This window comes from Mesocricetus auratus, unplaced genomic scaffold (assembly GCF_017639785.1).
Source record: "Mesocricetus auratus isolate SY011 unplaced genomic scaffold, BCM_Maur_2.0 Super-Scaffold_100009, whole genome shotgun sequence".
NCBI classification, from domain to species: domain Eukaryota; kingdom Metazoa; phylum Chordata; class Mammalia; order Rodentia; family Cricetidae; genus Mesocricetus; species Mesocricetus auratus.
The window spans coordinates 67,918,257-67,990,010 of NW_024429193.1; the positions used below are offsets into that span (position 1 = coordinate 67,918,257).

The window sequence follows — 71,754 nt, forward strand, 5'->3', positions numbered from 1 at the left end:
TAAGAGGTGAGAGGAAACTGTAGAACATATGCCTTATGAAAGTAGATGGGGTTAAATGCCTTAAGTGAGGATTGAGCTTGGGGAATAGCTGCGGAGTGGTTTAACTAAAACTTACGTATGTGTTTTTAAAAAAAAGTCTTTGGAAACCCACCTCTTTGTAAGCTAATTAAAAATGACATTAAAAAGAATAAGGGTTTAAAAATAGGTATTCTGCATGGGTGGACAGTGCTTCTTTGCAGAGACATAAACGGAAATCTCAGTGCCAAGAATAGGATACCTCTCTGTGAGGTATTGGGGTCAGGAAGGCTGAAGAGACACCCTAAATAATAAGATCACTAGATGTAAGATCCTATTGCTGAAGACACACCACACTTTAGTTGCAAGGTGGAGAAATCAAGCCATAACTGACCTGAACAATTTCTCCCTGCTGGTAGCTCTTATGGGACTGGCATCTGCAATGTAAGACACCGGGGGAGAAAAGCAATCCATGGCATTGCCCAGGACTGAACCCCTAACGCTACAGCACTGGCAGGGCAGGGGAGATGTGCCCGCTGGAGCAAGAGTGGCACACGTGCTATAGGGGCAACCGAAAGCTCTCCGGTTTGACTTGAGGCCTGCCCCAAAGAAGGTGAGTCATACCTAAGACTGCGAACATGGTCCAAAGCTCATGACTGTGGAAGTCACAGGTCCTAGTGAGGAACTTACTATTATTGCTATATTAAATGAATATGTTGTTAAGTTGCCTTCTAATCATTTGTTTATATCCATAGATTACAGCTATTATCAGCCTTGGCCAGAGGAGCTTCTGCAGTGGGCAGTAGTTAATGAAGAGACTCGTAATTGTCAAAGTTCTGAGAATAAGTGATTGCTGAGTGCTTGTCCCTCAACAGGCATCTACATCACCCCTCCTCCCAGACTCGGGTTATAATGGTAGAGGGGTCAGAAAGAATATAAGGGCTGGAGGATCGGGAGGAGGGCTGTGACATGATATGGTCATTGAACTCACGAACTCACTGCAGCTATGGTTACCTGTGTGAGGATTCAGGCATATGCTGGCCTGCCCCTGTCACCTGGCAGAAAGCACTCAGGTAGTACCCGGTATTGCCCCTCAATGAAACTTCCAATATGAGTCAGTCTACAGGTCTCTGTTTCCCCATCCACCCCAAGATGGGGATCCTTGTGGTCCCAGCATGGGCCTGGGGACCTGTCGTCCCAACCCACACCACATTATTCCTAACCACCTGCATAGGATCAAGCCAACAAGAGCAGTCAACGTTATATCAGACATCACCAATTGGACTCAGTAGGTCACCCATCCCCGCAAAAGAAGAAGCCACGAAGGTGGGAGGGGTGTTAGAAAAGGTGTCTGGAGGAATGAAGATTGGGCGTGGACATTGTATACAGGTATGTAACTGTCAACAAACAGATTAAATATACTCTTTAAAAAAGAATGATCCAGGATAGCCAAAGCATTCCTAGTAAAGAAAAAGCCATCAATGGTAAAAACATCCCAACACCTTATTTTATTTTACAGAAGCAAAGTAACAAAACCAGCATGGATCTGATACAGAAATAGACATATAAGCACTCTTAGGGTTTCTATTGCTGCGATAAAACCAACCAAAATCAGCTTGAGGAGAGAGGGTTTATTTCATCTTATTGCCTGTAGAGGCGGGGACTGAAGCGGAAGCCACGGAGGAGCGCCCTTTCTGACTGTCCCTCCTGGTTTGCTCACTGTGTATTCTTGAACACCTTAGAGCCACTTACCCGTGGGCGGCACCACACAGTGGGCTAGGCCTTCCTACATCAGCCATCAGTCTAGAAATTGCCTGCCTAGAGGTCATATTCTGGAGACACTTTCTCAACTGAGGTTCCCGCCTTTCAGATGACTCTATCTTGTGTCGAGTTGACGAAAAGCACACAAGCCAACCATACAGATTAGTGTGTCCGGGAGGAAACTACACAGCTATGGTCCCCTCGCTTTCCAGAGAACGCTTCCTATTTGTTGGTCAGGCTTTCAGTTGCAACGTGCAGCACAGCATGGTGCTGAGGCACAGCTGCCTGTGCCTCTCACACCCCCTTCCCTACCTCCTCTGTCCTCTTCCTTCTCCTCCTTCTTCCTCCCTCCTGCCCCCTCCCTACCTTCTTACAGCAAAAAACACATGATTCCCACATGCTCATTCTCACTGTGCTTTGAATAAATTTTGTTCTCACATGATGTTACTCACCTTGCCTCTTGATTGTTTTTGTTTTTTGTTTTTCGAGACAGGGTTTCTCTGTATTGTTTTGGAGGCTGTCCTGGAACTCACTCTGTAGACCAGGCTGGCCTCGAACTCACAGAGATCCACCTGCCTCTGCCTCCCAAGCGCTGTGATTAAAGGCCACCAATGCCCGGCCACTTTGCCTCTTGAATGGGCAAGTGTCATCACGTCCCTAAAATTGTTTAGAGCCAGGTGACCTGACTCCCTGGGGGCAGGGGCAGGGCCAGTCATGCAGACCCAAGGCTGGGTGCTCTGACTGGGCAGCCATAGGGGTAGCTTTGTAAGGAGGGGAAGGGTCACGGCTCGGAGTTAGAATGGTATGCTGCCCCTCCAGGGTTATCGTGGGGTGTCCAGGTGGGAAGGAAGAGCCAGAGTCAGAGCCTGTGTGAGTCCACCTTGCCTTGAACAGGAGTGGTGTGACTTTCTGCCACCCACTGGGCCACAGGATGATGCTGGCAGAGTTTCACAGGGCAGCGGCTGGCTCCGGGACTGCCAGGATCCTGTCCGTCTCTTTTGGGGCTTGTGTTGGCCTGAGTCTACACAGAGAATGGTTAGCGTCAGTGTCAGAGGCTAACGTAAGGACCTTTGCTGTAGATTTGAACACCAACACTGTCTATAAAGAGCCCTTTCCACCCACAGCTTCCTCTTCCACTTCCTTCTCAATTCGGTTGATTTTTCTGGAAAATCAGAAAAAGAAATTGTCACGTTGAATGAGGTAGGGACAGGGAAAGCCACAAACTCGTTAGGGTTTTGCCCAGTGAACTGTAAGGCTCTGTGCTTAGCCACAGGCTAGTACTGAGTAGCAGAGGTCCTGGGGAAGAGTGGCTACCCCAGGGGAGCAGGGGAGGAGAGGAGGAGGGGAGGAGGGGAGCAGGGGAGGAGGGGAGCAGGGCAGCAGGGCAGCAGGGCAGCAGGGCAGCAGGGGAGCAGGGGAGCAGGGGAGCAGGGGAGCAGGGGAGCAGGGGAGGAGGGGAGCAGGGCAGCAGGGCAGCAGGGCAGCAGGGCAGCAGGGCAGCAGGGCAGCAGGGGAGCAGAGGAGGAGGGGAGCAGGGGAGCAGGGCAGCAGGGCAGCAGGGGAGCAGGGCAGCAGGGCAGCAGGGGAGCAGAGGAGGAGGGGAGCAGGGGAGCAGGGGAGGAGGGGAGCAGGGGAGGAGGGGAGGAGGGGAGCAGGGGAGGAGGGGAGCAGGGCAGCAGGGGAGCAGGGGAGCAGGGCAGCAGGGGAGGAGGGGAGGAGGGGAGCAGGGCAGCAGGGGAGCAGGGGAGCAGGGCAGCAGGGCAGCAGGGCAGCAGGGGAGGAGGACAGGAACAAGTTGGACTAAGTTACAGTTCCTAGGTAGGGGTAGGGTCGCTGGCAGAGCCAGACTGCTTGTCCGCTTTCTGTTGTTGTTTTCGGCAGGCACACTGCGCACTGGCTAGCAGGAAAGAGCAGAATGCTTCCTGCTGTCCCTTCTCCCCGCAGTTGCTGGCAGCTCTGCCTTGAACTGGAGGCCTTCCGGCATGGACTCTTTTCTTCCTCTCTTGGGCTGTGTCGAGGATGCTCTGTCTGCATCTGAACAGCAGAAGGGAGCTGGGGTGAATTTTTACTCTGAAAAACCCCATCTCTGCTGGGCTTCTGGCTTCTCAGCTTCCTTAGTGAGCTTCTGGGCTCCTTGGAAGGGAGGGCAATGGGAGAGCTGGGGCTCTTCATCCTTGGAGGGCTGGTGGTGTTGCTGTCCTTGGGAAACCGAAGGGAGGAAAGAGCCCACGTTCTGTGACAATTTGCAAATTCAGGAGGAGGGGAGAGAGCTAGCTAGCTCATGGTGAAGAGGAGGTCAAGGATCCAAGATAGGGCACTCTAGGCTGCAAAAGGGATGATCCACTAATAGGCCCCTAAGCTGTCTCAACAGGAAGGGATTGGAGCTAAAGGGGAAAGGGATGGAGACAGATGTGGAAACTTGTCCTGGCGAAGAGATGTGGGGACATGGCACCACACCTGGAATGCAGGAGGTCCCGCTGCCCTGAAGCTGCCCTGTGGAGAGGGGTCCAGCTGGGCTAGTGCAGTCTGAGCTGGAGGGCGCTGCACTGGTCTGGGATTCTCCACTGATTTGCACTCCTTTTCTGGGGTGGGGGCTCCTTTCCAAACATATTGCCACTAAGCAGAGGGCCTGGAGGTCCTGGGTGTGCCTTAAAACCATGCATGGAATCGTATCACCAGTTTTCATTTAAAATATGAAAAAAATTGGCCTTTTGATGAGAGGAATAGTGTGGGGGAAACTCTTTTTCATTCATGGGCATTGTCTGAGATGCTGCCTGGCCCTGGGGACATCAGAAAACAGAGGAGGTGAGCACAGAGTTGGAGTGTTGAACCAGTTCAGGAGTGTGTGTATTGTGGAGTAAGATGCAGGTTCAAAAAAACAAATTCGGCTGTTGTATGGGAGGAGATTTTAATTCCTAGTGAGCTAAGATTCTCATCAGTCAGATTCAGGAAACTGAATAAAATCCTTATTTTTTTAAAAAGGACAGTTAGTAGAACTGAAAGATTCTATGCAAATACAGTGTGGTTGTGTCAGGCGTTTGACAAGCTCTCTATCACTGAGCCACATCCCTTGCTACATGTCACATTTATAAGAGCCTGGAAGAAGACCACAACCCAATGAACAAATGGCCTGATAAAATGATACGCGGCAGTTCTCAAAAGAAATGCAAATGGCCAACAAACATTAAAATCGTTCAACCTCAGTAAGCTTTAGAGGAATGAAAACCAGGACTACACTGAGAGTCCATCTCACCCCAGAGAGAGAGTTGGCCACTAAGGAGACAAATAATATAGCCTGGAGGGATGGAGGGATGGCTCAGCAGTGAAGAACACTTGTTACTCTTCCAAAGGACTCTGGCTTGATTATCAGCGCTCACATTGCGGCTCACAACTATTTGTAACTCCAGTTCCAGGGACTCCAACGCCCTTTTTTAGTGTCTGCGGGCATGTACACTCATACACAGTTCTTCTACATCCAGGTGAAGTACCCATATATACATTAAAAAAATATGACAATCAAATCTGGTAAGATGTGGACAAAAGGGAATCTTTATACACTGCTAGCTGGAGTGAAAACTAGCTAGGTAAACTAGTCCGTATGGAGGGCGCAGGCCTTGTATATAGCCCAGCATAACTCCTGGGTATTTGCCAGAAGGCCCCCAATAAACACATCCTAGAGAAACTTGCCCTACGTGTTTATTGCAGCACTTTTCACCATAGCTAAGCTACGGAAGCAAACTAAGGGCCAACGACAGATGAACAGATACAGGAAATGCAGTGCACATACACGGTGGTTTTTTTTTTTTTTCTAGCCATAAAGAATACAAAGTGATATCATTTTCTGGAAAAGGGCTGTAGATGAAGATAATCATACAAAGCAAATTAAGCTTTCCCCTGACAGATTTGTGCTGTTGCTCATTTGCCATCCCTGGGTTTTATAGAGACGCATAAATTAGAGACATGTGTGGCGTGGGAGAGGAAGTGAGACTGTCTGGGGAGTGAAGGGGACTGGCCAGAGAGAAGCCCTGAGTCACTTGGTGGGAGTAGGGGAGATGCTCGCCATACAGTACACGCTCATATGAGAATTAAAAAACAAAGGAGACAAAAATAGGAAGATCTCATGAACTGAATGGTAGTGAAGGCTCTGACTGTTACATATATTTGAAAAACCCAGCCAATTATGAACTTTCCGTGAATTTCATGCAGTTTAGTGGATGGTATAGAGCACATTTGTGAAAGGAATTCTTGAATGGACAGTGACTTCTTCAGCTTCATTTTAAATAGATAGCTTCTGTGATGAAGTGGGGAGTTTTCCTTTTCTGGGATGCTCTTTAGCTGGAGAAATATATTAAGGGAATCTCTAATAGGTACTTAGAAATTGCTCTTTCTGGGAAGCACAGGCTCCTCACTCAGGCCTGTAAGGCGACTCAGAGCTGAGCGAAAGCCTGGCACTCTTGACTCCATTTTGCTTTGGTCTTTTTCCCTTCGTTTCAAACCTTGGGTCAGACCCCATGCTTAACTCTGCACAGAGACATGCTAATTACCCAGGGATTGTCTGTCTGAATTGGCATGCGATGCATATCTGTAATTATAGACAAGGTAGGCTGGAGAAGCACCTCAGTTGGAAGACAGCCTTAGAACTGTCTCTAGAAATGGTGATACTCTACGCAGCTCAGCCCTCTTCAAGACTGAAGGAGCAAAGATGAGAGCAATCAAACCATCTCCCCGTCAACCTTTACCATACCCTGTTCACACGCCCATCAAGATCCAGAATCTGTGTTCATCTTGGATTCCAGGAACAGTAGAACCTACAAAGAGATCACCCCATTGCAGTTTTTTTTCTTTTAACTCTTTGTTCTTTGGGGGCCTGCCACCCAGCTCCCAAATAAATACATGGATACTTGTTCTTAGAATGCCTGGCTTTATCTTGGCTTGTTTTCAGTCCGATTTGGCTAACCTAAATTATCCTGTCTACCTTTTGCCTCTGGGGTTTTACATTTATACTATATTTCATTCTTTCCTTCTTACTCTATGGCTGGCTGTGTTGTTGGGTGACTGGTCCCTGGCATACTCTCTTCCTTTTCTCACTCCCTTTCTTCTCTCTTCTCTTCCTATGGTCTCTGCATGTCAGCCCCACCTATTTCTCTTTCCTGCATAGCCATTGGCTGTTCGGCTCTTTATTAGACCAGTCAGGTGCTTTAGACAGGCAAAGCAACACAGCTTTACAGAGTTATACAAATGCAACAGAAAAGAATGCAACACATCTTTGAATCATTGAACAAATATTACACAGCATAAAAGAGTGTAACACATCTTAAAATAATATTCCACTCCAAGATGAGATCGCCCAAATAGGAGCAATCATCTCATGAGGAACAAGATAGCTCCCTTAAGCCATAAGGATTTCTTTGGGTCACATTGCTGAATCATCACTTGGAGAATGAGCAACTGGAGCACACTTTCGTTGTGGGAACTCATTCAGCCAATAATAACCTTTGGGGTACCAGCCCATTAAGGCACGGTCTCGGGTGCTACCCATGGGGAAGAAGATGCATGCTGTCTCTCTATCTTGGGGTGGTGGTCGGGGAGATGTGATCAAAGCTTCCTGTGCCCCAAGGCAGAAGACGGAAGTGGCTCTCTACCTTTATTGTATGAGTGTTTCCTAAATAAATATTTGCTATCCTTTTATTTGCACTTTGTGGACTCCCTTAATCATGCCTACACACTTTGACTAAGATGGCTTACTTATGCTTTTCATCCCTGCCTCAGTGCTTTCTCTATTCAAAGTTAAAACTCATGCCAATGCCATAAAGGCAGACTGCAGAGTTTTGTGCCTTCTCCAAATAGCTGCTTTGTTTGCTTTCTTTGGGGTAAGTGGCTGAATCTGGTATGTTGAACAGTGGCCAGGTTCCCGGTTTTGAACTATAGTTACAAACAAAGCTGTTTTCAAGGCGTTAGGCTTGGAAGACTAAAAAAGAAAAATGAAAGACCAGAGACTCCTGCCTGTACTGCAGCCAACAACGAGGCTTCTGTCAGGACTTGCACTACCTGAAACCATGCTTAGAACCATTCTGGGCTTCCTCCACCACCCCACCAGGTACCCAGACTCCATGTCCTCCTCTAGGCTCTAGCCTGGCTCTCAGATCCTGTGCCCTGACCAACTGTGACCAACCCCTCCTATACCAAAGCTAAGCTCTGGCAGAATCTGCCCAACTTGCATCACCCCACTTCCTTATGTACCAACTCTACCATATCCAGCCTTCCCATGTCCTCTAGGGTCTAACCTAGTGAATATCCCTGATCTTTCCTGTCTTAGTTAGGGCTTCATTGCTGTGAATAGATGTCATGACCACTGCAACTCTTATAAAGTAGAAACATTTAATTGGGGCTGGCTTACATTTCAGTGGTTTAGTCCATTATCATCATGGCAGGAAACTTGGTGGCATGCAGGCTGACATGGTAGTGGAGAGGTAGCTGAGAGTTTTCCATCTGGATCCACAGGCAGCAGGAAGAGACATTGAGTCACTAGGCCTGGCTTGAGCTTCTAAAGCTTCAAAGCCCCCCCCCATGACACACTTCCTCCCAAAGCCACACCTACTCCAATCAGCCCACAGCTCCAAAGACGCCACTCTCTGTGGGTCTTCATTCAGACCCCCGTGTCCCTTTTCACACATTTTCCACAATCCAGAAAATGTAGCCTTGGTCCCTCAGCCAGTATACCAGCCTAATTTGGTTTCCCATGCCTTCACTGCAAAGGAGATTTGGACTTGGGGCAGAATCCCCTCCCTACCTGTGCCCCAAATCACAGGATTCCACCATGCCATATCCAACCTCCCCACCCAGACATGTCTACTCACACACTGCACTCCATGAATACCATGTGTGTCCTGTACAACAGTCCGGTCCCCTCTGTTCACTTGACTTCGTTCCACCAAGCCATCTCCACACTCTAGACCCAACCTGTCCCCCATCTTACCTTTTACCTTAAGACTCGAGCTAACAAAGGAAGTCCACACCCATGCACTGGGCAGGGTGGCATCCCAGCACTTGGGAGGCAGAGGCAGGCAGATGTCTGTGAGTTCAAGGTCAGTCTGGTCTACATGGTGAATTGCAGGATGTCCAGAGCGACATAATGAGACCCTGTCTCAAACAAAAACAAACAAACAAACAAGCAAGCAAACAAACAGACAACCCCTACAAAAGCAAAAAGAATACCCACACAACAAAGACAAGACCAGATCTCAACATCTAGGATCACAATGGACCTGAATTTTTTGTTTGTTTGAACAAAACAGAACCACAGAGGCCCCCTTCCCTTAGTCATGACGGTCAATCGTGTGTTAGGTTGACCAGACACTTGGCCAAATGTTATTCTGGGTGTTTCTGTGAAAGTATATTTACCTGGATTAAATTAAGATGTGAGTTAAATTAACAGAATAAATTGACTACCCTCCCTCTATGAGTGCTCTCCATCCTATACAGATTATATGCATCAGAGATTAACTCCAAATAAGCAATAATGCATCAGTGTCACATTAAGGAGAGTGATAGAAGCATGTCCCCCTGGAGTCTTTTACTCAAGAATGAGTTCAGGTCTGAGTTCTCTACTTCATGGCCCCTGTGTCTTGCATTCTCAGCCTTTCTGCTATATGAGTCTGAATCTGTGCTGCCTGAAGGCTGTCCTTTGGATCTTCTGTGTCTCTTTGTGTGTATTCCACAGAGTTTCAGGCTGGGCAGTGGTGGCGCCTTTAATCCCAGCACTTGGGAGGCAGAGGAAGGCGGATCTCTGTGAGTTTGAGACCAGCCTGGTTTACAAGAGCTAGTTTCAGAATAGGTTCCAAAGCTACACAGAGAAAGCCTGTCTCGAAAAACCAAACCAAAACAACAAAACAAAACAAACAAACAACAAACAAACAAACCCCAGAATTTCACAAGGGATTCAGTCACAGGCTCCAAATCCCAACTGACCCAGATAACAAACATCACGTTTATCAATAACTATCCATAAATGATTTCACTTAACCTTTATGGAAGTTGCCTTGAATTTCTGTATTTGCTGCTTTCAGCAAATGATATACACACATTACTCTGGGTCAGGGACATGCAAGAGTACATAAGATTGTATCTATGCATTAGGTTATGTTGTAAAAGCACATTACAGTATCACATGTGGAATCCATGGCAAATAAGGTGGATTATTCTATTGTTCTCTTACAGCAGGTTAAACAAACAGTTTGAGTACAGAGTTGTGATGTCCAGCAAAAGTCCCAGTCTTGTAGATTGTAAGAGATATTTTCAAAATTTATTGCCAGACACCCAGTTAGCTGAAGGCTTAAGTAGAAAAGGCTCCCCTCCTTCAGGCAAGGAGGAGCTCCTCTGGGTTGACTGCTTGAGTTGGACACAGGCCTTCTGCCTTCAAATCCATACTGAAAAAAAAAGTGGCTCTTCTGGGGTCTTCAATTTGCTAACTGTACATCATGTGACTTGTCTCTCTTCATAGATTCCTTTCTCTTTCTCTTCTCTATCTTCTGTAGGTAAGAGAGGCTATCAGTTTCTGTTTAGACAACATGGTAGTGAAATGGATATACAGTATGAGGCAGACAAAACATGACTGACACTGAACATTCTGGGAACCCAAAAGTTAACAGTGATGTAATCTGATAGATAACTATTCAGGTCAGAGTACCACTTTCATATGGATTCCATATAAAAATGACCTTGTGGTCAGATACCAGAGACATCAGCTCCCACCTTTGGCAGCAAGCTTATGTGTTTGTTGGTAAGCCTATGTGCTTACCGCCATGAGTCAGGTGTACCACCGGCTTGTGTGTCTGCTTGTGCCTGGGTGCCTGTGGGTAGATGCCTGTCTAGAAGCCTTTGTTTGAAGTGAATAATGTGTGTTTTATCTGCCACATGTCCTCAAAATCTCTTTAAGCTCCTAGACCACTGTGACCCTTTCCTTTCCCAGAATCAGAGCAAGGAACTCACATCTTTCTTCCTGTCTCCCTGTCTACTCTTCCTCCACAAACTCACATTTTTTGGAATCTGCTTCTTTAAAGAAAAATGACTAAAACAATGATCAACAGAGTCAGAGGTCAAGAGAAGGTATGATGGGAGTGATTAAAGGGGAATAACACCCCAGGAATGTAAAGGGTATATTCATTCACAAGTTGTTCACAGAGTATGAGGCCTGGGGAGAAACAAAGATGGTATCAGTCTCCTTGGCCTGCCAGGGTAGTTGGTAAAACCCAAGATGTCTCAGAGTTCTCCAAGGATGCTTGTCTTGGTTAGTGTTCCATTGCTGTGAAGAGACACCATGACCACAGAAACTCTTATGAAAGAAAGCATTTAATTGGGGCTTGCTTATAATTTAGAAGTTTAGTCCGTTATCATCCCAGCAGGGAGCATGATGGCCCACGGGCTTGCATGGTACCGGAGAAGCAGCAAGAGTTCTACATCAGCAGCAGAAAGTCACTGGCATGACTTGAGCTTTTGAAACCCCCAAACCCACTCCCTGATGACCAAGCACTCAAATATCTGAGCTTATGGGGGCCATTTTTATTCAAACCACGCCAGTGCTTTTGGCCCAAGGATGGCTCAGGGGCATTGAGTCTGAGTGTGATCTCTGTGAACATGTACTGTGAAGTTTGGCAGAGGGTAGTCTCTGCCAATACCTATGGGGCCTCAGTTCTCAGTATGGTCCCTGAACTAAACAATTGGTACCATCTGGAAGCTAATTAGAGATGCAGATTCTCAGGCTCTACCCAGCCTCAGACCTGCATGTCCAGAAGGTCCTTGGGGATCTGGAGCCCTGTGGATGGAAGTTTCTGTCCTTCCTGGTTTCACCGGTTCAGTCCCAAGTAAACACACAGAGGCTTACATAAATTATAAACAATTTGGCTAATGGCTTGGGCTTCTTTTTGGCTAGCTCTCTCTTAATTATTAACCCATTTCTATTAATCTGTGTATCTCCATGTGGTCTTGGTCTACTGGTGATGCCCAGGCCTCTTGCTTCCTCAGCAGCTACATGGTGTCTCCCTGACTCCACTTACTACCTTTCTCTAACCCTGTTTGAATTTCCCAACTGCCTAAATCCTGCCTGTCTATTGGTTGAAACAACTTTATTCATCAATCAATAGGAGAAACACATATTCACAGCATACAGAAGGACATCCCCCATCAGAGCTCTAACCCTTGGTAGACAGGATTTCCACCCAGATTTTCTCTCATTCTCCCTCAGGGGAAAGAAAGAAGGATGCTTCTGAGTTTCTTGGGAGGCATGTAGAAGCCCCACCTCTCTTTCCCCAGATCCTGCCTCCTCAGAAAACCTGCTGAACAGTGGCCCCTCCTCTCAGAAAGTCCGCCATCAGGGGCTCCTTCCCTGGAGATGCCTGGGACCATGACTACCGACTATGGCTATTTAAAACCCAGCTTGTAGATCTGCCACATGTGCCCTTGTGTTCTGTCCCCTGCCTTCCTGAGGGCCACTCAAGAGTGCTCTGCTTTGCATTGCATTTATTAAATCTGGATTTATTAATTTGGTCTGATTTGGATTATCGCATTGGCATCGGAGGAATCCAGCAACCGGGGATCCAATGCTTAACAGAATCCAATATTGTTTTCTTCCTCATTGTTCATTCACAATCTAGTCCTTGGTGCTCCTGATCTCGACTTTGTGGGGTTCCTTTTGTCAGACTAGGAAAGGCCTGGTGTGCAGGGTATCACTTGACTTGAGTGGTTAGCTCTTGAGCAAGAAAGGCGTTCCACTGATATTAGGTACAGACCTTAAGTTCTAGACAGATAAAAGATTGTGAAATGCGGCTCTGCTGTAAAGAGCTCACATGACTCCATTATCCAATGAGTGGGTGCTTCCCATTTGGTAGAGCATACAGAGGGTCACCAGGCTCACACCACACGCCCCAAGAGCAGTCCTAATTGAGGGGCTGCAACAGTCATCAGAACTGAAACTCACTGAGGAAGCCAGGAGATATGACTTTCCCTAGGTCAAGAGCAGCTTGTCATTAGATTAAAAAAATTGCCAAGTACAGTACTCAGTCTAGTGATGGGTGGGAGCCCAGTAGGGCCCCAAGTCCTGGCCACTTGATACAAAGAGCTCTGGGTGCACCTAGGTCTCATTGCAGAGCATCCTCTCTCCAAGGAGAATGATGGGGTGCACCAGTTGAAGCAGGAGGACTCATCTGTGAGGTGCTGGGAGGGCGACTTCTGCAGCCTGGGGGCCAGGGTGCTTCCAGCTTCAGAGAGTAGATAACAGGACACTCCTGGAGGACACAGCATCGGGGTAACGGTGGAGCTGGCAGGCCCGCAGGGGAAGCCACAGGTGTCAGGAGACTCAGTGTATTTGTGGAGACCCTGAGTTCAGAGGCCACTGTAGAAAGAAAGGGAGAGTTCAAATGTGGGTGCTGCTTGGAGGTCTCAGTGTCCTGTTCCGCGAGGTCACCCTCTGCCCTCCCTCCTTTCCCTAGCCAGCCTCCTTAACACACATCCCCATGCTGCCAAGGGCTGTCAAGGGAATGAAACTTGCTTTATAATCCATTAGTTGTTTGGTCTTAGGTTTGTGCCACTCGTTGTGGAGAAGCAGAGGCACCATGCCTGAGCCCTGGGTCTGCCTTGCCACCCCAGGGCTCATCACCCAGCTTCTCTGGCCTCTGTCTCTCATCTATATGATGGGAGCTATCTTACTATCTACTTATAGGATTACTGTGAAGATGTGTGTGTTTACATTCGGGTGTGTGTGTATCACGTATGTAGCTAAATCTGTACAATGTCTGTCACCTTTCTCGTGTGGACAGTGTCTTTGTTCTCCCTCACTGCCTTTATCGTATACGTTGTAGTCATTCACAAAGTACAGTTCTGAGGGAGAAGTGCATATTTACTTATAGACCTTAGAAATGAACCTAGCACATGAGCACTGCTCAGTGTGTGTCACTGTTATGTTGCCTGAGCATCCAGGCTTCCTGAAACTGTACTGAATTTGACCCTGGAAGCATCCTTTTTTGGTGATTTAATAGTTACAATACCTCAGGCCAGTAATTGAAGGTCTCAGTTTTACCATCTACAAAATAGGGACCATAATGCTCCCTTCAGAGGGGTTGTAGGGTTAAATGATAACGTGTGTTAAAGGAGTATCATATAAGGAAAAATGAGATGCGAGTTCGTTTGACTTAATGCAAAAGTTGCAAGCCCAGAAGGAGAAACACATTGGGTAGAACCACACAGCACTCTTTGTAGAGCAGACCTAAGAAAAGCCTGTTCAAAGAGCCCCGGATAGCTCAGTCGGTAGAGCATCAGAAAAGCCTGTTCAAGGACTTGGTCCCCCTTTCCTTGTCCTGATAGAAAGCAAGCCAGGCTGCCTCACGGTAGGCACCTGTAGAGTGGGGGTTTATGTGTGTCACAGTGAGACCGCCAGCATGCAGCCCTTGCCACAGCTGTTTGACACTCCCCCTGCCGAACCGTGGCCCCTGGTGCTCATACTCCAGTCCTGTAGCCTGTGAACATGCGTTCCTAGGAGGAGACGATGGACCTGTGGATTGTGGATGGGTCATGTGGGGAGGGAATCCTTAACAGTGGGACTATAATCATGGGAATAATAAAGTAATAACATTCATGTGAGGCCTTAGACTCAGAGGCTTTTCCTTGCTGTGGTCAGAGGCAGGCCTGACTATGAAGGATGGTAAGGGTTGCACACGTGCTTCTGAGGATGGAGGAAGAGGGAGCTGGGAGAAGCCAACCCTCCCCCAAAAGTAGGTGACTTGTGGAAATTAGAGCAGTCAGGAAGCAAACTTGTCTCTCAGCTCCAGAGAGGCACATCAGGACTATGTGCCAAGTAAGACCCAGTCAGACTCGGGGTCTACAAAGCTGCGAGTCTCCACGTGTATCGTTTAACCCTGTTGTTCGCGGTAGAAAACAATGCAGAAGGGGAGGCTTTGTGGGCTGAACACTTGTGTCTGTTTCTAGATTCATGTTAGTTCCGAGTTGCAGTGTAGCCCTTGGGATAACCCGCCTGTAATGGGCTTAGTGCTCCTCTGAGGCATGAGAAAGAACCACAGAAAGGAGACATCTGTCCGCATGCCAGGAAGGAACCCCCCTCAGAAACCCAATAGACTGGGTAAAACTCTGTACCCTTTAGCTCCAGCCCTCAAGAGTCAGAGGCAGGTGCATATCAGTGAGTTTGAGGCCAGCCTTGTAAAAAAGCAAGCTCTAGGCAAGCCAAGTCTACGTAGAGAGAACCTAGGAAAACAAAAACAAAACCCTCAGCATTGTTACTGGCAATTGCTGGCTGCTTGGGGAGGACAGCCAGTTTTCTTCAGGGACACAGGCCCTGAGAGGCTTCCCATGCTCCAGGAGATGACTCCACGCCCATGTTCACACAGGCATCACTAAAAGCACTCAGTGGGAATTAAAAAAAAAGAGAGGGGAAATAGAGGAGGAACTGGAGGAAAGGGAACAGGGGAGTTCCTGATCCAAATGCATCATACACTTGTATGAATATTTCATACAGCATTTTGAAAAGAAAATCTATTTAAATGATTGAATAAAAGGGAATAAGAAAGAAAGGAATGAAGGAAGGAAGGAAAAATGAAAGAAAACCTGGCCATTGTTAGGTCTCAAAGAAATCTGAGACAAATGCCTACCAATGTCTAACTGAGGTGCCTATTTAAGATATCAAAGCAGACTCTAGGCACAGTCTCCTTGTCCCTACTTACAAGTACCTGTTCCAGAGTCTTCCCGGCCGGCACATCCCGCCTTTACCCTCTCCAGCCCCTGGGCCGTGCCTCCCTTCCCCCAGCTTCTCTTTGCTCCTTGCAGCGCAGCCATTTTGGCTATGTGCCCTCTTGGCTCCTGGCTGGCTCTGCTCCTGGATCTCTCTTGGTCCATTTGTCCTCCCCGATGGCCGCCCCTCCCCATGGCCCAGTTCGGTCTGGACTCTTCCAGATGCCTCTGGCTGTCCTCCCTCTCCTGTCTGCAATGAACCCTCTCCTCCACCACACCTTGGAGAAGTCATGCCCTTGTTTTTTGTTTTTGTTTTTTTTAAATTATTTATCTGGTACTGAAACCACAGTGTCCCATATGAGTTCCCTTCCTAGGGACTTGGCCTTTCTGAACTGAGGCTAATCTGACTCTTAGGGTAGGTATGCACCGTTTCTGCTGGTGTCTGCCACCTACCAAATTTGCCTCCAGATTCTGGAGTCTGCCTCTTCAGCTGCTGCTTCCCTCCACCTGCTCTAGCCAGCTGCCTCTCCTCACCTCCTCAGTGTCTCTCTGGCTCCGGCAGCCTGCTATGACTCCTGGACACCTGTCGTCTGGCTCCTGGAGCAAACTGCGCCATACCTGGGTCTCATATCCTCATCTCCCCGGCAGCTACATCCACGTGAGCATCTCTCTACAAAAGACAGTTACCCACCCCCCTTCCCCAAAAGCCTCTTCACCTTTTTCTCCTGTCCTCCTCAGCTGGATGGGAGTCACCCCGGAGCAGCCTGCTGTGGCTACCATGACTACAAAAGCCACACTGGCGTACCAGGATGCTCCTCTTGCCATCACGTGGAGAGGGACACCTCATCTTGTCTCTGACTTGGGACATTTCTCTTGGACAAGTCTCTCAGGTTGAGGATGCTCCAGATTGTAATTCTGGTCACCACAGCGCTTAGCTGAGCCCCCCTCTGCTCCTTCTTGGACTTTCCTTGCCTCTCCTTAGGAGCTGCAGTCCTGTGGCTTCCTCAAGCCTTCCTGGGCCTGTGACCTGTTTCTTGCCTCCTGCTCTGTGGGAATTCCTCTACTTTTCAACCCTGTTCCCTCTCATTCCCTCCTGCAGACCTGCAGCTTCTCTATGTCCTCCTGGGCCTGCAACACTTTCCTTGGCCCTCTCCCTCAGAGCTGTGTGTTCTCAGTTCCTTCTCAGAGCTTCCACCCCCCCCCCATCCTAGGAGCTACTGTCCTGTAGCTTCTGCCTCCTTAAGCCCTTCTTGGCCTCTGTGAGTGTCCCTTCTCTCTCAGCTCCCTCCCTCCTGGAAGTCCCACTGCTCCCTTACACCCTCCTGGGCCTTATATGACTCTTTTTCTTTTCCTCCCCAGATTTCATGGACCCTCACTGTCTTACTACGAATGGCTTGGCCTCAGCACAGCTCACTCAGTGGCTAACGATGGCACGCTCAATTTTAAATTCTCTCCTATGGTAACAGCTTCTACTATCACACAAGCAAATGGGCCCCAGATCTCTTATAACTAAACTTTCTCTGCTCTACACTTCCAAAAGTCTCTTATTTCTAAGGTTTTTATACTTTCCTCTCTTAAAAGAAACTTTATCTCTGTGATTTCTCTCAAACAAACAAAAAACAAACAAACAACCCCCCCAACCAAAAACCCTCTTAAGACTATGCTGTAAACTATCTCAGGATTTGTAAGTTCATTGGGTATGGTTAAAAATCTGTAACACAATTTAACTTAAAACTTGTAACAAAAGATTTATAGTTAAAAAAATCTATACCTGGGTAATCTTGTTTTGCTACAACATATTATTTATGTGACTGAACTCTTGTTTAGAATATTCTTTATATGTAATTTGGATTCAGCTCTTGTTTAGAAAATAGATCTGCTAGAAATTAGATGTTCTAAAACACCTTGTGGCTGGCAGCCATCTTTACCACGGTTAAAAAAGAGCGCACTCACTGTAACTTCACCAGCATCTTGGTTAAGATTAGCATGTGGTATAAAGCAACACTTATAAAACCTCCCAGTCCTGCTGAGCCCTCTGCTTATCACTGTGTCTGCCTTTTAGACCGAGGAGGAAACAGCAGGCCTCTAAAATATTTTGGATTGGGATGGATTTTTATGCGATAATAAATTCCCAAGGTTATAAAGGTCTACTCAGGTAAATAGAAACTGACTTACATCTTTGCTAACTACTCAGCAGTAGGTTTCTGAAAAATCTTAGATAAGGAACAACATATGTTTGATCAATAAGGTTTATAAATTCCTAAGGTCTACTCAGGTTAATGGTCTGTAGCTGACTTAAGAAATCTGTCTAGCCTCTTTGTCTTTGCTAACTTTTCTAACCTTTAGCTATTTGGGTAAACTGAGTCGTACAAGAAATTGTGCTATTCTGTAATGGTGCACTATGAAAGGATGAAAAAAATAAAAGGATTTCTGGTCTCTGTGTGAACTGTATTTATTTATGGTTTTGTAAAGTTTCCAGTCTCTCTATGGACAACATTTATGGCTTCAAGTTTTATTTTGTTGCTAAAGGATCTTCAATTAAATCTTCAACTCAAATTTAAAGGCTCAACTTAACAGAAAAGCTGTTAAATCCTAATCTTATAAAGCTACTACCTTATAAACTGTTAAAGATAATTAAGAGGTGCAAGTTAATGTTCAGCCATGTTATAAATGATCAAATTTTAATGTACTCTTTAATGCACTATGCTCATAAGCCATGCCAAGTACAAATGTAATTCATTTTAATTAATATTCTATATTTGTTTTCAAGGTTAAGCCTGAAACTAGTAACTAAAACAAGTAAATTATGTTTAACTCAGTCATACTTTAATAGGTAATGGTCCTCAACTTCTTCAGAGATCTATTGAAATTGGCACTTGACTGTTTAGTGGAAAAATCTTCCCACAATGGGCAGAAATGCCAGCTCCTAGCAGCAACCCTGTGGTCTCCAAAGACGATGACAGGGCACATATGACTTCACCTGGATTGGTGAAACTCTAATCACTTGGAAAAACTACCCCATGCCTCACCTGCTGCCAGGGCTCTGTCCAAGCTGTGGACACTATTGGGTTGACTGTTCTACTCAGCCTTGCCAAAGTGGGTCAGTTTTTCCAGATTCCTTCTCCACAGGAAAATCTTTCAGACTTTCTGGGTCTGGCAGCCGAAGGCCAATCCTATTCCAATCAGCAGCCAAAGATGTAATGTCTGTCCTATGTGACAACCAAAGACCAACTACTTCTACCCACAACAAAGTCAACATCACAGGAGCCTAGGATAACCATCCTGGTAGCAGTAGGTTTCTGTCTTCTTACTTGACACATAAGCCACTTGGATTATACTTCCTGCTATAATTTATCCTTTGCAGATCTCTGATGATATTGATGGCTAACTGTAGCTTTATGTTAACAGCGACAGGCGAACAGCTCCTCTGGGCAAGGCTGCAACTCAATTAATTTCCTATATAAAATCTGTCAACTGGTCTCACTTGTTTCTAGAACTAAGTTTCCTGCTGAGAAAGGCAGGCACAGACACGGTTTACCATGTTGGCACACCTCACAACTGAGAGACACACTCACAACAGGTTTCCATGTAACTTTTTACTTTATTTAGAGGAACTTTCTTTGCAATAACTGCTCTCAGGAACCAACCAGCCGTGTCTCATGGTAAATGATTAGATGAAAAAAAAAGTTCAAAGTTTATGTAAATTAGGAGGGTCTAAGAAAGTAATTTAGGGTATGAAAAGGTACACAAAAGTAATTTAAAGTAACAACAAATGTTTCAGATTTCTTTTCCTTTCTATGCTATTGTTATATTAAGCCTTGTGAAGTTAGCAGTTTTAACATTATTCAATGGAGTTCTGATACACTGTTCATTTAGGCCCTGGTAAAGCGCTGCTATTATTATCATAGTCACAAGCTCAAAATTTAAAATTTTCTTGGTTGCCTCCTAAATATAGACTTAAAAGTGCTTCTCAATCATGCTAAAAATATCTCTGACCAGTCTACATATCCAGCTCCCTGGATTTATAGGAAAAGTGTTAATGCTTTTAACCCAGAATCCTATCTTTTAGCCCAGAATCCTACCTTTGGGCTCCAAGCTTCTACTCTGACTTGAAAGCGTGAATCTACTGCTTTTTCTACAATGTGGATTTCAGAACAGTTTTCAAACAGGGGTAATGCTAATATGTCTAAAATTTTTGTCTTTTTGTAAACTTAAGAAATTCTTATCAGTTTCAGGAAGTTATGACTATTACAGGTCAAAGGTTACAGACTCCAGATAAGCACTCCTGTTAATCAACAGACTAAGTTTTCCCACCTACTGCCTACACCTGAGAGTGGACTCCCCATTTCCCTGGTCTTGGGACTCCTCCCTTCTTCTAATTACCAGGACCATGGGCCTGGAAGTTTCCAATGTACACCCAAGATAGAATTTCCCCTAAGCTCCTTCACTTTGCCTTCTGTTCCTCGTCTCCGCCTGTCCCAGCAGATTTCCAACCAGCTAGAATGCAGACTGCTTCAAAACTGCCTGCAATGCTCCAGCTCCAGGGGTTCCTTTCGAACCTGTGTCCTAGACTGCTCCAAAGCAGTCTGCACTTCACTAGCCCTGGGTGGTCCCTCAGAACCTGGGCAGCAAGAGAGAGCAGAGCAGCTGTCTCCCAGCCTGTGCCCCTCCCTCCCTTCCTGGCTCGACCAACATCCAGCCTTCCTGCCCCCACCCCCACCCCACCCCCATCCCGCACAAGACCAAGACATCCCTGTTTCGGCAAGAAGTAATTACAGAAAAGATGATGTCACCCCTTATCATCAACAAGAAAACTATGGTGTTAAGTTTCAAAGAAACTCAGGACCAATGTCTAACTAGATGCCTATTTAAGATATCAAGGCAGACTCTAGGCACAGTCTCCTTGCCCCCACTCACAAGTACCTGTTCCAGAGTCTTCCCGGCTGGCACATCCTGCCTTTACCCTCTCCAGCCCCTGGGCTGTGCCTCCCTTCCCCCAGCTTCTCTTTGCTCCTTGCAGCGCAGCCATTTTGGCTATGTGCCCTCTTGGCTCCTGGCTGGCTCTGCTCCTGGATCTCTCTTGGTCCATTTGTCCTCCCCTGATGGCCGCCCCTCCCCATGGCCCAGTTCAGTCTGGACTCTTCCAGACGCCTCTGGCTGTCCTCTCTCTCCTGTCTGCAATAAACCCTCTCCTCCACCATACCTTGGAGCATGTCCTCATTTTTCATTCAGCCATGTGGCACTTTGGTCTTGGGCTTTCAAACTTCTGTAACCAATGCTTGTTATTTCAGCTGTGCATTCTACAGTGCTCTGTTTAGGGAAGCAGGGATGATGGTCCTATTCCACCTTGTAGATGCTGACACAGAGGCTCAGAGGAGACCACATGATGATTTTGTAACTCAGTGATCCTGAGCTCACCCATGGGCAATGAATAAGGCAGCACTTGTATGGTAGCTTTGGATTAGCTCCAGACAATGCAGGTGCATTAGAAATCGTAGCCTCCTGGTGAGGGGAGGCTCGGTGCCTGACAGCCCGGCCCTGCTGAGGAGGTGGAGGCTGAGCAGGAGTAAAGAATGCAGACTTCCCTAGACTTTACCTGCTTGTTCGCATCTCTGTTGGGCGGCGCACTTGCGTGTAAATCACTTCTTCTTCAGGGTCTATTAGGAAGAAGGTGAAGTCTCAGAGGATAAGCGTCTTATCTCTTTTCTCAGCTACTTCCCCTCTCTGGCCAGTTTGTTCTCTGGAAGGATTTTAGCCCTCCAGGGTTTGCCATCTTCCTGGCCCTGCTCTGATATGCACCCTGTGATTTCTGTCAAACCGGAGACTGGAGGGCCCCTGTCCTCACCATTGCTGTATACTGGTTGCAATTCTATACAGACTGGTACGTTGTAATAGGTGGGCTCCTGGGGTTCCGAATATGAAGAGTTCCTGTAAGATATAGAAACACTAATGTTTCCCAGGAAGTGAGAGAGGGGATGCTCACCCCTTTTAAAGAATTTTCAGTCAATATTATTCCCTTTTCAGGGTTTATGGCCACATGACATGTAAGAGGCGCCATGCTAATGCTTAGAAGTACTTAGTTCTGCTTTGTTCCCATTTTATATGTGTAAGCAGTGGGCATTCTATAAGGCTACCTGGCTTGCCCACACTACTAAACCAGAAAGGGGAAGAGCCAAGACTTAAAACAGGCCTGCGGCCCTTCTCGGAGATACAAAGATCAGATAGGTCCTAAGAACTCTGGTGGTTTGGACACGGCTACCATGGGAGACCCAGCGACAGTTTGTAAGCTGCCTTTGGGCGACTGTTAAAGTGAGCCTCCAGGATGCAAGAGGGTGGCCACTTCTTCACAGACAATACTTGTTGACAGAATGACTTTTCTAGGTCTGTGGGTATGTGGCTCCATCTTTTTGACTGTCATTGCAATGAATTTTGACTAGGCTAGCCACGCTCAGAGATTTCTAGGCTAAGTAAGCTATATCATCTCAAGAGGGATGGATTCAATGTCTGCATGATAGGAGAAAGGAACTAGAAGAGCACTTTCATGATTAACATGAAAGAAGCCAAGCTTGCAGAGGAAGACCAGAAGCCCTTCCTCACCTTGGCATTGCCTAATAAAGAGAATGTGTGTGAAACAAAGTCCAAGACTTACATATGGGAGGGAGGGGTGTTATAAAGACCCCGTACCACACGGTCAGCTGTCTTTTGGGCTCTTTTCTTGGCTCACTAGCCTACTTCTGTTCTTGGATGTGATATTTCTTTTCTTAATAAACTAATTCTATTCCATGCTGCTCAACTTAAAAGGCTTGACTTTTTCTCCATCTTTCCTTGTTGGTGCCACCAGGATTTTCAAATAACTTGTCCATGTTCTTCTCTTAAATTCTAGTAAAATAGTTACTGAGCTTCCTTTGAATCTTTCTGAATTCTTTTATTAATGAGAATAAGAGCCTCCAAAGGGAATCTCAGTTTCCCTGTTAACTATCAAAGTAGTCATTCAGACAGCCAAGCTAACAGTGGTACCAGGAAGTGAGTTAATAAATGAAAACATTTACCACTTGATGTGGGAAGGAGGCTTGGCTTTCTGTAGCTAAGAGGAGATTCTGGGAATTGGCTGGAAACATCCCAAGGGAGGGGCAGCATCAGCTGGGCACAACCCACCTCAGGAACATGTGTAGAAATTGTGCTCTTGGTGTTAATAAGATTCGATTTAATTTTTCTGTCCTATGGGTATTTCATTACTTCCAGAAATAAGGTCAAGTTCTTACCTGGAGTCATCAAAGGCAGGCTTTCCCCCTGTAAAGGAAGACATTGTGTTTCAGGAAGGGGGGACCTTCATGGAGGCTAGGGGCAGCTCAGAAGGGGTTCACACAGCAACTGCCAGGAGATCTGAATCTTTGCTGTGCTGACAGGGTGGGAGAGGAATAAGAACAACTGAACTATTGCTGCTGGCCTCAAGTAAAAGGAACCTCCTCAATCCGTACTCCACTAACCTGGATTTTAAATGATAGTGGTCTTTAATGACTACAGATAGTTTAATAGATTCAGCAGGAAAAATAGACTTAATCGTCAATAAAAATGCTATACATTTTAAAAATCAGTCAATTACCACATCCTATTTGGGTTCTGTTTTGACTTCCATCTCTTGGAGTCTTTCTCTTCCTCTCATTCTTTGGGAAATCTTAGGACCACCCAGAGGAGAGCCTCTGCCCTTTCTAAGGTTAGACAAACAGCATCTCATGAGGCATGTTGCTCTCAATGTGGCTGTTGGAGCAACTTTGTGTTTGGTAAACAGGACTTCTGAAAGACCAGGCAGGGAAAGAGGAGGGATCATGAGGGATCGTGATGGAGGAGGAAGAGCTCATGAGCCTAGGGATAACCACATAGTCAGTGTGAGAGCATACAGTAACAGAGATGGGAAGGGCCTGCTTCGGGAACCACCCACCGGCTTTTCTAGAGAACCAGCAATAGAACAGGACTCCAGCAGCCACACCAGCCACGACGAGCAGTCCCCCAGTGATTCCAGCGGCCACGGGAACACTTCTGTTCTTGATCATATCTGGGGGGGGGCAGAGATATCCAGGCATAAGGCCAGGAAGAGATGTGCAGTTTTGAATGACTCTGAGCCTCAAACCTGGTGTTTCGGCTTGGGGGAGGAGAGGAAACTTTGTGACCGGAAGTCGTGAGGCTTAGTTGTGACTGATGTGGCACAGGAGATGGCTTATTTGTTTGTGAGGAAGCTTGTCTTGGTGTCTGTGCGCTCAAAGAAAGGCCTAGGGTCAAGATAGACTGTGGCTGGGGAGGAGAGGCAGCTGGCTGATGAGCTGTAAGCTTCCAGATGCTCTCGGAAGTCTCTCTGTCCCACACCAGTTTAGAACCACTTCAGAGTATAATGGCCTGGAGAGCCATGAGCTCAGGGAACTTGTCTTTGAGAAGCACTTTACTGGTCAGCCATCTTGAGTTCTATGTGTTGAAGCATGTATTCTGGTCTCATCTGGTTTGAGCATGAGAAATTTACCAGTGATTTAAAAAAAAAGAAGTGTCACTTTCTTTCTGTTCTGGGACCTTAGGCCATTGTCAGTGTCACATAAGTTTCCAGAAAGTTCTGCAGTCCCAGAGATGTTGACAGACACCTCTGCTCCCATATCATGCACCACAGCCTGGGCCCTGGGGACCCTGAATGTAGGGACAGGGCAGAGCACTAGAAATAAAACATCAGCTAAAGCTTCTGCTTGTAACACATTTGTTACCCTTAAAAGGGACAAGTGATAACATAAGCAAATAAAATTTAAGTAAAAACATTTGATACACTTGAAAGCCAGTTACTTTGACCTACAAATAGCTTTTCATGAACAAAAATATTCAAGAGAAAAGTGAAAGTTTTATACGAATTACTGAAAATACCTGTCAACAAATATGTAAAAGACACATCTTCATTATTAATGAAATGCACAATTAAATCCAGCCGTAGACTATTGCTCCTTTATGCTTAAGCGGGTTGATAATACAGATGAAGCTGTGGCAACGCAAACTGAGGACACATTTTTTTTGAATGGCAGTTTGACAATATCTATAAAATTCAAAACAGCTATAAACTTGGAGCTCACAATCCCTCGGAGGACCAAGTAGATAAAGCATGTTTGTTCAGTGACCACCGGACCAGCTACGGAGGCTGAGATCTGCACCGGTGCCCTGCCTTCACGATATGCCGGGCGCAATAGTGGCACTGACGTGGAGTAACCAATCACCGTGTGGTTGGATTCCACTCCATGAAACGGGACCCATACCTGACACCGCTCTGGTGGCCAGGATCCTGAGACTGGGCGTGCCATGAGCCTGGGGAAGGGCAATCAAACCTCTCCTAGTGACACTCTGCTGCACCCGTGGAGTAGTGCCTCCCTCCTCTACCATCAGAGAAGCTTCCCCTTGCAGTAGACGGGAACAAACTCAGACCTACAACTGCCAACGTTCAGAGAATGAGGGATCTTGGAATACCCATTCCTAAGTGGGTTGTCTTCATCATATTGCTCAGGGTTCCGAGGGCTACGGGGAAGAGAAGGTGCAGAGATTGTAAGAGCCAGAGGAGATGGGTGACACCAAGAAAACAGTGTCTTCCAGATACAACAGGAATGATAAACACATGAATTTACGGAGACTGTGGAAACGGGCGCAGCGACGACACAGGGTCAAGCCAGATAGGGTCCCACACTGAGAAGGGGAAGTGGACACAGGTTTCCATCTCTGAGCAGGAAGCTACCTCCAGCTGACATCTGCTTGCAAAGGGAAAATGAATTTTCTTCAACGAGTCTCACTAGGTATGTTATAACCACTGTGGTAGTCTGAGTAAGAATGGCCCCTATAGGCTCTTATATTTGAATGCCTAGTCAGTAGGGACTGACACTATTGGAAAGGATTAGAAGGATTAGGAGGTTGTATGCCACTGGACTTGGAGAAGTATGTCACTGATAGCCTTTGAGGTTCAAAAGTCCATGCTGACTCCTTTGCTTACAGACCAGGATGTAGCTCTCAGCTACTGCTCCAGCACCCTGTCTGCCAGCCGCTGTGCTCCCACCATGATGATAATGGACTGAACCTCTGAAACGGTAAACAAGCCCCAAGGAAATGTTTTCTTTTCTAGGAGCTACCTTGGTCATGGTGTCTCCTCACTCAAGGATAGGCCATGTGCCCAGCTACAGATGACCAACACAGAGGAACTCAATGGTACTTTTGTAAACTTTGTCTCGAATTGCTTTGTTTGAGCATTTTTGTCTTATTACTTTTTCTCATGTATTATGGTTCATGATTTTGAGTTTTTGTGGCTTTTTTGGTATGTATATATGGGAAAAGGTGTTTTCAATAATATATGCTATACACACAATATGATAATATATTATATAACAATATATTTATATATGTATGTATAGCTACATGTATATAGTTCATGCAGGATTTGTATGGTAATGTTTCTGTAACACAATAAAAACTGGGGGTAACATGATAGACTGGGTAAAGAAGTAAAGAAGACAGACAAGATACACAGAATCTATTTTAAACTAAAAATAGGGGTTTTTGTAGCTAAATGAGGGATATAGTCCTGTTATAAAAACACTTTACCCTTTATTCCTCAGTAGTGAAGCATCTGGTAAGTTACCCATGTTTAAGTAAATGACTGCAACTCATGTTTATGCAGGCAACCCTAATTAAACGCAGTGGGGCAAAGGATACATAAAGATAAGAAAGTAGGCGGTAGCTTGTTGGGAAAAAGAAAGAGACAGGAAAGAAAAGAGGGGCCAAAAAGATTCGAAAGGATACTCTGGCGAGAGGAGCTGTACTGAGATACCATGTCAGGAAACAGCCTTTGCTTCAGATGCTGGGAGGAGTAGGTGCTGACCAGTGTTTGCGTGTTCTAACTCCCCTGTGATGCTGACTGTCACTGCCTCGCTGTGCTGGGGCCCCAGGATATTGCCAGCCTCACAGGGGAAGTTCCCTAAAAGTTCCATGTTCAGAAAAAAGTTGAAGGGCTTCACTATTTCAGAGAGGGCTGAGCTGCTCCCCAGGGTCACATCATCATGATAAAAATGGTACAAGATTAGAGACTGGGAAGCCTTCCAGGGTCTCACAGTGAAGCGTCACGATGTCCCCCACCACAGCTTGGGCCCCAGAGACCCTGAAGGTTAGGGCAGGGTGGGACAGTGGAACTGAGTGAGAAAAACCAGCCCGTGGTCCCTTCTGTTTGAACAGTCCTCCACACTGAAGGCATGTCCACTGCAAAATGTTTTATACTAGTTTTTAGTGGCCTTCTTAGAGTCCTCAGAACTCATCTGTAATTTATTCTACTCTTGGGAAATGAGAATGTATGCATAAAGTTGTATGTGTTTTGAAGTACCCACACATAAACGCAAACATGTTTGAGGAATCTGAGAATAAAGACGCAGCTGAAAGCTGGGCACCTGAGAAATGAGAGGATTGCTAGGAGAAGGAGAAGTGGGCCTGACAGGAAAAGACAGGAAAAGACAGGAAACGCCAAGACCGGCCGTGGAAAAGGGGGCAGGGGCTACGAGGCAGGCAGCGTGTGCAAAGACGGGAGATGGGAAATGGCTGGTCCTTGGGAGTTGTTGCAACAGCATGGGTGGCACTCAGAAGGGGCCAGCGTGAGACCGGAGAGTCAGTCAGGACTTGTGAGGCTTTGTCGTTCTTTATCAAGCAGTGGAAGGGCATGAAGATGGATTGAAATGGGGCAAATGGGTCATGGAGTGGCACTTTAGTAGTCGGATTAATGGTGGCAGGGAGAAGTAGAGAGGATCTAAGCAACGCCTGGGAAGGGACATCAATAGGACTGCTGTGAGGGGGCAGGGAGATGTCCAGGAAGATCCCTGGACTCTCCGCTAAGTCTCTCGATGGAGACACCCTGCAGACGCACGAGCCTGAGTTTGGAGTGTCAGTAGTCCCCTTCCAGAGATGTCCAGCTTTGGAGCTTTCCAGAAGAGTGGGACATGACACATGCAGGTCCTCGGGACAGGGGGTCTTCAGGGACACATGTGTAGGACCATCACAGATAGCCAGGTCAGCTACAGATGATGGGTGCAGACTCATCTAAAGAAATAGTACAGGTAACAGAACACACTGCACGTCATGACTTCCCTTTTCGCCTAGAATACAGTCCGTGTTTTGAGAAGCCTTTACCCTATGTTAGAGCCTTGGTCACGATGAACGAAGAGTGATGCTATCAGGAAAGGTTGCAAATTTTGCAACATGTAAAACCCAAAGCTCCCTATAGAGACTGTGTAGACAGAAGGCTTGCTATAACACCACACAGTAGCTGCTTCTGTGAGAAATACCCCAACCTTGCCTCCTGGTCATGGAAGAGAGGCAACAGCCCTCTGTACTGTAGAGGAGCACAGATCATGTCCAGCCAGAAGAGGTCCAAGCTGACAACCAACACCATTACAAGATGGCTCTGGGAGGAAGCTACGGAGGCAAGGCTTCAAGCGTTTGCTAAGAAAAACAATTGGCTGCCCAAACTCACACCCCATGAGGTCATCACACTCGCAGACTGTGCCCAAGAGGAGAAAGGACACTAGATACATAATAGGAATACCTTTAAAATTACCGGGGAATACTTTTCCTGCCCTGAGGTTTGTTTTTGACTTTAAGAGGGCCTTACTGTTACATAGTAAATGAGATCTTGCTTGACTTGACTCCCTGTTGTATTTGATTGTCTCCAGGTTCCAGGGAGGCTGCCCTCTCCAACCTCTCCCAGGGGGATCCTAGAGACCCCAACATTGTACCGCTAGTTTGAAGAGCCGACTTACCCATAACACTCAGTGCCAGCATATCACTGCTCTGGGGCCCCCGGCCATTGTCAGCCTCACAGAAGTAGTTTCCAGAATGTTCTGCAGTCACAGAAAAGTTGAAGGACCCTCTTCCTCCAGAAGGGGCTAAGCTGCTCCCCAGGGTGACATTTTGGTGATAAAAGTGGTACAGGATTGGAGGAGAGCCTCTCAGAGCCTCGCAGTGAAGTTCAACCACGTCTCCCACCGCAGCCTGGGCCCCAGGAACCCCGAGTGTGAGGACAGGGTGGGACACTGGAACTAAGGGAGAGAATGAGTTAGTTCACACCAGTGCCTTTTATTTTTAAATTAAAAACCCCAATATATTAAAATTAAGAATGAAATTTTTTGTCATGTATTTTCATTTTTTAGAGCTCACATTTGTTGATTGAGTATTTCATGTCTTCCTCTGTACCTTTTCTTTCTTTCCTCTATTTTTTTTCCACCTGAGATAGAGTCTAATTAGACAGCCCAGGCTGGCCTTGAACATTAGCTTGTTATCTTCCCAAGTGCTGAGATCAGAGCTCTGCACCACCACAGCTAGAGTTTTCGCATCTTTCCTCTGTATGGGTACACTCATATCAACACATAAACCAACACAAAAATGCGTACAACGGATCACAGTATACACACTGACTTATAATCTGCCCTTGCCCTTAGCATTGCGGAAGCCCCAAATGAAGAGCTGCTCTGACTGTGACAATTGGTGTGGCAGAGCCTAGTACACAGTGTGTGTGTGGGGGTGTGCACCATGCCTGGGTAAGTGGTACTGGCTACTTAAGAAAGCAGGCTGAGCAAGCTGTGGAGAGCAAGTCGGTAAGCAGCACCCCTGCGTCTTCTGCTTCAAGCTTCTGCCTTGGCCTCCCTGGAGGATGAACTGTAAGCTGAAATAAACCTTTTCCTCCCCCAGCTGGTTTTGGTCGGCTTTATCACAGTGATGGGGTACTAACTAATCCACAAAGAACTCAGTGCCGTTGAGTCCCAGGGCAGTAAATTCTGGGGCTAGCAGAAGCCTTATGAAACAAGTTATGAGGTAGGGAAGCTGAGTTCAAAGCACTCAGCACCAAGGGCAATAGAGACAGGAAAATACAGGAAGAAGGTATTTGGAGGACTTAATAGAGTAATAGAAACTTCTAGCTTACTGGTGTCAAAAACCCCACCCAAAAACAGTTCTATTTTGAGAAATATATTCTATTGCAAGAAATCTTCTAGTTCTTGCATGAGCTGGCTATGTTGCCTTTCTTATTTTTTCTTACTCTCAAGACAGCCTTGCAACAAATTGTCACCTACCTAGGACTAGGACTCCTGGCCCCCTTTCTGTGTGATATGAAACAGTCTGCCATATCAGACTCAGTATTTTTCAACATGTTCTATTGCTTTGAAAAACAACAACAACTGGATTTTTGCTTTCCCCTAAACAAAGATCTAAGTACAAATAGAAGCAAATTTGTTCCTCCAGTGACTTATTTGTGATGTTAACAAATGACTTTGATCAACAATGACTGTATACTAAATAAGATGAGGCCTGACTGCTACCTCTAACTACAAGGCATGGCTGAAGAGAAGTGATTGTACAGTCAGAGGCGTCTGCAAGAGTTCAGGGCAGGGAGAGAAAGCAGAGGACTGAATATGGCCATCAGAGGGAATGGGGCCATTCAAGGAGGGCAAGAGGGGGCGGGGAGCAAAAGAGTAGGACCAAGAAGGAGAGGCTAGAGAGAGAGGCTCCAGAGAGAGGGGCAAGCAGACCAAGACAGGGCAAAGAGAACCAAGCCGGTGCATGGTCCAAATGGCAGGGTTATATAGGAATGAGAAGCTGCTGGGAAGGGAAGCCCAAGGCTGGAGAAGTTTAGGGTAGGGGTAGGGGGCAGGGTGAGAAGAGCCCAGAGGAGCCAGCACGGGACTCAGCAAGAGGCCCTTGTTGAAAGAGTCTGGAGGCCAGCATGCACTTTGGTATGCTAATAGGCATCACAGTTAGCCATTTGTCCAGGGTCTCTTTTGGACCTGACGTATCCATTTCTGCTACCCTTCAATAAAGGTCTAGAAAACTACATGATGCAAGCCCATTTGCTTAAATGGACTTATAGAAAGAGGATCATGAAACCCCTAGAAAATTCAGCAACACATTTCCCCCAGAAAGCCATTCCCTTCCTTTCTTTCAAACCTAGTCCTCTCCCAACCTATGTCGAGAGCTATAATTGCTTGGAACTCTTTGGAAAAACTAAGGTCTTGCATAATAATTGTTCATTCCTCTGTTCTGTAGAGAAGTGGGTGCCTCTGTTGATGAAGAGAAGTTATCTTGGGAACTAAACATTACAGGGCACAAGCAGACAGCTTGTGAGATGGCCATACACATTTGTTGAAAGCTATGGATCTAGGCAGGAGTCAGGTCTAGCCTGGGCTAGATAGGCACTGTAGCCCACAGACAATAAATTGGCTGAGAGGAGAGCCTAGAGCAGGGCTAGGGTGTTAAGGAAATAGAGGTGTGGGGACAGACTTCCAAAGGGTCCGGTGAGAGTGAAATCTGTGTAGCATTGAGTGTCAGCGGGAACCCAGGTCTTACCAATGACAGAGATCCATACAGCCTCACTACGCTGGGCCCCAAGGCCATTGTCAGCGGTGCAATAGTAGTTTCCAGAGCGTGCTGTGGTCATAGAGAAATTGAAGGATGCTCCTCCTCCAGAGAGCATAGAGTTGATCTCCAGGAAGACATCCTCATAATAGAACTCATACTGGATACGTGGAGAACCCCTCAGGGATTTGCAGTGAAGTGTCATCAACTCTCCCTCAAGGGCCCGGGGCTTGCCGGTGCTTAGGGTGAGGACAGGTTGAGATACTGGGACTGAAGGAGAGAAAACGGGTTGCCAGTTACTTCTGTTTGCTTCTGTAGATCTCAACCCAAGGCTAATGCAAATGCCTAGTCTCCAGCCTACCAGACCTTGGGACAGCTCAACCTCTAAGACTTGTGATCAACAATCTCCTGACTTCCATGCTGGCCCATCTATCCTGGCCCTCTTGTTTGATGACTCGCCTTCATTTTACAGAGACGATACCTTCAGGGGAGACATCTGTATTTTGCTGTCACAGAGCTGACACCCTTTCCCTGACCACCCCTTTGCTCTTGTGTGACCTGTTTGCTTTCCCGCATTTTAAGACTCCATGCAGTCTCTGTTCTCCATCTCTCTACTCAGGGGAACGTCAGTGCTTTTTGCCAGGAGCTTTTCTCTTTTGAATTCGCATGCTCTCCCAGGTACCTGGAATGATCCTCTATCTACCGGTGAGAAGTTGAACAGGGAGAGGTAAGGTTGGATGGGAGCTCTAGCTGTTAGGAGCATGCAACCTGACCCTGGATGTGTCCTGATCTGGATGTGACCTGACCCTGATGTGACCTGACCCTGGATGTGACCTGACTCTGAGTGTGACCTGACCCTGGATGTGACCTGACCTGGATGTGACCTGCCCTGGATGTGACCTGACCTGGATGTGACCTGACTCTGAGTGTGACCTGACCTGGATGTGTCCTGACCCTGATGTGACCTGACCTGGATGTGACCTGACCCTGATGTGACCTGACCCTGGATGTGACCTGACTCTGAGTGTGACCTGACCCTGGATGTGACCTGACCTGGATGTGACCTGCCCTGGATGTGACCTGACCTGGATGTGACCTGACTCTGAGTGTGTCCTGCCCTGGATGTGTCCTGCCCTGGATGTGACCTGACCTGGATGTGACCTGACTCTGGAGGCTGCTGCTTTTGATGGACAGTAACTTTTTGCTCCATTGCCTGGGCACAGGAGTCATATTTCAAACGTCCAGTGAACAGAGAGAGGTGTTGAGGTCTGGGGGTCTTAGGATTTCAGTCTCATGGTAAACCAGTGGGCGGGAGGGAAGCATTCTCTTGGCCTCCTGGTGAAGCCCTATCGCATTCGCCACTGGGGCTTGAAGACGCAGCGTGGTCAGAGAAGGGTACCTGACAATCCTTACCCTTATGGTAAGATTTGTCAGGAGGCATCTCCCAAGATGCCCTGGTTCTAGCATCCCATCTGCTCTTCCTTTATAAAGAGCCATTTCATTTCAACTGAGCAGTAATTTGTAATTTATAAAGGGTGTATTCCTACTCACTGAGCATTTTCTTCAACCCGACTCTCTAAGAGTTCCCACTGCCCTCAGCCCCTTCAGTCTACTTTGAAGTCTTTCCTGTGTTTGAGTAATTCCTGGCAGGTTATTCAGAACATTGGATTATTGGTAACTGACAATATCTCCTTCCCCCCTACTGTCTTAAGTCCCCACTAAGGATCTCGGTGTGTAGTTTGGGGGACCCATTCCTCAGATGATGCCTGACAGCACACACCTTTTATGGTGATGGGGACTGCCTGGCTGACAAAACTTCGGCGACTGTTGTTGGCCTCGCAGTAATAATCCCCCGAGTCACTGCTGTTTACCATGGAGGTCTTGAATTCTGCTTCCGAGGACTTAGGAATCTTTGTTTCTTTATTCATCTTGTCCCTTTTGTACCAGGAAAATCTGATGGGTCCTGGCACCCCTTTTACTGAGCAGTTGAATAACAGCATCTGTCCTTCAAACACCAACTTTGAGCCTGGGACAGTGTGTATTTGGAAGTCTGCAAAAGCCCCTAGATAAACAAGAATGACATATGTGGGACATTGGTGATGGGATGCTCATAGATGGGGGGTGGGGAAGACAAAACCTGTTGTGTCATGTGAGAAGAGTAGAGTTAGGCTTCTCTCTGGGAAGTGGACAGAGGGGGGAGACTGCGTTTTGCCTGCTGAAAAGGCCCTGTATCCCTCAATGTCCTTATCAAGAATATGGACAAGGAATCTCGGTTATTCTGCCCAACCTGACCTCACGTCTACCCATCCCATTGGACAATTCCAGAGGTGCCACCTAGTGCTCCACACTTAGGAGAAGTGGTGGAGATGTGAAGGGAAAGGGGAGACCTGGCATCAAACATGATTGTTCCGAGTGCAGTTGACTGGAAGTAAAGCACCAACGTAAGTAATAAGCTGGCCTCAAGTCAGCACTACTTAACCTCTCCAGTATATCTGTCAGGTGGGCAAGGAGAGGAAGTGCAGGACAGATTGACAAGGAAGGATCGTCTGTGCTGGGAACAGTTTTAGGTATATTAGCTTAGAACAGTGCCTTTTGAATTATTCTCCAGTCTTGGAGAACAAAACATGGCAGTCGAATAGAGGGTGGGAAGCGTGTGTGGTTCAGCGATTATGTTGAATGAGAGACTGTGCTAGGAACCACTGTAATATGGCTGTTGGATAACACCCTCTCTGATTTCTCTGAACCGTCCATCCTTAAACCAGTATCCACAGGAACACCCATTTTCTACAACCAAAGAGCAGACTGGTAGAGGTTAGTCAGTGTAGGAGAAACATTGCTTTCTTAGGAATGGGAGCAAATTCACGGGTAGTGTTATCATTCCCTCCTCACTCAGAATCTGGGTATTTTAGAGTGTGTGTCCCCTCCTATGCTCAACTAGATTTCCTGTGTGATGGATCAAATTCAGTCAGGTAAGTAAGGCCACTGGCTGACGATGCGCTCTAGAAATCGAGGTTATTTTAGAGCCCGAGGAAAAAGAGATGGAATGTGCAGCTCCATCTCTAAGGCCAGCAAGATGGAATTGTTTATTTCCCAAGACTTCTTCTGTTGTCTTTCTTACCCTTAAGCAGCCCATATCAGGTACCTAGTGTTCTAGAAACCCATCTGTTTGGCCGACCAGAACATTCAGCCCAGGATGAGGGCTGCCCTATAGCTCACAGCTTAGGACTATAGCACCGGAAGGAAAACATGTCAGGGAGAGGTAAGTGGCTTTATCTAAAGGCTTCCTCCCCTTTTTCTTGATTCTAAGCTCATCAAGGATATCCACATGGGCTGAATATTTCCACTCATACAACTTCCACAGGCATGAGAAAGTGCTTTCTATGGAGACTAGTGATCCACGTTGGCATGGTGCTTTTGTATAACTTCCAGTCCATACCCGGGAAATCTCAGAATGATACTCACTCTGCACAGGAATTTTGAATGCCAGGCTTTGTTTGCTTACTTGGGCATTCATTGCTTCTGCTGAGCACAGGTACCACATGGAATCTTCAGTCCATATGGCAGGGATGTGGAACTCCGAGGAGTTGCTGCAGCCTGACTTCAGAACCTGGAGGTTTCTGAAGAAACAGAACTGGATCTGGTCGGCTGACCTCTGTGCAGAGAGCTGAGTATGACAGGTCAGGGTCACCGGGCTTCCATCTATGGGTTGGGAGGGTCTGGCTGTCAGCACAGGACGTGGGAATAACGCTAGAACGGATCACAACCATCCACAGAGCCGTTAAGTTCTCCTCAGAAAACCCCACTCACCCTCAGCACCTGCTAGCATGTGGAGTGATGCCGCTCCCCAACGGCCCGCAAGAGAGAGGTGCCGCTTTTAGCCACCAGCATCCTTCCACCCCAAACACTGGGTTTTCTCTCAGTGGAATTCCAGCCCGCGCTTCCTAGTCTACCTCTGCAACCATAGAGGGCTTGCTTCTGATTAATCTGTTCAGAATAATTAAAGCTGTACCTTGGACTTGAATTTTGACCTTATTGGAAGACCAAGCTCTGTACCAAACGTCCACAGCGCAGTGGTATTCATCGTCGTCCCTCAGATTGGCATGATGGATATAGAGCTCAGAACCTTGACGGGATGTTTTCAGAGCGACACCATTCTTGTAAAATGTCAGGCTTTTTTGTGCTATAGTTCCCTTTGCGCGGCACCTCAGAACCACGGAGTCTCCTTCAAACACCGCAGGTGGAGCTTGCAGCACCAGTGAACCTGTGAGACACACCCGGCCCATCACCTGCCTGGTTCTCTCGTTTCTCTTTCTCATCACTACCCCAAGCTGGCTTCCCAGGAAGGGGAATTGGTTCCTTAGTTCTTTTTCGGTGTTTAAAATAAACACCTGCAGTTTGATAAAAGCTGGCAGCAGAAGGCAAGTTACAAAGCTCCCGCCATCACGGGGAATCAATCTCGCAGCCCCTCCGCCCACATCGGTGTACCAGAGTTTTTCTCTCTCTTAGGGGATTTTATAAGCTGTATCTACTTGCCAGCTTGCCTCTCATTTGACTAGTGCGTTCTCAAATTGCATCACCACTGAAACTGATTTCCAGGAGCCATAGTTTTCCCCCAATACCAGCAATGAGGGTTCCTGTTCATTTAGGGACCTTCATCTTGGGGTATGTAGATTTGTATGCTTCAGCAGGTAAAATGTTCAAGGGAATCATTAGGCCAAGGAGCATAGCCTTTCTCCCCTTCCCTGCTAACAGTGTGTTTTCTTGCTCACTAAATCAAAGGCAGTTAGCACAAGGCTGACACTACTTCAACTTCAGAACAGGACGTTTCAAGACCAAAAGAGAAAATGCCTCCCTCCCTTGTCTCTCTCACTCTCTTTGTGTATCTATAAAAATGAACCAATTTATTTCTAACATTTACATATATTTATAAATATGAAAGTCCTAATGGTACTTACTATTCCTAGTAAGGAAAATGGATTCAAGAACCATTCAAATGAATTGCTTCTCCATGAGCAGTTTATAAACACTACAAATTCTTGGAGCTCAAGAGTCTCAAGTTTTGAGTCTGTAAATACAGTCTCTGTGAAGTTGCAAAGATCTTTCTGATTCAGGCCAAACTTTAAGGACAACAGGCATAGAAGTGGGTGGGTGTCTTTGGCTCATCCAGAACTAAATTAACTGTCAGTAACAATTAGACCTTCTGTATGCATAGTTGAAGTTATCGCTTGCTAGGCTGAATAGATTTTATACAGACAATTTAAATTTTTATCAATTTTAGGTTTAAATTTAAGCTAATTCTGATCTGTATCTGGTTAAGTATGTAACCATGACATGAAATAGAATGGTTTGTTCATTGTGGTGAGTAACAATTAAATCTATAGAGAAAACTGGACTGAAATGGTGTCTAAAGTTTTATTCTCTTCCATCTCACCTTTATGAAAGTTTAAGTGCACAGGGATGCTTGGAAGTAAGTTGTCGGCTTGGCATTTGTACACTCCGGGCACATGGACCTTTAAGGTGGGCCTTTGAATTTCCCTTGGTGCCATGTTATTCTTATACCATTTTGTTTTCTGGGGTAAGTTGAAGCCAGATCCATAGCATGTCAGAGTCACTGTCTCTCCTTGAAAGAAAGAAGTCCACGGAGGTTCAAGAGAAATCACAGATTGGGGTGCAGTTTCTGGGGATGAGAGAAAACGAGTCTGTAGCAGAGGCGCTCACAGTTTCTGTTCTAGAAGGGCCCTGTGGGATATACAGGAAGGACCTGACTTTAGGCCATTCCCAAGAGCCCTGCCCCCAAGTTCACAGATAACTGAAGGCTGCGTGTCATCAAGGAGCGCTCACCACCCACAGGGAAGAGTGATTGATTGCCCACTGATGGCAAGACAACTTCTGGGGGCACGATAGCAGGATTTATCGTCACACCAATGGTTGTTAACTAGCCTGCTCTGGAAGTGGGTCCTAGATAAAATCACCTCTTCATAAGCCCACAAACAACTATAGAATCATTAAAATCACAACTTTGTGTTTTTCCGAAAAGAAATAATTTTTTTTTTGGTTTTACAAGACAGGGTTTCTATGTGTTGTTTTGGAGGCTGTCGGTCCAGCCTGGCCTCGAACTCACAGAGATCCACCTGCCTCTGCCTCCCGAGTGCTGGGATTAAAGGCGTGCGCCACCACCGCCCAGCAAAAGAAATAATTTTATCATCAGATTTTGACACTAGAAAAGTTTGAGAGATCAATGTATGTAGCTGTGTTGTTTCATAGAGGATGATTTCAATGACTGGAAAATCCATCCTCATTAGCTGTCAGAACAAGAAATAGATAGTCATCTGCTGACACCCCCAGGGGAGTTAGATAAGAGCATGACTGGGTGGCTAGTTGTGGGGAGACTTCCTGATATTACTTTAGATCCTCAAATATTCAAAACCCCACTGACCCAGGAAGTTGGTAATGAGTCACGGCTGAGAAAATGTGTGTTCTAATGTTAATTTGTGGCAAATTAAAATCACCTGAATAGGGATTTTGGTCATTTGAAGAGCTGTCTGGATTATGGTCAGCACTGTGAGGTAGCAGCCCAGATAGAAAAGGTATTTCAGAAGGAAGATCTCAAGCCTCTGGCTCTCTTGGCCCTCATTCTGATTGGCTCTGCCCTGCCACTGCCTCCCTCTGATTGGCTCTGCCCTGTTGCTACTTGACAGTAGAACCAACCAACATTCCACGCTTTCACAGTGGACTATGGACCAGCAGCTCTGCAGAACTTCCAGACTTTGGGTGTCATATTGGGACTACTGAGGCACCCTGATTTATAGACTGAATAACTGCTGCTTCCCTCACCCTAGTGAGGCCCAGCTATTCTGGGACTACTCCAACTGTAACTTCTGGGTTCTCAGCTTCTCAGGAGCGTTTTAGCTGTTGTTGCTATTTCAAAGCACACTTAATAAATATACATAGTTCTAGTCCTCTGGAGAACCCTGGCTAAACACTCTGCTCTCCCCCCCACCCCCAGTGTCTCCAAAGGTTAAACACCCTTACTTCCCATGCACTTCCTGGAGGATTGAACGAGCAGAGGAAACAATGTTACAGTATGCATCTCCCTTGTGCAGTTTTCATGGTTTTCCTAGTTGACTGACTGGAGAGGAATCCATCCTGAGCCATTCACATTTGCCGCAGAGGCAAAGATGATTTCATTGCTAAGAGGGGCCACTGGCAACAGGATTCAGGGCAGGGCCTCAGAAAGAGAGCCCCCCCCATGCGTTGACCCTCTCACCCAGGAGTGCTAGAAGGCAGCATCTAGTAGCTCTGGCTGGGAGCAGCCCTGGGCCTCAGCAGGAATGTGAGACATTAGGCAGAAACTCTTCCCAAGGACTCACAAAAGCAGGAGAGAGGACTCATCATACGGTCCACTGACGGGATCTGGAAACAGGACGAGCAAACAACAAAAACCAAGAGTAAGAGATGAAAGCTCAGAGTTTGGACTCTTTCTCTTCTTAGTTGAAAACATAATGCGTTTCCATATCCATTTTATTACTTCTCATGAAAAATTCACTTATAAAAATGTTGACAGCCGGGTGGTGGTGGTGCAAGCCTTTAATCCCAGCACTCGGGAGGCAGAGGCAGGCAGATCTTTGTGAGTTCGAGGCCAGGCTGGACCGACAGCCTCCAAAACAATACAGAGAAACCCTGTCTCATAAAACAAAAAAAATGTTGACAATTGATTGTCAAGTGTCTATATGTATGAAGATATTACCCAGGAACTTTAAAGATAAATTTAAAAATGCCACTTTCTGGCCAAAAGTATAATACTGGAGGTAGGCACAATGATAGCAAGATACGTGGGCTAGACAGCTTAATGTGGGGAGTGGGGGGGGGAGAGGGAGAGAGAGGAAGAGAGGGAGATAGGGAGAGAGGGAGAGAGGGAGAGAGAGAGGGAGAGAGGGAGAGAGAGAGGGAGAGAGGGAGAGAGAGGGAGAGAGGGAGAGAGAGGGAGAGAGAGAGAGAGAGGAAGAGAGAGGAAGAGAGAGAGAGAGGAAGAGAGAGAGAGGGAGGGAGGGAGAGCAAACACAAGCGTTGAGGAGGTGGGAATACGGTGGATGATACTTGAAATTATGATCATCCAAGTGAGGGTTAACAGTTGTGTCTGGCATAAGAGCACAGAGAGGGCGGTCAAGGCAAGAAGGGCACAGAAGAAAGGACACCGGTGTTCAGACATGGACTGGGCAGCTCGGCGGGTGAGGAGTGGTGGGAGGAAGACACCTGGGAGAATGCAGGGCCATGAGGAGCGCCAGTTTTCTTGTAGAAGTCACGGGGAGCCATAGAAAGAGCTCAGGGAATGTGACTAAGCTAGAACTTGAGGCTTTGATGGAGTGTTCTGACAGAGAGAGGTCTTCCGTGGAGTAGATGGGAAATATCTGGGTGATGGCCAAAGTTTAACTTTCTTTAGAGTGCTTGCTTACCCAGGCTTATCTGAATTGAGTGCAGATTTACCAATCATAGGAAGGCCTGCTCTGGAATGGAAGAACTGTGAGCTTTTTTAGGAATCGGTTAACAAACAAACAAACTAGGCTAGGTTGGCAGGTTTATACATTATAAGCCAGAGAAAGGTTGGAGTTGAGTCTTTCACTTGAAAGACGTTTCTGTAATGCCAGCCATTTACTGGTCAATGCAGTGAAAATCCATCTGTGAGTGAGGGACACATCATCCCTGTCAACCTGGACATGATGGAAGAGTGACTTAAACCCAAGTGTTTTATTAGACCAAGTGATTAGTTACCATTACCCACACATCATGGCCACCATGGCTTTTGTATTTGAGGGCTTTCTACTTGGTATGCAATTGCACATGTCATTTCATGTGGCAGTTTCTCAGGAAGATGTGTGTCAATTTGCTTCACTTTCCAGTTATACTCTTGGGCATACACCCAAAGGATGCTTTAGCCTACCACAAAGACACTTGCTCAACCATGTTCACTGCTGCTCTATCCATAATAGCCAGAAATTTGAAACAACCTAGATACCCCTCAATAGAAGAATGTATAAAGAAAATGTGGTATATTTACACAATGAAGTATTATTCATTCATTAAAAACAAGAACAAAAATATAACAGCAACAACAACAACAACAACAAAAAACACATTATGAAATTTGCAGGCAAATGGTTGGAACTAGAAAAAAAATCATTCTGAGTGACATAACTCAGACCCAAAAGACAAATATGGTATGTATTCACTAATATGTGAATATTAGCCATTAAGTTAATGAAAACCAAACTATGATCTGTAGAACCACAGTGTATAGGTATAGAGTAAAGGACTAGAGGGTAGATAGATCTCTTAGGAAAGGGAAATAGAATATATAATTATGGGTGGATGGAAGGGGCTGGGATGGGAGGACCAAGTGGGGAGGGGGAAGGGGAAGGAGGTTGGAGGAGGGGACACAGGGGGAGACAGTGGCATTTGAGGGGTAGTATGGAAAACTAATAAAGCAGAAACTTCCTTAAATGTATATAGGGGAAGTCTAAATGAAATTACCAAACAATGGGGGAGACAGAGTTCCACAGGCCATCTCTTGTCACCAAGTAAAGTTTCCAGTACTAGGACTGTGTTACATGTAATTGAGTTGTTGGACAAAGGGGTCCAATGGGAATCCCCAACAACCCAGGCTGTGGGCAAGGCTATAGGCTGCTCTCTACAAACTGGCAGCAAGGCCCCATTGATGAAGGCAGCATCCACACAACTCATTGAACATGGAGATGTTGAGCTGGTGTCTACTTAGAGCCTTTCCTGCTATATTCTAGTGTCTTTGGTAAGTAAAGGACACTACCAAAAGAGAAATGTAAGCCAGCCCAGCCAGGAGTCTTCTGATTTACCATGGTGTCCTGCTTGAAGGATACCCTAGGGCCATGGTGGCAGACAGCTTGTGGGAGTGACCAACCAGTAACTGATTTGATTTAGGGCCCTCTCAATGAGAAGGAACCAGTACCCAATACTGCACTGCCTGGGTGACCAAGAACCAGAGACTAGAGAGTTCAGAGACTGAAAAACAAAACACTACTGGTCTTAACAAAAATATAGTGAGTAAGTGACTCCTAATGATAATCTCATATACCCATGGATCAGTTGCATTATTCAGTCAGCCATCATTAGAGAAACTTCCCCCTGCAGTCGATGGGAATAAACACAGAGACCCACAGCAGAGAGAGACAGAGAGACAGAGAGAGAGAGAGAGAGAGAGAGAGACAGACAGACAGACAGACAGACAGACACAGTGAGAGAGAGACAGAGAGAGCAAGCGAGAGAGAGAGAGGGGGGCAGGCAGGCAGACAGACAGACAGACAGACAGACAGACTTTGGAACACTCAGCCCTAAATAGGATGTCTCCGTTAAATCCCTCCCCCCAGAGCTCAGGGAACCCTGCAGAGAAGGAGGAGGAAAGAGGGAAAGAGCCAGAGTGATGGAGGACACCAAGAGCACAAGGCCCTGTGAGTCAACATGAGCAGAGCTCACGCGAGCTCACAGAGACTGAGGCAGCGTGCACAGGGCTGCACGGGTCTGCACTGCGCAGAAGTCCTCTGAGTATGTATTGCGGCTTCCAGTTGAGTGTTTTCGTGGGATTCCTGAGTGCGAGAATGGGTGGGGCTCTGACTCTTGCACTTTCCCTGGGTCTTTTCTTCTGTTGCTCTGCCTTGTTCAACTCCAATGTAATAGTTTTTGTTTTATTTTATTTTATTATACTTTATTACTACCTCTCAGAGGCCTGTTCTTTTCTAATGAGAACCAGAAAGAGAGTGGATTTGCATGGTGGGGTGGACCTGGAAGGAATAGAGGGAGAGGAATCATAACCAGGATATATTATGTGAGAAAAGAATCTGTTTTCAATAAAGGAAGGAAGAAAGAGAGAGAGAAAGAAAGAAAGAGAGAGAAAGAAAGCTGGTTGGTTGAGTGGCTAGCCGGTAGCAACACCGTTTTGAATCCATACTCTTACACCCCCACCCCGCACCATATTGACACTCTCCTCTCCTCCTCTCCTCTCTCCCCCCTGTCCTCCTGCCTCTCCTGTTGTACCAGGCTTGGATGTGCTTCCGTTTCTGAGGTAACAGTTCATTGCAGCCATGGGGTCCTTGCCCCATCCGCTGCTCACTGCCTGAGTTCCAGGAACTATTTACCAAGTGTTTTGTGTGAATTACTTCTCTGTGCCTCCATCCACTGTGACTTTGTTTAACTGCATTGCATTTCCCGCCTGTTTCTTGGACACTGGCTTTGGTGAGAGCTCTTGGGTAGTATCTTTGTGAGCATAAAACAGTCCATCATCCTCAGCATCGGGTGCAGGGTTTCACATAGATGGCTCTAAGATTTTCATTGGTTTTTAAAATCTGATTCTAATATTTAAGACTTAGTAAAAAGCAAACACTTCGCAGGTATGAACTGACAGGAATGCGTATCCACGGGCAGGGACATAGTCGCCTGCTGTAGGCTCCTTCCCTTCCGCTTTCCCAGTGTACATCTCTGCCTTCCTTCCACAGTGCTTTCCTTGTGCCCAGTCAGTTTGGGGCTGGTATGAGTGTGCAGAAAGAGCTATCCTCTGCGTCACTCCCTTGCCATCTCGTGCTCAAGACCAGGAATGGCCTGCATACAAGGAATTAAAATGTAGACCTCATTTGAATAAAAAAGTTGTGAACAAACAAGTGTGATTCGTTTTCTGTGCTTTATAAAGTATTTGTTAAAGGAAAAAAAAAAACCAAGTGAAACTTTAATTATTGCTGTTGTTACAGGTTCCTCCCCTGCTGATGGAAGGATTTTTCCACCTGTGACTACTTTCCTTGAGCTAAGGAGGGGAAATCCTGAGTTGTGTAAAAGTTGGGGACTATAGTCTCATGTGGGATACTCTGCGGTGGTGAAACTCAAGGGATGACCAGGCCTGTGGTGGAGAGAGAGGATGCTGCCCAACCCACCTCAGACCCATCTACTCACTCACAACCGGTAGAGTCAACCACAGCCGCACGAAGACCACCCAGGACGAGTCTGAAGGAGGCATTTTCTCACAAGGAGCAGTTGGCTCCTGCTCTTGATCTCACTGTAGTCAGTAAGCAGCCCACACCAGCGCCAGTGAGGCTATCTGGGAAACTGCTCTTCTAAAACAGTAGAGCGTATCTTGAATCAGAAAAAGGAAGTAGGAATATCTAAATTTAACTATTAATCAGTTCCCTCCCTTACAGACAAAGTGAAAAAGTTAGTTTTTTTTTTATCACGTGCCCCCAGCCCCACATTTCAGCTGTTGGGAAATTACCTTAAAGAAGTAACAAGAAGATAGTTCTATGAAAGAATGTCTGTCATCATCACTGTCTGAACAGGGAGCATCATACATGATTCAGGCTGTAGGATTGTACGATGGCATCATTAATGGTAAAAGGCAAGAGCCTCTGGTGGGAGAGAGAAAGTGAGGTGTGGGCTGGTATTTGTAGTGTGCCCTTTACGAAGCAGAGGTAAGAGATGGAAGGCATGTGTCTATGGAAAACTCTAAGGGTATGTTTTCCTTAGAGTACGTGAAATCCGCAGCTGTATTTGAGAAGTAGGCATTTCATTATGTCTTTCTGTGCTGTTTTTTCCCCTTTAAATTATTATGTGAGTGGATTGCTTTTAAATTTCAATTTGATTTTTTAAAAGTCAATTTCCAGTGGGTCAACAAAGTTCCCTGATATAAGAAGTGATAGTTTTTTTGTTAATTCTTTTTCCTCACAGATGACTTTCCTCACAGTTTGTTTCTGGACTCACATCTTGGTCTTCCCAAAAAGATATTTAATTTTATATTTATCAATGTTTCAGGCATTTAAGTCACAACAATCTCACCGTGCCCTGAGAAAAACATGTAGAGATAAGCAGATGGATCTGTCCCAGTTTAGGAGGAGACTCTCAAAGGGACGCATGTTAATACTCTTGGAGCTGAGGCAGCATGGCAATGACCATTCTGCATGTTTCCTGTGGGCGTACACACCTGTTCCTACTGGGCACACACTTGGTGGACTTCCTGGCTTGTAGACTATGCCATACTGAGTCCACTTCAGAAAGTGCTGATTAATTACTTTCTGTAGCAGGCTTTCTTTTGGGCTACTAACCAGCTCCCGAATGGTGACACTGGGACTTAGTCTGTTTGTCCCACTGGCTCTTATAACTTGTTTCTCTTCGTCTACATTTTGCCTCAGGGCATTTTACCTCATTCTGTGTGTCCTACTTTCACTGTTTCCTCCGTGTCTGTTTGGCGGCTTCCTGGTCTTCTCCCTCTCTTTCTCCCTTGTTCTTTCTTCCCTCCTTGAGTCTAGATTCCTCCTCCTCCTTATTCTCATGGCCAGCAGCCCCACCTATCCCTTCTCTGCCTAGCTATTGGTCATTCAGCTCTTTGTTAGACCCATTAGGAGCCTCAGGCAGGCAAAGCAACACATCTTTACATCGTTAAACAATTGCAGCATGAACACCCGTCGCACACCTTCACATAAATCAATGTTTCACAACAACGTTCTGATATAGCTGAGTTAGAACCCCATCAGGCAGCATGTGAGAGCCTCGTTGCCCTCCCACCCCCAATAGGTACAGTGCTCATCTTATGCATTTTAGCCATTCTGATGAATTATAAGATCCTAACTTTTCATATTGTATGGTTTATTAATTTTTCTGAGACAGGGTTTTACTATATATCTCTGGCTGACCTGGAACCCACTCTGAAGACCAGGCTGGCCTTGAACTCATAGAGCTCTGCCCTTGTCTCCCAAGTTCTGGGATTAAATGTGTGAACCACTATACCTAAAAGACTTTTTCATATTTAAATGGTATTTTAGATCACTTTTTAAATGTGAAATATTTGTTCAAATCTCTCAGTCTTTCTCATACTGTTTTGTAGTTCTTTCACATATGGACATCAGTTTTTTTGAGATATGTGTGAAATGTCTTTCTTTACCCTGGCTTCCCTTCTTGGTTATTGGTAGTGCCTTTTTTATGAATTACCGTTTCAGATTTGGCATAGAACAATTCATCTGTATATCCATTTATGGCTAGGGATTTTTACAGCCCCTTCATAAACTCTGTATACTCCAAGGTCATGAGGATACTCTCAGCTTGTCTCTAGATATCTATAATATCATATCATACTATCTGTATCATAAATGAACGTTTGTTTACATTAGTGTTAGTACATGTTAGAATAATACATATATAAAAGAATTGCTTTAAAAATACATTTCTTTATGGTTTATTACCAGCAAATATTTGACACATATGTTTGGCTTAAATACCTAATACCTGGGCATGAGTAAACCAAGTTTAAGAAGCCATATTTGGACTCTTCATGCAGCTGGACTTGCTGAAGTTTGATTCATTCTACAACCTGGGTTCTTTTAGATTTGTTGCTTGTGCAGTCCCATTGCCTGTGAATACTGACAACTTTATTTGTTACGCCTTAAACAGTGAAACCCCCTTTCTCTCTGACTGTCACCTGAGGACAACCTTCAGCACGGTACTGAAGCCGTGACACCAGATGTCCCCTCGGTTTCACTACCCCACCGTTAAATACCATGGTTTCTGGAAGTGCTGCTGGCAGATACCCTTCATTAGCTTGAGTAATGTACCGAATTCAGTCACAGTTTTCCTCAGTAAAGGGCGTTGAGTGTATTAGTAGCTGTTAGATTGGGGTCGATGGAGACGACTTGGAAATAAAACAGGCAGACACCGCCAGAAGCAGAATTGTTCCTTTAGTCAGACAGAAGGGCCGCAGTCTCTGTGGGAGTAGAGACTGTGTGTAAGTGGCAGAGGGTTTTAGTGTGCCGAAAAGGGTTGGGATGGGAGGGTCTGCTTGCAGGTCAGTTCCAGTGCGGTCTCACAAAGGTGGATGTCCTCACTCTGCGGCAACCTTTCTCCTTGCTGAGGCCGGGGTGGAAAGTTTACGTGGGTGCACTTCGTGAGGGGAGGGAGGTGCAGCTGAATGGCCTCTGTCTGGCTCAGTCCACTGCCATGGTGCCTTTGGGAAGCAGACAGCTTCAGCCTGAGGTCTGGGTTCCAGCCCTCAAAGATCTGCCACACAAGAAATTCACCTCCCTCAGCTACGACACCCATATCAAAGGTTTCCACATCCTCTCCAAATCGTGCTACCAGCCGGAGACAAATGTCTGAATACCTGGGCCGGGAGAGGCATTTCACAGCCATACCACAGCATTGTGATCAACATTTCCCCATTAGATTCAGTACACTGTCTTCCACGTTTCGGTTCACTAAGAATTTTTCCTAAATAATGGATATTGAGTTTTGCTAACATTAGTTTTGCATCTATGTTATGAGTACACGACTCTTCTATTTTCTTGTCTATATGGCGAATAACATTGATGATTGCAGATGTCAGGCCAACTCTGCATTCAGCCTGTCTGTGATATGGCCACTGAACTCGGCTTGTAAGTTTGGTTTTGGCATTTCTTTCCACAAGAAAGATGAACCTAGACTTCACTTCCTTATCAATCCCGGTATCAAGATTAGAGTGGTCTCATAAAATTGATTTTTTTTATTGTCTTTAAGAGGTTTTGTAAAATTATTGTTGCTTCTCCATTAAATATTTGAACAATTTTACTGTTTAAACTAACTAGCCTTTTATTTCCTTGGTATAGAGGTAGGGAAAATGATTTATTACAGATTTGAATCTTAAAACTAATATGGACTTATTCAGTTATCTTGTTTGGTAAATTGTGTCTTCCAGGAATTTGATTTGTTTCAAGTTACAGCAGATTTTACAGTGTCCTGTTGTGTTCCCAGTGTCTAGCGTCTCCACAGGGCACAGCAGGACGTCCCTTTTCATTCCTAGTTGATAGCTGTGTTTGCTAAAAAGCTCCTTTTGCTGCTAATCAGTCTCTGTAGGGACTCATCAATTGTATTAACTTTCTCAAAGAGCCTCTGACTTTGTGGTTTTTCTCTGCTGTGAATTCATTTCCTGTTTCATTAATTTTTGATCTTTGTTGTTTTTAATTTCTTCCTTTTAAATTTTAATCTGTTTTTAACAAACTTCATATAGAGACATTTATCTCCTTCTAAAAAAATTCATGCTCTTTTCTAATATACATGCTTATGCTGTACTTTTTTTGTCTAAGTGTGGCTTTAAATTGCATTACATCAGTTTTGAGATGTTATATTTTTATGATCATTTTCTTCAAAATACTTTAAATTTCATTCAGATTTCCTTTCTGGTCAATGAGATAATTTGAAGCATATTGTTTCATTTCATTTTATTTATTATTTTTATTTTTGTTTATATTTATTTATTTTTGTGACAGTTTTTCTCTGTTTAACAACCCTGGTTGTCCTGGAACTCACTTTGTAGACCAGGCTGGCCTCAAATTCACAGAGATCTGCCTGCCTCTGCCTCCCAAGTGCTGGGATTAAAGGCGTGTGCCACCAACGCCCGGCTCATTTTATAACTCTTAGGAAACTTTTCCTCTTATTATTGATCTCTAGTTCAGTTTCACTGTGGTTTTAGAACACATTTTACAATTTCAGTGTATGAATTTATCAAAGTTTGCTTTATGGACTAATATACAGTCAGATTTTTAAACATTCCGTATTTTCTTTAGAAGAACATGGGTTAAGTATTGGTGCAGAATTTATCAATCATATTGTCCTCTATTGTATATGATATTGTTTCAAAATCCTGCACTCAGGGTTTTCTTGTCTTTTTTCCCTTTCAATCAGTTACTGAGAAAATTATTTTAAAGCTTCTCACAATAATAGTGAATTTTTCTGTTTTCTCTTTGTTTACACTTCTTTTGTTTTAAAATTTGGAATTATTTTGTGAAATGTGAAGACACTAAAATAGGTTTGACATGTCCTTTTTGTTAATGTTTATTTTTGCGATTATAATTTAGTCAAAATGTTTCTCCCTTCCCTTTCTTCCTCCAACTTCCCCCACCAGATATGTCTCCTCACTCTCCATCAAATTCATGGCCTTTTTGTTTTGCATTAATTGTTGTGGCATGCAATATGTATTTATACATACATATATATGCCTAAATATAACCTGTTGATTCCATATAATGCTTATGTGTGTTTTCAGGGATGGCCATTTAGCACTGGACAACCAGTTGGTGTGCTCTTTCCTGGGGAGGACCTTCTCTCTTCCCTCAGTTGCTTATGGTTTTTTTCCCCCAGTGTGTAGGGTTGAGATCTCTTGGGCTTTCCCCCATTCAATTTGACATGTCTTTTGGTGTCATCCTTGTTTGGATCATGCATAGGTGGTCACGTTAGGGAGACTTTCTGGGTGTAACTTCTGATGTTACCTAGGAGACACAATCTCAAGACAAAGTCCCTGATCCCCTGACTCCAGCAATCTGTCTGCCTCACTTTCTGCCATGTTCCTTGAGCCTCAGGAATGGGAGTGTTTTGGAGATGTATTCACCGGGTCTGAACTCTCAGGAATGGGAGTGTTTTGGAGATGTATTCACCGGGTCTGAACTCTACAGTGCTGCCTTTTGATTGGCTATGGTTTTCTGTAGTGATCTCCATTTATTGGAAAGAGAAGTTTCCTTTATGTGGGGTAAAGACTACAATTATATGTGGCTGTAAAAGGTAAATATTTAAAGATCATTGTTAGGGATTTTGCTGGCTTAGTAAATTAGTGGTTGTAGATTTTCCTTCAATAGCCATGATTTCACTAGCACTGAGTAGTTAGCTAAGTTTTTGGTACCAGACGTGGTATCCCTATTGCTGAGTAAGTCTCACGTCTAGTGATAGAGCTGTTGGTTACTGGCAAGGTGTGTGTGTGCCGATACTGCACCCATGGGTGTACTGCTCTATGCTGGTCATAACGAGTAGCACTGTTGGTCACTTCCCTCCTCTGCAAGCTAGCATGGTGCCTTCTGGTATCGTGAAGGTTAATCCTCAAAGAGGAGACATTTAGATCAGTTCCAGATCAAGGGCTCCTAAGCCCTGTGAGCCCTGTGTCTGGAGAACATGGTTTCTTCAGCAATAGGGATGTAACTTTTACCTCTGGGGGGGGGCAACCAAGGCAACAATGATAGGCTGTACATTTTGGGAATCCTTTGACAGTCCTGGACAACAACTTAAAGGGGTTTCTCATGTCTGGTAATAGGGGTTTTGTTAGATGGTCTTTGGCTCTTGGAGGGAGCAACATCAGCCCAGATGAGAAAAGTTCATTAAAACTATATGTGTGTTTATACTCTGAATTACATCACTGTAGGGTTTTTAAGTAAATAGTCAAGAGTATGATTCTGTGTGGCTTTTACTGCCTCACTTCTCCTGTATTTGCCCCCTACCCTTCCCTAAGATGCCCTCCCCATTTTGCTGATCTGGTTACCAATAACCCGTTATTACCCTTTCTATTGTTCCTGGACCCCCCCCCATCCTGGCAATGGTCCAGTTTTGTTTTCCTGATTTCTGTAATTACTACAGGCTATATACTCACCTCTGAAGATTCAGAGTTAGGAACCTCCATTAAGAGAGAGCATTTGATATTTGTCTTTTTCGGTCTGGATTATCTCATTCAGTGTTATCTTTTCTAGTTCCATGAACTTACCTGCAAAATTCATGATTTCATTTTCATTTCTGTAGCACATTTTGTTATCTACTCATCAGTTATAGGACACGGAGGCTGCTTCCACTTCGTAGCTATTGTGAGTGGAGCAGCGATAATCACGGAAGAGCAAGCAGTGAAGAGGTATGAGGCGTCCTGTGGGCATGTGCTAAGGAGTGGCATAGCTTGGTCATTAGCTTTTTGAGAATTCTCCACACTGATTTCAATAGTGGTGCCCCGGTTTGCCGCCCCACCAACAGTGAGTGTGGGTTCCCTTTTTCCTGCATCCCCTCCAGCATATGTTGTCAGTGTTCCATCAATCTTTGCTGCTGTGGCTGAGGTAAGATAAAACTCTCAAAGTTGTTTTGGTTCGCACTTAGCTAACTGCTAGTCATGATGAACAATTTTTGAGATATTTTAACTATTCTTTCTCTCTCTCTCTCTCTCTCTCTCTCTCTCTATATATATATATATATATATATATATATATATATATATATATATATCATAGTTTGAGGAGTGTCCCGGGATTTGCTATGTAGACCAGACTGACTGACCATGAACTCACAGAGATCTGCTGCCTTTGCTGGGATGCCACTCTGCCCGGTGTGTGTGTGTTCTGCTCCTTTGTTTCTAGTGTCTTCTCTGGATCTTAGGAATTGTGGTGGATGTGGAAATCCCTGTTATAGAGTGCTTCTGCAGGTCAGTCGATGGCAGAGATGAATAGTGATGGCCTAGGAGGAAATGTTGAGACGGAGTTGAGGAAGACTCTGAGGGCCCTGTTCACACTAGAGGCAGGGTCCCCCAGGAGTGTAGCTGTGATGGAGAGGAGAAAATGTTGAGATGGAGTTGAGGGAGACTCTGAGGGCCCTGTTCACACTAGGGTCCCCCAGGAATGTAGCTGCGATGGAGAGGGAGTTCCTGCAAATAGGTTTCAGTAAGACCAAGAGCATCCTGGAGGGACAGGATGAAAGAGCTGACATCTCCAGTGAATGAGTTGAGGCAGGAAGGGGGAACCTGCAAGCATGTTGTTACAGGGTGGAAAGTGGGAATGGTAACGGAGGACAGGAAGTAGTGAACCATCTTCCCGAGTTCCAGCCCAGTGTCGCTCTGGGAGCCGCACGTCGGAAGCGTTTCTAGGAATGGAGGCAGACACAAAGGAAAGGTAAGGGGCTGGAAGAGAGGGTGGAGAGAGTTTGCAGGAAGGTGAAACCTGGGTCTCCACCAAGACTTAGCGGAGACCCCAGGGAGTGAAGGTAGGGCTGGAGGAGAGGGGCCTGTAAGCAGGATGCTATAGGGTTGGGGTGAAGCTGGAAAGATGATAGCGGAGGACAGAGGGAGGCTGAAAACCTGATTCCCAGTTTGGTGTGACCCTGGGAGACCCTAGGAGAAAATATTTCTGGGTATGAGTGGCTGACACAAGGGAATGGGAACAGCCTGGAAGGGAGGCCTGGGAGGGTCCACGGGAAGAAGGAAAACTTGGTCTGCACCGAGGCTTGGCAGAGTTCCCAGGAAATGGACATAAGGCGAGAGGTTGCTGCTGGGCAGGGGTGAGACTTAGCTTGAGTCTTTTTTGAGCAATACAAGAATATTTATCAAAACCTTCTGGATAGCTGGGTATAGTGACACACACTCTTAATACCAGCACTCTGGAGGCAGAGGCAGGCAGATCTCTGAGCTCGAGACCAGCCTGTTCTACATGAGTTCTAGGCCAACCACAACTGGGAGCTCCTCCTACTGTCATGCCTTCCAGGGCACAGAAACTGTATCCCCTGAAATTGTGACCTGAAATAAATGGCTCCCTCGTCCCTTAAATAGTTCGTTTCTGGTATGTCATCACACCGGTGAGAAAAGAACTAATACAAATATCCCCTGAATACAGATGTCCAGATAGAGCCACCTTACGCCTTACACAGGAGGTAGGGGGAGTCGAGGCAAGTTGAAAGTTGGTATACAGCACAGATGACTGGCAGCCCCAAGAGGCTGCTCTGGAAATGGAACTTGCTTTGTTTTCTTAATGAAGACAACACTGTTCTGGGAAGTGCTACCACGAAAAATGCTTCCTTACCACTCCTTATGTTAGCTAACAGCCACACTGATAATTTAGGAGGAAAGGGTAAAGAAAGCATTTGGGGTTGCTTTACCCTTCAGCCCTTTCTTATTCATTAATAAGTAGTGTTGGAATATATACATTGTTTACAAATACATACTTTAAAAAATGTAGCCTTTCCATTGCTCTAATAAGAAAAATGTGTATGTGTTTACAAGCTACAGGAATTGTCTCGCTTTGCTGATTCCGTATATAAACTAAATGCTCTTACACTGAGAGGTAATATTAGCATTGGGAAATACAAAGGTGAGCAGCAATTTTCACACTCATATTTAAAAATTGTGGGTTTTTTAGGATGACGTTAAATAGCAAATAAAAACTGCTTTCCATTCTGACACTTCTGCTTCTTTTATCTTGAGATTTGAACAGGGATCCTGTCCTTTCGTCTTACCCCGGCCAGACTTGCAGGTAATTTTATTCTCTCTTTTGAAGTTCCCGGGCAGCTTTGTGGGTAGAACTCTGGCTTTTTGGACAGCTGAGTTACTAGGAAAGGACCCTGTGTAGATGAGCAGACTTCTAATGGAAATGCTAATATTCAGTCAGAAAAAAAAAGAAAAGAAAAAGAAACCGCTGGCTTAGGACTTTCTTCTTCCCCACAGTTCATGTAAATACTTGGGGTATGAAGGCCACTACAGGGGTGTTATTTTTCCATGTCTCTGGGAAGTCCGATGACCCAATGTACTTTTGCATAAGCATGGATGCTATATTTATCTTGGGGTTCCTCTTTCTGTGGCTTTTGAACTAACATTTGGGTGGGGGATGTTCTTACCTCTTATCTCGGGCTTGGGCTTTGTTGTTTAGCAACCTAATTAGCCTTCCTGGGGGAAACTGGGTTGGAGCTACTGTGAGCAAGGGAGGATGATGTGCGCAAGTGTGCACAAGGAGGCCGTGATGTATGCAGCCTGCGAAGACTGTGGAGGTCACACAAACTGTGGTTTGAGTCGAATGTGTGGGAGAAGAGTTGCAAAAGCACCCGTGGTCCTTTTAAAAGGAAAAGAAAGGGCTACATCCCAAAGTGACGGTCTGCAGGGAAAGAAAGCTGAGGGGAACCTTGAGGTTTCTAGAAACTGCCTTGGGAGCACATTTAGAACATCAGACATCGGTGAGTGAAGTACAAGAGGCAGAGCAACTGGGGAAGACCGCAAAGCAGCCAAAGGTCTGCTGGGTCCTCTGCTCCATCCATCTGAGGTATCATAGGTCCCTGGCTGCCCAAATCACAAAACTGGGATTCATCCTGGGCTTCCTCTTCTCCCCCAATCACCAGTGGTTTTCTCCGAGCTTTCTTTGAATTGAATGCATGACCTTTTGTCTAGCACGCCAGTGGCTCTGGCCTTGTGGCTCTCCCCTAACTTAGATGGCAATGGCAGCAACCAGCCCTCCCTGTCACTATAGCTGGGGTCACCGCCCTACAGCCCTGGCAGGCCTCTGTACTGCTAGCTGACCATGTAGCTTTACTAGGCCAGAAGCTCCCTGTGTTTCCAAGACACAGCTCCCAAGCACAGCCCTGGAGTCTCTCTTTTTCTGATCTTTTTGGGCTGCATGATTTCCAGGAAAGCTAATTTTATTATGCAAACACACCACTAAAAGTCTTCTGACTTCCTGAACACACATGCTCTCTCATGCCCCGAGACCGTGTCTATTTCTGTTCGAAGCCTTTCATAGCATCTGTAGCCCACCTTCACTGTGTCTACGCTTATAGCTTCATTTCTTTTCCCTCTTCTGCTCCCTTTTGTCTTCTCCTCTCACTTCTTATATTTGTTAAATGCTTCTGTGTTCCGTGCATTACCCTTAAGATTACCTACAATCTGTACAAGCTTCCAAATTCAAGTTAATCGGATTCTTTAGCAATTCCAATCTGTCAGAGCTGGAATGTAGGTCAGAGAGCTCGAACCACTAGGGTCACATAGTTCACTGTGACCTGAATTTGCATTCAGATTTTCCAGGTCCCACGTGTGAACACTTTCTCTGCGACTGATAAGCTCCTGGAGAATGTCCCTTAAATTTTCCCTTGGTTAAATGTATTAGTGAGTGGCTAGGATACTGCCCAGATCTGCAGCCTTTGTTCCATGGGCCATAAGTAGAGCATCTCCTACCCCTGGATTAGGCAGGGAAGTGTGAGGAAGTCCTGGCTGACAGAATGTAAGAGGAATGAAAGCACGCCACATCCCAGCGCTGGCCCCCAGCCTGAGTCACTTTCCATACTGCCTCTGCTTTCTCAGGGAACTTGGGAGCTTGAAGACAGCAACGTTGTGAGAGAGAAGGAGCCTGGTGTCCCTCTAGCCTGGGAACAACAGATGGTGTTCGGGGAAGCCCCACTATCTCTGGGATCATCTGTTAGACCTGTATCAACACACAGGCTAATGCTGCTTCCGCACTAGATGGATATTATCTCTGCACATAATTATCTCTTTTACTATGTGACTTTGGAAAAGTCTGAGGATAGGGCCTTTTTTTTCTCACCAGTTTGTGCTTAGTGTACTAAGTATTCAATAAACATTTGTTATCTTACACAATGTGGATGGGATAATATGAAAACTAGAGTCACACACTCACCACCTTACACTCACTGCCTTGCACAAGCCTCCTAGCTCACTGTTCCTGACATGTGTTTGCCTCTGGAAGATACACTGGGGACATATTAGTGTGTGAGAACAATCAACATAAAATAATGCCAGAGGTGAGAATTGCTCAGGGAAATATGGAAACAGGGAGGGCTTGGCAGAGACTGGCACAAACTAACACAAATGGCTGGGAACAGAAGATCTCATAGCTAAAGCAGCGTTTGTATAGTGGGAGCTGGGAAGAAGAGAGGGGGAGAAGGGGAAGAGAGAGTAGGTCATGGGGGAACAGGAAGGTTGAGTTGGGGGGTAGGATAGAGGGAAGAGGGAATCATAGGTTAGAACACAGATCAGGCTCCAGTGTGACCTCTAGTGATCTCAAGGGATGACACCAATTGGCAAGCTAAGCAATAGTGGAGAGACCACCTCGAATGCCCATTCCTGATAATGAACTTGATGTCTATAACCATCCAGGAACCTTCATCCAGTGACTGATGGAAGCAGAGGCAAACACCCACAGTTAAACACTGAACTGAACCCAAGGAACCCAGTGACAGAGAGAGAGGAGCAATGAGCAAATTGGAAAAGAATGGGCTGGCAAAACCAGCAGAGACAGCTGATTCGAACAGGGGAGAGCTCTTGGACCCCAGACTGACAGCGGGGAGGCCAGCATGGGACTGATCCAGAACCCCCAAGTGTAAGAGTCAGTGAGGAGGCCTGAGCAACCTATGGGGTCCTGAGCAGTGGATCAGTGTTTATCCCTGGAATACAAACAGATATCATGCGTCCATAACACAGAGGGATGCTCTCTCAGCCTGGACTCTTAGGGGAGTGCCTGGACCCTACCCTGAGTGAAATGACAGACTCTAGATATTCCCTATATGGAAGGAATTGGCAATAGGGTGGGAGGCTGTGGGGGGATGGTGGGGGAGTGTGGGAGGAGGGGAGGGAGAGGGAACTGGGATTGACATGTAAAACAAGCTATTTAAAATTAAAATAATAAGGTCCCTCTGGCATCATCAGGTAATCAGGCCAGCTTCCCGGCCTGTGTTCCAGAGCCTGCAGATCGCCTGGGAACTGCACAGAGCTCCCAATCCCGGCGGGAGCCAAGCACCCCAGACTCCAGATCTTCTCTCCCATCAAAGAGACCAGGAAACTACAGGAGCCAGGGAGACCAGGGGAGTAGCTGTTCCGGATCAGGTACAACAGGACCCAGCATAGGGTCCAGGGGACCAGGTAGGAGGCTAAGCGCCCCAGATTCCTGTTCTTCTTCTCTACCCACGGACCAGCATATGGACAAGGCATAGAAGAACCACCAGATTACTGGACTTACTAGCACCCACCAAAAGGGAACTCTGGTCCCCAGACCAGGAAGGGGCTCTTTCTGCACCCACTAAAAGAAGAGATGGGAAAGAGACAATACAAAAACACAGTCAGCAACAGAAAAACAAATATGACACCGCCAGATTCTAGAGACTCCACACCAGCAAGACCCCAATATTCCAACGCGAAGGAAGCAGAAGAGAACGACCTTAAAAGCACTTTCATGAAAATGATAGAGGCCCTAAAAGAGGATATTGGAAAATCCCTCAAAGAAATGGAAGAAAAAACAAACCAAAAAATGCAAGAAATGGAAGAAAAAACAAACCAAAAAATGCAAGAATTGGAAGAAAAAACAAACCAAAAAAGGCACGAAATGGAAGAAGAAATGAAGCAAAAAATGCAAGAAATGGAAGAAAAAGCAAAGCAAAAAATGCAAGAATTAGAAGAAACATACCAAACAAGGCAGGAAATGGAAGAAGAAACAAAGCACAAAATCCAAGAAATGGAACAAAAAGCAAACCAAAAAATGCAAGAAATGGAAGAAAGAACAAACCAAAAAATTCATAAAAGGCAACAAATGGACGAACAGATAAACAGAAAATTGCAAGAAGCAATGCAAACGCTGCAAGGGTTGAAAACTGAAATAGAGACACTAAAAAAAACACAATCTGAAGAAAGGCAGAAAATAGAAAAGCTGGACAAACAGTCAGGCACTACCAATACAAGCATTACCAACAGAATAGAAGAGATGGAAGAGAGAATCTCAAGTGTTGAAGATACATTAGGAGAAATGGATTTATCAACCAAAGAAAACCTTAAATCCAACAAATCCTTAACACAAAACATCCAGGAATTATGGGACACCATGAAAAGACCAAACCTAAGAATAATAGGTATAGAAGAAGGAGAAGAAATCCACCTCAAAGGGGCAGAAGGCATATTCAACAAAATCATAGAAGAAAACTTTCCCAACCTTAAGAAAGACATGCCAATGAAGGTACAAGAAGCCTACAGAACACCAAATAGAGTGGACCACAAAAAAAAATCCCTCGCCACATAATAATCAAGACCCCGAACATACAGAATAAAGAAAGAATATTAAGAGCAGCTAAGGAAAAAGGTCAAGTAACATATAAAGGCAGACCTATCAGAATTACACCTGATTTCTCCATGGAAACTCTGAAAGCCAGAAGGTCCTGGATAGATATTCTACCTACACTAAGAGACCATGGATGCCAGCCCAGACTACTATACCCGGCAAAGCTCTCAATCACTATAGACGGAGAAAACAAGATATTCCATGACAAAACTAGATTCAACCAATATGTGTCCACTAACCCAGCCCTACAGAAAATTTTGGAAGGAAAACTCCAACCCAAGGAAGCTAACTACAACCAGAAAAACATAAGCATTAGAGAATCCCTCTCTACCAACAGCCAAAAGAACAAAGGGGCGAAATTCCACCCATAATTCCACCAACAACAACCATCGCAAATCGAAGAAGGATGAGCAATCAATGGTCATTAATATCCCTCAATATTAACGGCCTTAACTCACCCATAAAAAGACACAGACTAGCAGAATGGATTCGAAGACAGAACCCTTCCTTCTGCTGCATACAAGAAACACACCTCACCCTCAAAGACAGACATTACTTGAGAGTTAAAGGTTGGGAAAAAATTTTTCAATCAAATGGACCCAAGAAACAAGCAGGGGTAGCAATCCTAATATCTAACAAACTAGACTTTAAAATAAAATCAATCAAAAGAGATGAAGGAGGTCATTACATACTCATCACAGGTGAAACCCACCAAGACGAAGTGTCTATCCTGAACATCTATGCCCCCAATACAAAGGCATCCACATTCGTTAAAGAAACATTATTAGAACTTAAATCTCATCTAAAGCCCCACACAGTTATAGTGGGAGATTTCAACACACCACTCTCACCACTAGACAAGAATACCAGACAGGAACTCAACAAAGAAGCAAAGGGTCTAATAGAAGTAATGACCCAACTGGGATTAACAGATATCTATAGAACATTTCATCCACATAAAAAAGAATATACCTTCTTCCCACCACCACATGGAACCTTCTCAAAAATCGACCACATACTTGGCAACATATCAAACCTCAGCAGCTACAAAAAAATTGGAATAACTCCATGCATCTTATCAGACCACCATGCCTTAAAATTAGAATTCAACAACAACACAAATTGCAGAAAACCTACAAACTCATGGAAATTGAATAATGCTCAACTGCACCATCCCTGGGTCAAAGAGGAAATAAAAAAAGAAATTAAAGACTTCCTCGAATTCAATGAGAATGAAGACACAACATACCCAAACCTATGGGACACTTTGAAAGCAGTGCTACGGGGGAAGTTCATAGCACTAAGTGCTCACATGAAGAAACAGGAAAACAGTTATACCAGAGAATTAACATCACAGCTAAAAGCTCTAGAACACAAAGAAGCACACTCCCCCAGGAGGAGTAGACGCCAGGAAATAATCAAATTGAGGGCTGAAATCAACAAAGTAGAAACCAGGAAAACAATACAAAGAATCAATGCAACGAAGAGTTGGTTCTTTGAGAAAATCAACAAGATAGATAAACCTTTGTCCAAACTTACCAAACAGCAGAGAGTGAACACGCAAATTAACAAAATCAGAAATGAAAAGGGGGACATAACAACAGACTCTGAGGAAATCCAGAGAATCATTAGGTCATACTTTGAAAACCTGTACTCCACAAAATTCGAAAATTTAAAGGAAATGGATGACTTCCTGGACAGCTATCATTTGCCAAAACTAAATCAAGAACAGATAAGCAATTTAAATAGACCTATAACCCCTATGGAAATAGAAGCTGTCATCAAAAGTCTCCCAACCAAAAAAAGTCCAGGTCCAGATGGCCTCAGTGCAGAATTCTACCACAAATTCAAAGAACAGCTTATACCAATTCTTCTCAAAGTGTTCCACACAATAGAAGCAGAAGGGTCTTTGCCAAACTCTTTCTATGAGGCTTCAATAACTTTGATCCCCAAGCCACACAAAGATACAACCAAGAAAGAGAACTTCAGACCAATATCCCTCATGAACATTGATGCAAAAATACTCAATAAAATACTGGCAAATCGGATCCAAGAACACATCAAAACAATCATTCACCACGATCAAGTAGGTTTCATCCCAGGGATGCAGGGATGGTTCAACATACGAAAATCCATCAACGTAATCCACCATATAAACAAGCTGAAAAACAAAAATCACATGATCATCTCACTAGATGCTGAAAAAGCCTTTGACAAAATCCAACACCCCTTCATGATAAAGGTCTTGGAGAGATCTGGGATAACAGGGACATACTTAAACATAATAAAAGCCATATACAGTAAACCAACAGCCAACATCAAACTAAATGGACAGAAACTCAACGCAATTCCTCTAAAATCAGGAACAAAACAAGGCTGTCCACTCTCTCCATACCTTTTCAACATGGTACTTGAAGTTCTAGCTATAGCCATACGACAACAAAGGGGGATCAAGGGGATACAAATTGGGAAGGAAGAAGTCAAACTTTCACTGTTTGCAGACGATATGATAGTTTATATCAGTGACCCAAAGAACTCTACCAGGGAACCCTTACAGCTGATTAACACCTTCAGCAAAGTGGCAGGTTACAAGATCAACTCAAGAAAGTCAGTAGCCCTACTATATACAGATGATAAAAGGGCTGAAAGAAAAATCAGAGAAACATCACCCTTTACAATTGCCACAAACAACATAAAATACCTTGGGGTATCGCTAACCAAACAAGTGAAAGACCTGTATCGTAAGAACTTTGAATCTTTAAAGAAAGAAATTAAAGAAGCCCTCAGAAAATGGAAAGATCTCCCATGCTCTTGGATAGGTAGGATCAATGTAGTAAAAATGGCAATCCTGCCAAAAGCAATCTACAGATTCAATGCTATCCCCATTAAAATACCAGCACAATTCTTCACAGACCTTGAAAGAACAATAATCAATTTTGTATGGAAAAACAAAAGACCCAGGATAGCCAAAACAACCCTGTTCAACAAGGCAACGTCCGGAGGCATCACTATCCCTGACCTCAAGCTCTATTATAGAGCTATAGTCCTGAAAACAGCTTGGTATTGGCACAAAAATAGACAGGCAGACCAATGGAATCGAATTGAAAATCCGGGTATTAACCCACACACGTACGAACATCTGATCTTTGACAAAGAAGCTAAAAATATACAATGGAATAAAGAAAGCATCTTCAACAAATGGTGCTGGCATAATTGGAGACTGGCATGTAGAAAAATGCGGATCGATCCATGTTTATCGCCATGCACAAAACTTAAGTCCAAATGGATCAAAGACCTCAACATAAATCCAGCCACACTGAACCTCTTAGAAGAGAAAGTGGGTGGTACCCTTGAAAGAATTGGTACAGGAGACAGCTTCCTGAACATAACACCAGTAGCACAGACAGTGAGATCAACAATTAATAAATGGGACCTACTGAAACTGAGAAGCTTCTGTAAGGCAAAGGACACAGTCAGCAAGACAAAAAGGCAGCCCACAGAATGGGAAAAAATATTCACTAATCCCACATCTGACAGAGTGTTGATCTCCAAAATTTACAAAGAACTCAAGAAGCAAGTCTCCAAAACAGCAAAGGACCCAATTAAGAAGTGGGCTGCAGAACTAAATAGAGAGTTTTCAATAGAGGAGTCTAAAATGGCTGAGAGGCACTTGAGAAAGTGCTCAACATCCTTAGCCATCCGGGAAATGCAAATCAAAGCAACTCTGAGATACCATCTCACTCCTGTCAGAATGGCTAAAATCAAAAACACCAATGACAATTTATGCTGGAGAGGATGTGGTGAAAGGGGGACACTCCTCCATTGCTGGTGGGAGTGCCAACTGGTTCAGCCACTTTGGAAAGCAGTATGGAGATTCCTCAGAAAAATGGGAATAAACCTACCACAAGACCCAGCAACTGCACTCTTAGGCATATATCCAAAAGATGCCCATTCATATAACAAAGATGTCTGTTCCACTATGTTCATAGCAGCTTTATTTGTAATAGCCAGAACTTGGAAGCAACCTAGATGTCCCTCACCCGAAGAATGGATAGAGAAAATGTGGTACATCTACACAATGGAGTACTATTCAGCAGAAAAAAATAATGGAATCATGAGATTCGCAGGCAAATGGATGACACTAGAAGAAACCATCCTGAGTGAGGTAACCCAGTCACAAAAAGAGAAACATGGCATGTACTCTCTCATATATGGATTTTAGACATAGATCTGGGGAGTGCCAGCCTACAATCCTATTGCCAGAGTGTCTGGGAAACAGAAACTTCATTTACTGGCTGGTTAAGTACTGAGCTGAACTCAAGAAAGCCAGTATCAGAGAGGGAGGACTGATGATCAAAGGGATTAAGACTGGGCTGGTTGAACCCCCAGAAACAGCTGACCAGACAAAGGTTAACTCTTGAATCCCAGGCATCAGCCTGGGAATCCAGCATGGGACTGATCAAGACCCCCTGAATCTGGGTGTCAGTGAGGAGGCCTAGGTAATCTATTGAGCCTTGGACAGCAGATCAGTACCCATCCCAAGTATACACACGGTCTCTGGACTCCCATAGAACAATGTGAGGTGCACTCTCACCCTGAACTCTTGGGGAAGGGTCTAGGCCCTGCCCTATATGAAATGACAGACTATGGACACCCCCATGGAGGGCCTCACCCTCCCTGGGGGAAAGAGGGGATAACGGGGGGGGGGATGGGGGGGATGGCACGGGAGGAGGGGAGGGAAAGGGAGAGGGACCTCGTACTGACTTGTGAAGCAACCTTGTTTCTTATCTAAATTTAAAATGGAAAATAAAAAAAATATTAATAAAAAAAATTAAAATAATAAAAAAGAAAAGAAAAAACTCTCTAGAACAAACAAACAAACAAACAAAAAAGAGTGATTTCTTGCTCAGTAAGGCAAGGCTTTTGCTTGTAGCCTCTCTCCCCCTGAAAAGATCACCTCAAGACTCAGGTGCAGGCTTGGTGTAATATGTTGAGGGCTTGTGGGTCTCCAGCAAGCTGGGTGATAGAGATGGGTGGATTTCTTCTTCTGAGTTTCTGTCTTGGTCCATAAGCTCTTAGGCAGCCTTCTGATCTGAGAGCGTTACCAATGGCAACAGGCGCTGTAAGCGAGCCAGTTTGCCAGCTCCCTTTGCTCCTCAGAACTGTACGTGGAGGCCCAGTTTGGTGCTGAACTCTCTAGTCTTCCCTTTGATATCCTGCACTAAATCAGGTCTCTTGATAAATGAGCTAGAGTGATTTCAGTTGTCTGCAATGAAGCCTGATGAACACTGTGTTGTAGGGGTATCCACCAGGGAAAACTAAAGCCAATAGAAAGTCTTTATTAGCCAGTCTGCAACTACACTGGGTATTCCAGATCCTGTAGTCCCAAGCCTTTCTCAAGATGAGCTTTTGAGCACAAAACCATGCCCTGAGTTAAAATACTTCAGTTAATAAGAACTGTTAGCCAGAAACAGAATTACAGAAGCCCAAAGCAAGGTTAGTACATTTAGAGACTTTCCTGGAGCTATGGACTTGGATGGATTCCGTCTTTCATTTTTGTTTTGGCTAGTGGTGATGTCTATGTGCTGAGTTTTATGGCCTGAATGACACTTCCATCATGGAGTCAGTTGTGTTAAGGTCAGGAGGCTTATTAAGGTCTAGGGGCCAGTTTCCTTCCCCACTGGTCTTAGTGGATGAGTCAAATCATGGACTCTTACTGGAAATTGACTATATAGTTTAAGATACAGGGCCCTGCTGTTAAATCCATCAGAATGAGAAGTAAAGACCCAGCCAGTAAGGCTAGCAGAGTAGTTCGCCAGGGGAGCCAAGAGAACAGAGACTGGTACCAATTATCTGATTTATGTCTTTGTCTCTCTCTCTTTTTGAGGCTTCCCCCAACCACCACAAGATTTTTTTTAAAAAAATTACTCCTAATCAATTAGCATAGAAACAACAGGTTTTTCTCAAAGTCATATACATATATACATATGTATATGTATGTATATATAGTTGTCCTTATCTCATGACAAGTAAGTCAAAGCCCTGCTGATTTTGTAGGACTATTTCTGCAAGGAAATCTGTTGTTTTATAGGCCCTGATCAACCTGTCTACCTGGTTTCTTGAAGTTTTTATCTTCCATGGTAAAGGTTGATGTGCCGCATAGGCCTGCGCCAGTCGGGGTAGTTCAGGGTCCACATTAAAATGTACTTTGCCTTCTCCCTTATTATATAGATATCCCTGGGGCAGAATGTGTACTAAGGGGTATAAGAGGGGTTTCTCAGTTTGGAAAACACCGGAAGAGGCACATTTAGTCTAGCCTTTAGCACACGCCTACCAAGTAGTTTTAACTGCTGTTGTCAGGATGTGTTAACCCTAAGGAGGCAGGAGAGCAGGCATCAGAACGAGGGGAAGTGTCTGGATCAAAAGTTCTGGATATTAGACAAGTTTTACCCCTTTTTAACGTTAATTTGGGATGCCCCTAGTCACAATGACTTTTGTCAGTCAGTGGGCTGACAGTCTGGTTAGTTCCTATCCCTATGTAGTACAGGGCTGGGGGTCCAAGCTTAACTACCAATCCTGGCCAGTTTCTGGCTGGGAATGAATAATAAGCAATGGACCTGTCAAAAGTGGGGAAATAGGGATGAGGATTCCTCAGCTTCCTGGACACTGGGAGATGGGACTCTGGCCATGTTAAGTGCTTTGGAGGGGAGAATTTGTTGGTGCCTTGGCATGGGTAGGAGAGATTTGTTAGGACCCAAGGGTCTGGAGTCCTGGTTTCTTCTGGATAGTAAATATATCCCCAGGGTCCCTTCCATAGTAGAGTCTGATCTCCTAGGTTCTCCCTGTTTTCCAAAGGTCAGAATCTTTTTTTTTGCATTTATTCATTTTTTGTTTTTACATCCTGACCACAGTTCCTCCTTCCCCCTCCTCCTAGTCCTTCCTTCCCCCCTCTTCACTACCCCCATCCACTCCTCTTCCATTTCTCTTCAGAAAAGGGCAGGCCTCCCATGGATATCATCCAGCCACTGCATATCAAGCTGCAGTAGACTAGGTACCACCTCTCCTGTTAAGGCTGGACAAGGCAACCCAGTAGGAGAAAAGGGTCCTAAAAGCAGGTTACAGAGTCAGAGTCAGCTCCTGCCCCCTCTGTTAGGAGTCCCACAAGAAGGTCAAGCTATACAACCGTAACATATTTGCAGAGTGCTTAGTTCAGTCCCTTGTAGGCTCCCTGGCTATTGGTTCAGTCTCTGTGAGCCCCTACAGCCCAGGGTAGTTGATTCTGTGGGTTTTCTTACGGTGTCCTTGCCCCTCTGGCTCCTACAATCCTTCCTCTGTTGGATTCCCCAAGCTCTGCCTAATGTGCATTTACTTCATCAGTTGCTGGCTGAAGCCTCTGATGACAATTGGGCTAGGCATAAATCTGTCAGTATAGAAGAATATTGTTAGGAGCCTTTTCATTGACTTTTCCTCCAGTCATCTTTGGCTCTATCTTAGATCTCTGGACTATCCGGCCTCTGGGTCTTGGCTTTCTATGCAGTGTCAAGGGTGGGCTCCCTTACATGGTATGGGTCTCAAAATGGACTAGCCATTGGTTCCCAGAATTTTTTAAAGGAATATCCAGACATAATTTTACGGCCATTTGGTTGCATTTTACTACTGTGCAATCCTTGGGAGGGAGCTTTCTTTCTATTTATTTGTGTTCATCCATGCATTTCCAGGAAGCCTGTTTCACAGCCCCAATTTTTGCAATGGAAACTCCCTTGTTCTCGGCCACTAGTGGGCCCAGCTGCAGGGCAAGCACAGAATTGCAAACTCTATTTCGATCTTAGCAGATAAAAGTCCCACCTCTTTCCTTTTTCCAGTATTACCAAACACCTCGAGTGGGCATCAGTGAGCCAGTTTCAAGATGGAATATGGGTTGCTGGTCTGCAGTCATGCTGGCTATCATCTCTGTAACGGTCTCTCTCTGTTCCTAGGTCCAGGTCTGAGAGCCGTGGGGGTTGGTTGGTGATTCTAGTAGAAGGGCAGGAAGTGGAAGGGCCTGGGCCTGATGAGTTTAACAGGTCTACAGTTCAGAAACAATCCATTTGACATTACTGTTTGTGGCTTTTGCGTTCTTGACCTGGGTGTGGTGGATCCATGTTATAATGCCATCTACCTTCACAGCCACAGGAGTAGAGATCCAGATCCACAGGCACCAGGAAACAAATTAATTAATTAATTAAAAAACAACCACAACATGGGTCTGGCTTGGGCTTTTGAAAAAACCTCAAAACCCACCTGAAGCGAGACATTTCTTCAACAAGGCCACACCTAAACTAGGCCACACCTCTTAATCCATTCAAACAGTGCCACTCTCTGGTGACAAAGCCTTCAAATACAGGAGCTTATGGGGGCCATTCTTAGTCAAACTACCACAATTCCTGTCTCTCCAAGTCGTGCAATATTGACTGCAATTTTACTTTTTGTTTCTAGGGTCAATGAGTATTATTTAATCTGATGGGGTTAGCTGAACTGGTTAGTTGAAAAATTATAGGAGCTTAGTGTTGAGTCAGTCCTGGAGGTGTTGGTTTCTGCCCATATCCCCAGCAATCTTTAGGGAAACCTGGGAGTTAGTCTGACTATATCTTTTGATTGGGAGCAGGACTTGCATCTGGGAGATATTCTTCGGACAGAGGTTAAGACACCAAAATTCTACTGGGTATCAGTGAGTCTAACTGTGTCTGATCATCAGAGAAGGGGATGATGTGAAATGCCAGTTTTCTGGTGTTAAACACCTATTGAGCTACCTCTGGAAACTGCAACATGTTTATATCTTTAGTTAAAAAAAACCTTTTGTAACTTAAAAAAAAATGTGGCCAACTGGGCAGCACAGGACATCTTTTTTTTAGCAGCTATTTTTAATTATTCTAAATAGGCCCTGGCAAAAATTGTGCAGTCTCCTTGGTCAGTGTTGGACAAAAGGGAAAATCCATTCTATCAGGGATGCAGTCGGGCAGTCCTCCCCCCCCCCTCGTGCACCATGCCCGGTGATTTTTCTACTTTTTCAGAGAATGGTGTGTTTTGAGTTTTTCAATGATATGGATCGTTGGTTGAAAAGGTGACGTAAATCCTGAGATGGGAAGGATGGGATTCCCTCTTTCCCTTTCCTTGGGTCTGCTTAGAGCAGGTGGGGAGCAGAGGAATGTGCGCCTCGGGGACTGTTTCTCCTCCCCTGTGTGCATCCTGCTTAGACTGCACGAGCCCTGGATGAGAGTGACCACGCCCTACCTCTACACAGGGACAGGACAGCCCCAGGACAGAGAGCAGGAGTCACGAGGCAAATGAACAAGCCCTCCAGCGGTGGGACAGGTGGAGTTTGTTTTCAGTTTCTCTGGGTCACCTGGCACAGGTCTTAAACCAGGGGAGTCTCATTCCAGATGAAGCCACTGGACAATACAGGGAAAGAGACCCAACAGAAACACGTAGAAACACTCACAGTAAGGAGAACCGGGGGTGGGCCACCACACAGTCATACACCTGAACAAAGGGGGAGGTGGGGGCAGGGTCCAGTGACATCTTATCCTTGTCACTCATCTATCAGCAGCCTTGTCTGACCTCTTATGTGTCCAGAAGGTGTCTTAACCAGACTTACCTCTGGAGGTGACAACCAGGCAACTTTCCAATTTGTTCCTTCCTGAGGCGAAGGTATCACACTCTTCTGAAAGTGTTGGCAGCAACTGATCAAAGGTAGTCTTGGAGCCCTGGAACCTGAGGTTGCACACCCCCGAGGAGTCCCTCACCACTGTAGTCGTCCTTGCTCCAAGGGCTCTGAGACCCCTGTGGGATTTCCAGAAATGCTGTCGGGGTAGCCACCAGGAAAGGCTACTCAGGCACAGGTTTGGGCCAATATGAAGTCAATTATTAGTAAGCTAGATTGTTCGGGGTCCCAGTGTAACTCCAAGCCTTTCTTAGGGTGAGATTTTTAAGCATAAAACTACATCCTTGGATGTAGTTCTATCAACAAGAATTTTAACCAGAAGCCGAACTACAAAACCGAAAAGCAAGGCTAGTACATTTAGAGATTTTCCAAGAAAGCTAACAGTGAAGCTGCCACCCAGATATCTGTGTTCACTCCTTGACCCAGAGTGTATTGTTGTCAATCCACTTAGCCCCAAGTAGAATTCTATTCATCCATTGTTACTCCATCCTCAGCAAACTATCCATTTCAGTAAATTGTTTTTATTGCTACTAACATGCAATCCTTATTCCCTGGGTTTTCCCTCAGTTTCTTTTGTGGAGTTATGACTAAATATCTGACAGAAACAACTTAAAGGAGAAAATATCGTTTTTGGCTGAGTTTCAGAGAGCCAAGTCTCCACTTGCCTGCTTGGGTGCAATATCATGGAGACTGGAACATGTGTTAGAGGAGTTATCCTGTGAAGGGCAAAAAGCGGAGTGAGGAGACAACAGGAAGGGGCCAGGGCAAGATAGAGCCCCCAGGGACAGGTCTAGTGGCAAACTGCTAACAGCAGGCTGGAAGATCCCAAATATCCAGTCATCTTCGAATTTTGAATTTATACATGGAGTCCACCATTTGTTACACCAGGACTCCATAGTCTAATCTTCTATGGACACACCCTCACAGACATGGCCAGAGATGCTTAACTAACCTCCTAACTTTTATTAACTCCATCAAATCAACAGTCAAGACTAGCTACCACACTGTGGAATGGCACTTTGTAACACATATTGGGATGGTGCTTTCAAGAATGTTAAGTCGATGCTCTTGTTCTATAAGAATGAAAGTCAACACTTGCCCGCTTAGGGATATTAGAAACATCTGTTTCTCTGTTCTGACTCAACAACAGAGCAGCCAATAGTGTTCCCACACATGTGTGCATCCTTGAGTAAGCTACAGTTCAGTTAGATTTGTTCTTGGCTTTTAGAATGCATCCTTAGTATTATTACTTTTTGATAAAAAGGTCTAAGAGTGCCATGGTTAAACAAAACATGTGAAATCTGTAGCAAGATTTACATGACAATTAGAGTTGAGAGTCGAGAAGCAAAACCACTCACTCTCTTCAAATAACCATATTTGTGCATATGTTAATATGTATAAATTGTTGTTTTTTCTTTTTTAGAAAGCTCTTGGCTAGAATTGAGTCACGGACATCACTGAATGCTTGAGCACAGTGCATCAGATATTTGATCTGGAAGTTTCTGCTCCACTAACCAAAAGCCAGGAGTGTCTGGGACATCACCACCGTTGCACGAACGCAGGGCACATGAGGGCCTGCTCTGGAATGGCCTGAAGGCAACGGTGAATTTGACAACGATGAGTGCCTCGCGTTCTGATGCTTTGCATCCCTCCCTCTTCCTCTCCTAACAGTTATGGTGGGAGCTCCCCCGTGGCCACTGACGGAGGAAGAGGAGCCATCCTGGGTTAGGTATGCCTGCACGCTCTGGAGATGACCATGCAGGTCACGAGCACCATCCCCAGCCACATTTAGTTCCAAGCACTCCTGATGGGAGGCTCACAACCATCTGTAACTTTAGTTCCAGGGTGTCGCGTCTGCTGCGCGGCCTGTGTCCGAGAACGTGCGGAGGGTGTCGGGGATTGACAACACAGAGACTCGTTCAACGATGTAAAGAAAACTTTAAGCAGGCTCCAAAAAGGTTCAAGAAAACTTCCCAAGAAAGGCCCCACCAGAGAAGCTTCTGCTCTCTCCTCTACCCTGGCTGGTTCTCTCTGACCCCAGAAACTGATCTGGGCGTGGCAGAAGAGGTGGTTAGTCTTTGGACAAGCTCGAGGTCAGGGTGGTTTCTGTGGGCAGGCCTTTTCCAGGAACTTAATGCCCCCAGGCATTGTATTGTTTTTAGTAAACATTGTCTTACAGCTGCCTACTCCCAGGCAGAAGGGGAAGTGGGTCTCTGCTCAAGGTCTGGTGTTCCCACAATTCACCCCTTTTTATTTTTAAATGAGGCACTCCTGGCTTAGGTCAAGTAGGGTCACCCTCCCTTTCCCGTCCTTGGGGTACCTTGAACCCCTGTCTTAGGCGGGAGGGGTCTTCCCCACAAGTTGCCCGTCGTCGGAGACACCCCAACTTTAAATCATCTGTAACCAACCTTCATGGCTATCGGGATTGCCATGGGCTAGGCTAAGCAATACTTGGTTACGGATCTCTTGCCTCTGGAACAAAGCACGTTTGAGCCCGGCATAAAGCCAGAATGCCTACCGCCAGTGCCACCATTCCCAGGACCCCCATTGACATAGCGCCTCTCCATCACCGTACCCATCACCAGATCTGGGCCATAACATTCTACCAGCCTTCGTCTGTTACAAGGGTAACCCACACGTGATTTACATTCTGTTACAAGGGTAACCCGCATGTGATTTACATTTACAATTTGATAAAGTTACAATTGTTCCAAGATCTGCTCAGGAAAGCATTTAGAAAGTGCACTTGCACAGATACATTAGGTACAATCATTGATGTTACACATGTAGCATTATGAAAAATATGAACAATAGGCTTGTTGCACTATCCACAGAGCACCAATTTGTTCCTGTGGTGATGCAGTTTGTTGATTTAACGTCAGCTGATTATGCGACTTGAGTCAAAGTCTCCTTTTTGTCGCATTAGGACAAGTTGCATCTCTCTAGAAAAATACACTGGCCTAGTCGTGATTCCAGAAACAGGAACCATCAAGTCTGATATTTCAAGTGACCATGTCCTGTTCAATTACTTAAAAGAGGCTTTTGCCCCTCATCACAGTCCATACCATGTCCAAATGTTTTAAATGGGTCCTTTTTTCTCTATTGGCTTCACGATGAAAACTCATGGGTCCGGAAGGTTGATGCAGCAGGTCTGTTGAGAAACTGGAAATCTCGAACCGACTGTTTTCTTTCTTTCTTGGGCTCTAGATTCGATGACAGCAAGGGTCAGGAACACTGATTTAGGAGATCTCACTCAAACGGGCTTAGGTAGGCTCCCATGGTCTCAGGTCCAGTTTTTCTCTGCTCCATGCCGAAGCTTTTATTCTTTTCCTACAAGAAAACACAAACATGCCCTCGACCCCAAATTAGGGTCTTCTCCACTGTTTAGTGCATGGATGTCTCCATTTGACCTGAGCAATGGTTGCTCAAGTTCCATCATGCCAGAATCTGTCTGAAGCTCACTGGCACTCACATTATAAAATTTTTAAATGAGGAGTGTATTATTTGATGAGTCATGTGGGGACTGGGGACATTATTCCCCCTTTTTTATTTTCTAAAAAAAATTTTTTTTGAACTGTTGAAGCTGGACCATAATAGTAGAAGGATTTGTCTACCCTCCTTGGTTGACTATCTAGGTAAATTGGGATTACTACTTAGATTATTTGTAGATGCCCATTAAAAAGGACATATCCATTAAATGTTTTCCAAAACCTTCTGAAAATCACTCAAAGTTTGTAAACTATAATGTGTCCAAATAACTTGTGAAAATTATTTGAAGTCTGTGAGCAGTCTTTCCCAATCTAACCTGTAGAGCTCTCACTAGCTGACAAGGCCTCATTTGCATCTTAAATTTTTCTGTAAAAACATTAACAGACTGGCTGGATGTTCCTTTTGTCTATATTTAAAGCAATCTAGGTAGCTTCTGAACTATTTTTGAAGGGATTTAAGTATCCTTTTAATCATATAAGCAGTTCACACTCACGCATTCACAATCACATTTCATACATACCGGTGTGGCCACACCATACATTCAGAACATACATGCATCTTTCAGTCATCCTTTTTCCCTAGGTCATGATTAGTCTGTTGCAATGAAGCTTCCTTAATTGAAATCTATGTAAAAGAACAACTCCAGCCAATCCTTGAACTAAGAGGTTAAAAAGTCCTATGTTCTTTATCATTCCTCCATTTGAGCTACAGTCATGGGGTACAGCCGTACCTACTCCTTGTAACTCTGTAGATGCAAGGTGGAGAGGCCAAGCTTTTGGCCAAAAGTTTTTAGAGATGACTCACAAAATAGAACTTAAATGTAAACAAAAATTTCCATTTTATATACCTTTGTCTTTTTCTTTTTGTTTACTTAATACCAGTACCTCTTTACTGTTACAAATTTTTTTTCCACCCATTTTTTTTAAGTCAGGGTTTCTCTGTATTGTTTGAGGCTGTCAGTCCAGCCTGGCCTCGAACTCACAGAGATACGCCTGCCTCTGCCTCCCCAAGTGCTGGGATTAAAGGCGTGTGCCACCACCGCCCAGCTTGTTACCAATTTTTTTTTTTTTCTCTGTATTATTTGGAGGCTGTCCTGGAACTTGCTCTGTAAACCAGGCTGGCCTTGAACTCAAGAGATCTGCCTGCCTGTGTCTCCCGAGTACTGGGATTAAAGGCGTGTGCTGCCAACGCCCGGCTATTCACCCATTTTCAATCCAACTTTTAACCCAGGATATTCCCTCATGCAAAAAGCCTTAAGATTTACACAATCCACCCTCCAATTGAGGGCCATCTCTCAGGGTCCCCTTACTTTCCTGACCTTTGTCAGGCGAAGGCCTGGAGATTTAATCCGGTACCCCTAGCTTGGTACCCCTTTTTTAACACATCCACATAGCCTTACTGGCTAGCCTTTTAGATCTCAGTTCCCCTTTACTTTCCTGACCTCAGTGGATCAGGCGAAAGACTGGAGATTTTTTATTTTATTTCTTATTTTACCCTTTTTTTTTTTCATTTCTTTTTTTTTTTTTTTGAGACCGGGTTTCTCTCTATCCTTTTGGAGGCTGTCCTGGAACTTGCTCTATAGACCAGGATGGCCTCATTCCTTCCTATCTCTGCCTCCGAGTGTTGGGATTAAAGGCATATGCCACCAATACCCAGCTCTCTGAATATCATAGCAAACATCCTCCCAATCTGGGACATTTAAGCCTTCCCCAGTAATGAACCATGGGCTCCCTCGTTCAATCCATTTTAAAAAGCCTGCCATGGTGGTAGTCCCCTGTTCTTCAAGCAACTTTTTTTACGTGGTACTGTAATTTAAACTTCCAGGGACTATTTCCCATTGTTTCTTTTCCTATTTTCCTCCATCTGTCCCTAGCTGGCAAAAGGGACGACCCCGTCCACTTACCTTGCTTTCACGATCTCGGTGGGACCTCCAATTGTCGCGTCTGCTGCGTGGCCTGTGTCCGAGAACGTGCGGAGGGTGTCGGGGATTGACAACACAGAGACTCGTTCAACGATGTAAAGAAA

The 71,754-nt window shown here is 45.2% G+C and overlaps 1 protein-coding gene and 1 long non-coding RNA gene across 2 annotated transcripts; one reads left to right on the forward strand and one right to left on the reverse strand.

The window, feature by feature from the left end:
* Nucleotides 1-9,785: 9,785 nt before the first annotated feature.
* On the reverse strand, nucleotides 9,786-42,996 carry LOC101842634 (Fc receptor-like protein 5). Its single transcript, XM_021233036.2, has 12 exons — nucleotides 42,868-42,996; nucleotides 36,332-36,577; nucleotides 34,910-35,161; nucleotides 34,363-34,647; nucleotides 32,681-32,962; nucleotides 30,892-31,170; nucleotides 28,314-28,592; nucleotides 23,447-23,560; nucleotides 22,770-22,797; nucleotides 21,353-21,435; nucleotides 21,104-21,164; nucleotides 9,786-13,162 (listed from the first exon to the last, which is right to left on the reverse strand). The coding sequence occupies exons 1-12, from the start codon at nucleotides 42,929-42,931 to the stop codon at nucleotides 13,153-13,155; spliced, it is 1,983 nt and encodes a 660-aa protein (XP_021088695.1). The 5' UTR covers nucleotides 42,932-42,996; the 3' UTR covers nucleotides 9,786-13,152.
* Nucleotides 15,752-17,947, forward strand: LOC106021937. Its single transcript, XR_005879485.1, has 3 exons — nucleotides 15,752-16,165; nucleotides 16,246-16,397; nucleotides 16,867-17,947. It is a non-coding gene; the product is annotated as an uncharacterized LOC106021937 (long non-coding RNA).
* Nucleotides 42,997-71,754: the final 28,758 nt, after the last annotated feature.

What these genes read in the sequence shown, in the direction of transcription:
- LOC101842634 (XM_021233036.2), bottom strand. Translation starts at nt 42,931, where the DNA reads ATGCCTCCTTCAGACTCGTCCTGGGTGGTCTTCGTGCGGCTGTGGTTG. An exon ending in ATTCAAAATTCCTGTGCAGA is followed by an intron (nt 32,963 to 34,362) that starts GTGAGTATCATT and finishes TTGTTTATCTAG; the next exon opens with GGGCTTTTGCAGACTTCCAA. An exon ending in CTGGTTCTCTAGAAAAGCCG is followed by an intron (nt 22,798 to 23,446) that starts GTGGGTGGTTCC and finishes CTTCCTTTACAG; the next exon opens with GGGGAAAGCCTGCCTTTGAT.